Source organism: Dermacentor andersoni, chromosome 10, assembly GCF_023375885.2.
Source record: "Dermacentor andersoni chromosome 10, qqDerAnde1_hic_scaffold, whole genome shotgun sequence".
NCBI classification, from domain to species: Eukaryota; Metazoa; Arthropoda; class Arachnida; order Ixodida; family Ixodidae; genus Dermacentor; species Dermacentor andersoni.
The window spans coordinates 128162039-128233713 of NC_092823.1; the positions used below are offsets into that span (position 1 = coordinate 128162039).

Here is a 71675-nt window from a genome sequence, read left to right on the forward strand (position 1 = left end):
AAAAGTAATGACCTTCCCTTTGAGTTATAAATTGCTTCTTTGCTGATTTCGTTTTTTCCTCTTAAGCAGTTACTAATGGCAGGTTTCTTTTCCATTGCCGCCACCCACGAGGTTATATCAACCTCTCTGACTTTCCGGTTGACATTCTTTGTTGCTGTGTTGCCCACCCTACAGGTCGCATACTTGCTGGTAAGCGTCCTAGTTCTTTTCCTCCCCTGTGAATCAAGGTTATTCCTGTACAAATACCTGAACACTCTCCCTGCCCATTTACTTTCTTCCATATTCCTCAGTCGTTCACCATAACTAATTTTACTGTGAGCTTTCCTCACTTCAAAACTTGTCCATCCCATATCACCCTGCACAGCTTCATTTGTACTCTTCCCGTGAGCGCCCCATGCGAGGCATACCACCAATCTTTGGTTGCCATTGAGTCCTGATTGTACGCCTGATTTCAAGCAAACAACCGCATTTCCAAATGTAAGTCCTGGAACCATTACACCTTTTCACATACCCCGGAGCACCTCGTACTTATTGTATCCCCACAGCGGTCTGTGTTTCATTATGACGACATTTCTCTTCCCCTTTACTGTTATTGTTAACCGATGTAAAGGTCAACGGTCTATACGAGTTAATTCTATCTTTCTCCCCCTTACCTCTATAAATTCGATTCATTCTACTTTGTCGCCAACTGTCTGGTATTCCGCTATCTTTTAATGTTTTTTTCCTCTGCTTTCACCCCAGCTTCCTTACTTTTTGGTCCTAGTTCATTAATCAGCCTAACGGGAACCTCGCGTAGCCCTGTGGCTGTGCGCATAGAAATTTCTCTTCGGCTTTCTTCCAGTTGATATTTGTCAGCACCAGCTCCTTTTCCATCTGATTCTCTTTCATGCTCTTCTTTTCTTCAAATGCAACCTCGTGATTGCCTTGGAAAGATTCGGCTGTTATTTTTCGGATGTTATTTAATACCACTTCCCCTTCCAGTTTGTTTCCATCTTCGTCTAGGATATGTTGTATTATTGTTGACTTCCTGCCTAATTATTTTATGTGGTTCCAGAATATTCTAGCTGCGGCCTTCTTTTTCTCACGTATTTCAGACAATTAGCGTTCACTTTCATCATTTATTTTTGCTTGCACCAGTCTTTCAATCCTGTTTTTCTCCAGGTATATTTCCCATTTACTGGTTACTTCATCCTGTAGTAACTGCGCCTTATTTGCCTGCCTGTGCTCTCGGGATGGTTTCTGTCATTCGGCGATCACTTCTCGCATCTCCCTGTTCCACCAGCTTTTCTGTTTCTTTTTTCTTTTCCGATGAACACGTTTCTCTTTCCGTATTTCTGTTGTTATTACACTTAGAAGCTTCCTATATTCCCACTCTTGGCCAATTGCCAAGTTCTTCCTCGACTCTTGTGATTATATTTGTTATTTGTTCAGCGTTCAAATTTGGACTGGCCATTTTGAACTGCTTGCTCTCTTTTCCCAACTACATATCCCGTTTTCAAAATGATGCGTTTATGGTCACTCAATATGCTGCTATACATATCCTCGTCAATGAACATTTCTCTCAACTTATCATGAATTCCTTCTGTACTCAGACAGTAATCAATGATTGACTGCCGGTTTCCCACTTCCCACGTGATCTTCCCTTCACACTGAGGCCCTGTATTCGCGATAAGTAGGTTATGTTGCTCACAAAGATATAGCATTGACTTCCCGTTGTAGTCGGTATAGCCATCTAGATCCTGTAGGTGGGCATTCATGTCACATATTAGGACAGTTTCGGCATCATTCCCGAAACCCTTAATGTCAGCACTTTTGCATTCCACTAACTCTTGATTCTTCTATGTGCAATAATTTCCGATCCACGAAAACGTTACGCCCAGCCAAGTTTTTTTCCCACTCATTGTACCTGATAACCAAAGATGCTCTTGACATTTTGAATTTACTCTTTTCCATTTGGCTCCATGATGGATGAGTATGCCGACTTCCCATCCCTTTCTTGCCGAATTAGTTCTGTTGCACCCTTCCCAAACGTAATTCTCAATAACTGGCGGCTCTTCTGAGTCTCTAAGGTGCGTTTCTGTAACCGCATACACCCCTATTTTTTCGCTATTTAACTGCTCCTCAATCTCTGCCCACTTTTCCTTTCTTCTGCCGCCCTGCATGTTTATGTAGCCTATTGCATGGCGAGCTCTCTTTCTTGCTTTCCTCCTTTTTCTGTTATCGACGGTGATGCTCTTCTTATTTACTTATTCCTATTGTTACTATTCTTATTATTGATGGCGATATAAGGTTCCCCTAGGGGACTTTTATTACTACCTACTCTTGCCTCCTGAGTGCCCATGGGCCCCCTTAGAAAGCAACAGCGCGACCAGCAATTTGCCAGCCCACTTCTCGTCCAAGCCTGTAATTGAAGTGGATCCTGTCTTGTTCAAAACCACCACACCTTCTCATTTCCCTGTTTGCTTCGACAACCTCGAAACCTTTCTCTCGCCTAATTTTCCATATCGCTTCATTAGCAGCCACTACGGCTCTTTGTACGTGACTGTCACGTAGAGGCACATTCGGCACCATTCACTCCACGATCCGCACCTGAGGGGACAGCTCGTGCAAGTCGTCTACCCCCTTCGCCAAGCGCAAGGCTGGTCCTGTCCCTTCTTCGTTTAGGACGTCATTTAGCTCACCTGCTACTAAGACAACTCCGTCCGTGGGCATTTTCCGCGAGCTTTGCTTTTGCTCGCTCAACGACAGCGAACAATATCCGCCCTGGAAATGTCGCTACTGGCACTTGTCACCTTTCACCCTCTCCACAATTTCCTTTGAGCACCTAGCCACGTTTGAGTCGCTGGCGATAATCATCCTTTCACTCTCTCCTATTGCCGAGGCCTCCCCTGCTTCCCTTTGTCAACCGTTTCTGTGTGATTCGGGCTTGAGAAGGGGCATCGACCCCTGCGTTCCGGCTTTCCCTTTGTGGCTACCTCAAGGTAGGTGCAGCTCCTTCCCGCTACCCACTTCCCACGTTGCTCACGTTCCACGTGCTATGATTACACGCTCTCTCCTGTCACGCCAGTAGACGGCGTTCCGTCGTCACTGCCATTCTCGTCCCGATGGAGGCCCTGCTCAGCACCTTAACTTCTGCCTTGGCTCGGTGGCGCTGCTTGTAGGGCGCGGTTTTACTCTGACGAAACTGTGTTTTACGTTCTTTTTCTCCTTACTTTCTACGCCTTATTTTCTTTCCTTTCGTGCTTTCAACATCTCCTCTGGCGTTGACAACCGCCTGCCCTGCGTCAAAAGTGATCAGGACTACTCGCTTACTCACTTACTCACAGAGGGAAGCAAAGGGTGGTGATGGCGTATGGAAGGTCACCACTCCAGAATTGAATTTCGAAAAAGGTATTCGGACGCTTCAGATGCAATTTTTTTGTAAACCAAGTCATTTCATGGTTTGAAACATGCGTTGCGAGGTTACTGGAATTGTATTCAAATAGTCTACGTTGACTTATTATTTCTGGCTAGAACACGCCTATGACTAAATTGTGTCTCACTCCCACGTCAAAAATCAAACATGGAACAAGATGCGCATATTTCCCTGCTTTTCTCTTTACTCTTTTAGCATGCTCCCTTAACTTTTCCTTCCAGGCTTATAGAAGTAGATCAATTTGATCGAAAGATTTTCTACGCTCAGCTCAATATTGCCGCTTCCATTCTTCTACTAGTAAAGTAATGTACTGTCTGGAATGACGACAGAACTATTTTTCGGATTTGAATATTTTTGCCAGATTGGGTAGTCTGGAAAAAGCGATGAATGGTATCGATTGTATGAGAAGCATGGCAGCCGTAAAGAAGATAGAAGGGGGAGAAACGAGTAGTGGCTGGCATTGCGGTTTTGTAGGCGTAGGTGCCGAATGGGAGAACTAGGTCCCAAATGGAGTGGTCGGATGTGATGTTCCTAGCGAGGATGTCACCGAGGGTGTGGTTAAAGTGTTCCGTGGTCCATTTCTTCTTCCTCTTCGTTCCTTCTTTCTATTCGCCTCCTCCCTTCCCCCAACGCAGCGTAGCCAACCTGACTCTTGATTGGTCAACATTTTTTTTTGTCGCTCTCTCACACACTTTTTCCCACTTTGACATTCCTGATGCTAACGTACTGAAAATCAAGAAATGGGGACAAAGAATAGCAAAAGCACGAGTACGGAAGGATAATATTCATATTTTTAGGATGGTTAGTGGCCTGTGCTGTTGCTATTGTGCTAGCTGGCCCACAACATGAGCGAACTCACGAGTTTGTAAGAGATACGAGTTATAGAAACGTCAAATTGATAAATGAGAGTCTGCAAGGTCGCCGGGGGCGCATGGGCACGCAGCTGCCGAGACGTCACGATTTAACTATATATATTTATAGAAGTTGTGCGGCTAAGTTTGCGGCTGTTTTTTTTTTTTTTTTTCAGACAGACAATAGTATTCACCTTTGTGCTCGACTTCGTGCTTGTTTCCTACTGAGTGCACAGCTCATCCTCGCAGTTCGGACTCCGCTGCTGTGGCGTTCGAATTCAATGGAATTTTTTGTTATTCGCGACGACATGTTTCGAGCCGCCAACTAAGGACTTCAAGAAGGCGTGGTCACCCCAAACACATAGAATCATTACAGAGGTTTCAGAGGAACTGAAGTAGTTTAACAATTGACATTAACAACATTTCCTTAGTAAAAGCAACCATTGTGCCTTCCCTCTCTCTCTCGTTCTCTCTCACACACACTCGCACACGCACGCACACAAAATTACAGGAGGCCAAGGTCCAATGCCTTCTGGAATAAACAGGCCACCCACCACGAGCATAAGTTTTGCTTGCTCAGAACAATAAAAATTTCCGCCACCACCACCACCACCATCCTCATCATCTACATCATAATCGCTATGCTCGTGACTGGGCTGTCAGGCGCATGCACCTCGTAAAACTACGCTAGCACTCGCTAATTCCGTGCAGTGCAGCGAGTGCTTGGGCTCGTGTTTGCCAATCAGTAACCAGAGCTGGCTGCGTGTTCTAGAGAAGGGAATAAGGCTCGCCCTTTGCACACTACCAACCATTCCGTAAAGCTTGCATTCCGTAGACCTGAACGGCACGGAATAAGAGCCGTTTCAGATAAAGTTTTATTCATACATTCATTTTCCGTGGGGCTCACGCGGAAAGCGATCAGAGGCAGACAAGGACTTCTGCTTCTCTTTTCCGATTGGCTGATGAGACTCGTGGCTTCCGCTGGAGTGCGCGGTGTTGGCGAGATGACGTGTAGACAAGATTAAGACATGAGTCATCCACAAGAGCAGCTCGGTCAGGGCCGAAAGGAAGCTTACGCGGATCCGACTTCAGTATTGTCAAGCGCAGTGCAATTACCCTACCTGGACTTTTGGCATTTTTGTTGCTTGGCCAACAATGTCTTGACAAAATGAAGTAGCTTGCCATTACAAGTCGGGTATTTTTTGATGATCTCGCAGTAAGCTCTTGAAAACATAAGACTATGAACATGTCCTGGCTAAAACCAATACGCTCACGTTATGGTGGGCGTACTCATGAATCCGCCGTATAATTGTGTATAACCTTGTCCAACCAGCCACTTCCATGAAAATCAGTGACGGCGTGTTATAAATAGGCAAGCTTACAGCTAGTGAAGGACGTTTAGATCTGGAAGACGGCTGCAAGTGCTGATGCAGTGCAGTGTTACGCTGCCTCTGGTATTGGCCAAGTTTATTCTGAGATACAACACCGAGGAGTCATGCGAATGCCTCCGGAGGCAAGCAAATAAAGCTTCGCTGTGAGGCTGCGCTTTGTTGTAAAGTCGTAAATAAATAATGGTTGAAGTGGCCTACAGCTCAGATTCGAAAATATGGCATATACTAAGCAATAACTGTGTTTTCCCCAATACAAAGCACACATATTACAAGTGAACAACAAATTACACTCACCATTTGGTGAGCAAGTCTTTTTAGTACGGAGTACGTTCTCGATCTCCACTACCAATATGAATTGAAATATATATATATTCTAGTTCACTGTAGCGCTACCATACTTTCGCTCTCATCTCATGCTCTTTCTCGTACAGCAAGGGCCCTATAAAGTAAAACTTTTCCAAGCTGTTTTTACTCCAATCTCCTAACGTCAAATTTACGTAACCACCAACGCAAGCATCGGGTGATGACCCGCACCATCGTTTGAGCCACCCAATAGAACGCACTCATCAGTTATGGTAGGTCACTTTTGTTTGCTTTCAAATCCAATACGACTGACTACCTTAATCGATATGGTTTTCTTATCCAATTGGCTTACAAGAGGCGACAAACGCACAGAAGTGGAGATGGTTTCTATGGGACCGAATTAACGCAACTAAAAAATAAAGCAGGTTGAGGAGGGTGGTGCCGGCGGGGGGGGGGGGGGTAGTGACCAGTTTCCCTTGCTTAGATTGCTGCAGCTTATGGATAACCGCAGTGGCATGTAGGGGAACGTTAAAAGCGCCGTTCACACGGACCCTCAGAGAAGAAAAGTTGGCTGAGGGATGTCTATGTGTCAAAAAAGCTCGAAAACGTTATAGTGCCACGTGAACACATTTATGCAAATGAATTCTTTCTACCCGGCAGCTCCGAGTAGGCAGGGCCAGAGTGATAAGTGGGTAGACGTCTTGTATTTCTTTCGGAATAGAGAAGTCTCCATCTATCCCGAAAAAAACAAGCTTTGTGGGGCATAATAATGCATAGTTAGTTCGTACACATCAGTTTGACGTGATGAGTTTTCGAGTCCTTGTGATTTCGCGTGGCCGAAAAGCGAAGTGAGCGCAGTCTGAAAAGTTTTGACCAATACCACAGGGCTAATGGCGAAAGAAGTGCGGCGCCAGAAATCCTTTTTGTTTTGTTTCATCTAATCATACATAGTCAATGGGAATATGTAAAATGAGATGAAAAGTTTTCTCGGTTATCGTGACATAGCGTTAAATACAGGCGAAGTGGGAATGACGCGAAAAACGTTTGACCAATCGTTTAGGGCTGATTACAGAAAGGGAATAGAAATGTATGGAACAGCTTTACGTTATAGCGCCCGAGTAACCGCATCCAATATCAGGCCCGAAACATGGTCGGCACATGCGGGGTTCACAAACAAAAAGACAGGTCATTGCCATAATTTCGGGACATGTAAACATCACGCCCTCTTTTGGGGGCAGCCGGGCGCCCCATTTTAACAGAATAGGGAAAATGCGAGAAGAAAATCACATCTCACGAGCTAAATTAGATATCGAAAAAGACTCGCAGTAGGACATACTGGAGGCCCACTGAGACATCCTGGTGAACAGTAGCACGCCGTCAAAAAAAAAAAAAAAAACTGAGCAAAATACCACGTTGCGGAGTGCTCGCTAACTGCAACAAAGCCTTGCACGTCTTGCTGGCGAATAGATGGCGCGGTGGTCAAACGACGTCTGCTTTTGCAAGCGAATTCCATGTGTCTCCATATTATGATAAATCAGTTCAACGGAAGCCAACGAGATGAGGGAAGACTCATGAAACAGAGAAATCGTCATCCACTTGCCTGGCAGCACGAATTAGCGAAAGAAACCTGTAGGGCTTTTTCAGTAAGAAAACGTTGTGCATTTTTTAAAAAAAATTTGTCATGGGCGCATAATCAATCCCGGGATAAAGGTACTTTCTAGACGGTCGCTCTCTAATCTAGGCTAACTAAGAGACTATCAGATTTCAGAGGCCGTAGTAGTTAACAACCGGAAGCGAACAAATATAGAACATGGCTATTGAGTTCTGTAAGTTTTCTTCCATACCTTGGTGGAAATTTCTTTTTTCTTCCTCGCCTTCAGATTCCGGAAAGCCTCTGCTCAGGACTTTCAAAGTTCTGCAGGCGTACAAGAAGGGTTCGTCAAATTTTGGGGAAGACCACAATACTATACACATATGCGCTAGACTTTATTGTGAAACAATTAACTTTTCGAATTTCTATACAGGTGTATAAGGAAATGGTGAAAGATGTGAAGTCTGTAGGAAATCAGCGAGACCGGATGAACCCGCGACCACCGTCCGGTTTGCTATCACTGCGGAGAAGCCGGACACATCTACCGCCGATGCCCTTACCGCGAGATGGGACTGTGATGGCTCGCCATCAATGCACCGCGCCCCGAGCAAGGCGAACGCCCACGTGACATCGCCGACTATCTCACTGCCACACAGGGGAGCCCTAGACGACCATCCCGTTCGCCGTCACCAGGCCGCTACCTGTAGCCGCAGCGTCGTCCATACACTGGCCCAGCCCGGGGCCGGTCCGTCAGCCCATATCCGGAAAACTAAAAGCAGCAACCGATGGAGGTGCGGTCCACCGCCGACGAAGACGCCAAAAAGACGGCCTCGACGGTATATCAACGAGACGCCGCCATCCTGAGGAAGCCATAAAGTCAAGAATACACCGACGAAAGACGACTTTACGACGCGACGTTCCAGCTTCAGTTCAACACGACGCAGCCATGATCCGACGCGAAGAGCTAACTGCTACTCAATACAAAGAACCACCGACCTCGACGTGCTTCTCGACGGCCACACAGTCACCGCCTTAGTGGATACAGGAGCCGACTACTCCGTCATAAGTGGACCCATCGCAGCCCACCTGAAGAAGGTTAAGACTGAATAGGAAGGCCCTTAAATTCGAACCGCTAGAGGACACCTAATAACGCCGACTGGAATCTGCACTGCAAGAATTGCAGTTCAAGACCGGACCTACCCTGCCACCTTCGTTATCCTCCAACAGTGTTCGCGAGGCGTCATTCTTGGCCTGGACTTTCGAACCAACACGGCGCAATCATCGACCTGAAGTCGAAGTCGATAACGCTGCCGGAAGATCAAGTGATGCCACCGGAGAGCTGTCGTATTCACCACACCTTGCGTGCGCTCGAAGATCAAGTAAGCATCCCACCCCGCTTCAGCATTGTCATTTCCGTCGGCACAAAAACACCTGCAGACGTAGAAGGCGTCATCGTGCGTGACCGCCGTCTACTACTCGACCGTAAAATTTTTGTCGCAAGAGGGATCGCTCGACTGCATGGAGGAAAGCTAAAGTGTTGCTGACAAACGTCAGCCAGGAGTTCAAGCATATCAACAAGGGCACGACGATCACATATGGCGAGGAAATTTTGGAAACCAGCAATGCGTTTTTCCTCTCGGATTCTGCCGCATTTACACCGACGACCGTAGTTCCCGAACCAGACTTCCACATCAATCCAAGTCTCCCCATGATTAAACAGCAACAGCTCAGAAGTCTGTTTCGACCATACAAACACTGCTTTTTGACGTCATCGAGGATTCGACAAACGCCAGTCGCAAAGCATCGCAAAATAACCGAAGAGTGCCTTCGACCACCCCACCAGAGTCCTTACTGAGTTTCGACGCGAGAACGGGAACCTATAAGGCACCAAGTCGATGAAATGCTGCGCGACGACACCATCGAGCCCTCAGAAAGCCCGTGGGCATCTCCGGGTATCTTGGTGAAGAAAAAGGATGGAACCCTACGTTTCTGCATCGACTATCGTCGACTTAACAAGGTCAAGAATAAGGACGTATACCCCCTCCCACGGATAGACGACGCATTGGATCAGCGCTGCAACGCAAAACATTTCTCGTCGACGGATCGCAAGTCTGGCTACTGGCAAATAGAAGTCGACGAGAGAGATCGCGAAAAGACCGCCTTCATCACGCCAGACGGCCTCTACGAGTTCAAGGTTATGCCATTCGGACTGTGCTCGGCGCCTGCAACGTTCCAGCGCGTCATGGACACTTTGTTAGCAGAGCTGAAGTAGCAGACCTGTCTTGTTTACTTGGATGACGTCGTCGTCTTCACCGGAAATTTCGACGATCACCTTAGGCGGCTTGCGACAGTACTAGAGGCCATCTAGTCATCAGGGCTCACTCTGAAGCCGGGAAAGTGCCGCTTCGCTTGCGATGAGCTTCTGTTCCTGGGCCACGTGATCAGGAAATTTGTAGTCCGCCCCGACCCACAGAAGACAGCTGCCATAGCAAAGTTTCAGCAGCCCCTCGACAAGAAGGCATTGCGTAGATTCCTTGGTATGTGTGCCTACTACACGCGCTTTGTCAAGGACTTTTCACGCATCGCTGAGCCGTTGACACGTCTAACTAAATGGGATGTCGAGTTCAAGTGGGAAACGCCGCAGGCCGACGCATTTGAACGGCTCAAACGACGCATGCAGTCGCCGGCGGTACTTGCATACTTCGACGAGAACGCCGATACCGAAATCCACACTGACGCCAGTAGCCTAGGCCTCGGTGCCGTCCTAGTACCGAGGAAAGACGGTCTTGAACGGGCGGTATGCTAACCGGTCGCTGTCAAAAGCGGACGGCAACTATTCTACGACCGAAAAGGAATGCCTCGCCATCGTTTGGGCTACAGCAAGAATTTCGCCCTCATCTATGTGGCAGGCCATTCAAAGTCGTCAGCGACCATGACGCGTTGTGTTGGCTTGCGAATTTAAGGGATCATTCAGCATGACTTGCACGGTGGAACCTCAAACTACAAGAATACGACATCACTGTAACCTACAAGTCCGGGCGAAAACGCTGATGCCGATTGCCTATCACGCGCACCCATTGACTCGGTGCTGCAAGATGACGAGGATGCCGACGCCTTCCTCGGAATATTAAGAGCGGAAGACTTCCCTGAACAGCAACGAGAAGACCCGGAGCTAAAAGGCCTCGTCGAGTATTTCGAAGGGCACACCGACGTTGTCCCTAGAGCATTTAAGCGAGGATTGTCTTCATCATCGCTTCAAAACAACCTACTAGTAAAGAAGAACTTCTCCGCAGTCCACGCCAACTACCTTCTTGTTGTTCCCTCAGCGCTGCGTCCGGAACTACTGCACGCCCTGCATGACGATCCGACCGCTCGGCACCTCGAATTCTCCTGGATGCTGTCGAGGATACAGGAAAGGTATTACTTGCCGCTCCTGATTGCCGACGTTGCCCGTTACGTCAATACATGCCGATACTGTCAGTGACGCAAGACACCACCGACAAGGCAAGCGCGATTACTAAAGCCGAATCGAGCCTCCTTGCCGACCATTTCAGCAGATCGGGAGGGACTTGTTGGGACCCTTTCCGACGTCAGCAACCGGAAATAAGTGGATCGTCGTGGCGACGCACTACCTCAACCACAGCTCTGAAACGAAAGCTGTGCCGAAAAGCAGCACAGCCGAAGTAGCGAAATTCTTCGTCGAGTACACCCTGCTGCGACATGGCGCCCCAGAAGTCCTCATCACCGACAGAGGAACGGCCTTTACAGCGGAGCTCGCCCAAGCCATTCTGCAGTACAGTCAGACAAGGCAAATGAGGACAACTGCCTACTACCCACAGACGAATGGTCTTACGGAGCGCCTGAATAAGACCTGGCCAACATGCTAGCCATGTACGTCGACGTCGAACAAAAAACCTGGGATGCCGTCCTGCCGTATGTCAACTTCGCTTAAAACACGGCGGTGCAAGAAACAACACAGATCACGCCCTTCAAGCTGGTTTACGGCAGGAACCCGACGACGACTCTCGACGCCATGCTGCCCCACGTCACCGATGGAGGGAATCTTGACGTCGCCACCTATCTCCAGCGCGCCGAAGAAGCCCTACAGCTCGCCCGCCTACGGATCAAGAACTAGCAACCTACCGACAGCCGACACTACAACCTCGGGCGTCGCTACGTCGAGTACCACCCTTGCGACCGTGTTTGGGTTTCGACCCCGATACGCTGACGAGGACTCAGTGAGAAAGTATTGTGACGCTATTTCGGACCCTATATACAAGGTCACCCGACGCATTGGCGAACTGGACTATGAGGTCGTGCCAGAGGGCATTTCGCATTCACAGCGGCGCCGCGCACGATTTGAAGCGGTCCACGTGGTGCGTCTTAAGCGTTTTTACGCACGCTGACGAACTTCCTTAGTTTGTTGTTTCTTTGCTACGGGTGTTGTTTATTACTTTCGTTTGATTGCAGCATCGGGTCGATGTTTTTAAGAGGGGGGTATTGACACGTGTACTTGTTTATCGGGCGACCACGTTTCACCGCCTAACAAATGTTATCGCACAGCGCGGGACGCGCCTGCATGTATGGGAAGTTTCTGAAATGTTATCGATGGTTCCATCCGCTGTCTGTGACCGAACCTTGTGTAATCTGATTACATGTATGCGCGAGGCGAATACTGTAGAACTTTGTGGGAGACACGCGGGTCCCAGCGATTACTCTGGAACATTCGACGACTGATGTATAAAAGCCGACACGCTTGAGCCGCTGATTAGATTTTGACGACCGCCGAGCGCGTTCGCCGCGATCCTCTCCTTTGAGTGTAACTTGCTTTTGTGGGCACAAGTTCGCCCAATAAAATGCTAGTTTTGCCCTTAAACGTTTTACTTTCTTCACAGTCACTACCACCTGACAATATTAGACATCGCCAACGCAGACGTGAAGAGACAGGACAAGAACAGACGTCCCTCGTGCTGTTTGTCTTTGTCCCGCATTTTCGTTATGTCACCAGGCAGCCTCGACCAGTCGGTTTCTAAACCTCGTTTGCACGAAGTAAACGAGGCACTCATGAGTGGGAGGTCACATTGACGTGTAAAAAAAAGTAAAAAATTATCAAAAACCTTAGATGTACGGCAGCAAGCGTTCTTGGAACAAATGGAAAGCTCTTGAGATACTCGAACATTCTACATTTCTGCACGACGCTTGAGCCATAACTGGCCTTTAACCTGGGCATTCTTTTTTAACCTTATGGTTTCTAGGAAGCGGCGCAACATGTGAAAAAGCAGATTTTCTGAGGTCCTTTTTGGCGTATAAAAGAAAGCTTCTTCGAGGAGAGTTGTCGCTGTCCTACTCTGACCATAGACTGCCATGTCTGCGCTTAAGAGTACTTTGCTTGCAACTGCTGCCGTCTACGCTTTTTGCTTGTGTCTCAGCTTCACACAGGCACAGTATTACCCAGAATTGCGATTCGATCTACAAAAGTATCAAGACCCATTGGCGGTAAGCGCTTTCGTTTCATATCGACTGATACACTGAGTTTATTCATGTTCTGATACCAAGGAAGGCAACGCGTGTACTTCACGGCCATAATAATGTGTTATACCGCTTTGGTATATACTGAGTTCCCTTGTATTTGCTGCTTTGAGTAATGCGGACACCATGCGTAGCCACGGTCCAGTGGCTACGCATGGTCCAGGACACCTACGGAAGAGTTACCAGCATCGTTGCAAAGGATGTGGCAATTTTTTCTGCAAGCAAGTTGCCCTGAATGCCTCCGTGCCCAGGCACCCAACATACTATGACGTACTGATTAGATGTATATGCTGTGCACAGGAGTCAATATCGCTTACTGAGTGCAGGATTGTTGTGTTTCTAGAGTGACATTAGAAATTTTACGACACTAAGACCGTCTGTGAATATAATCGCCTTTTGCAGTTTTCTTGATATGTTCAACAGCTGACAGTACAGCATATGCTTCAGCAGTGAATAAGCTTTTCTCGGGGTGTAGGACTTTAGATCGTGAAAATGATGGGCTGACAGCTGCATATAAAACGCTGGCATGCGACTTTGAAGCATCTGTGTAAGATTTTTTGCAAGAGCTTCGACTGTAGTTCAAGAAAGTGGATTGGAATGTGTACCTAGGGAGCGTTCTTTGTTATTTCAACAAATGGAGTATCCCATTCAAAAAGCTGCCAGTGTCACGGCGGACATGGCCTGACAGGAGTGATTAGGGGATATTAAAGAAGTGGAATATCCATTTCTTGACTAATCTTCCATACATGCAGTTAGGAGGGTTTTCTAACTGCCGGGAGATTATTAAATAAAGTTGCAGATGTCATATTGTTTGCACTTACCTAAGAGAGGTGTTTGCGGTTTGCATTTACCTTCAGAAGTACATGAAAATTGAGTGCGACCTGTGAAGATGAAGCGCCCACTCATTAGCTTCAATGCAGAGACTCTCTACAAGAGTTGTCTTGAAGGCAGCGGTCACCAGGCGGATACTTTTGTGACGGATGGTATCCAGCACCTTCAAGGCCCTAGGTGTAGCCAATTGATAAACTATGGCCCCGTAATCTAAGCGTGTTCGAATGAGGCTCTTGTAAAGGTTTATGATGTACTTCCTATCACTATCCCACGTTGAGTGTGACAAAATTTTAAGAATGCTAATGGTTTTTAGGCATTTGTTTCTAAGGTACTTCAGGCATGAAATAAAGGTTAATTTCGTGTCTAATATTAGGCCTGAAAGTTTGTACTCTGTGCTCACAGGCATGTGCGGCCCCTGAAGGTCTTCATCAAGATTTGCTATGAGGTCTCTCTCTTGTGTCAAGAGAACAAAGGTGCTTTTGTTTGCGTTGACCTTAAAGCCATTTTCATCGGGCCACTTAGACACCTTCTTTAGATAAACATATACTTGTCGCTCACAGATAGCGAGGTTGCTTGGCTTAAATGCAATTGGAGATCATAGGGAGACGCCTTCGTCCTGCAGTGGACATAAGATAGGCTGATGAGGATGAATCTAGTCTTAACGTCATCAAAGTATACCAAATAAAATATTCAAGCGCGAGGAATTTATTTTTAAGATAAAATGTGGGCATATGAGCATGCCACCCTGCGGTACCACCGTTTCCTGTATAAATGGTCTCGAGAGAACATTACCGATTCTAACATGGAATGTGCGATTTGATGAATAGGTTTCGATTACATTAAGCATTTTTTCGCAGATGACCATTTCTGATAGGTCACGTAGTAATACATACCGACACAAGGTATCGTAAGCCTTTTCCATGTCTAAGAAGATGGAAAGAAAGAACTGTGCGTATGAAAGCGTCGCGAATACATGCTTCAATGCAAACGAGCTGGTCTGTCGTCGATTGGCCTTCCCTGAAACCATACTTCAATTGGTCAAGGAGCTTGCTTCATTGAAGGAAGTGTAAAAAGCTGCGAGTTATCATTTTTTCAAAGTGTTTACATAAAGAACTTGTGAGCGCTCTGGGCTGGTAGGTTGCCACAGAGAAGGTATTTTTACTTTGTATTGAGACAGGGACTACAATGGCCTCTTTCCATGCCAATGAAATGTTTCCTGGTTCCTAAATAATGCTGAAAATTACCAGAGCCATCTGCGTGCTCGGGTTAAGATGTTTTACCATTATGAACATCGCTATCAGTTCCTGGTGCAGATTTCGCACAGACCGTTCAAAGAAGCTCTGAACTCGGCAATGCTAAAAGGATGGTTGAACGGTTCAGTTCCACTACATTCACGGTTAAGTGCCTTACAATCTGCTATCTGTTCATGTTTCTGGAATGACTGTGAGTAGTACACAGAGTCCGCACACAGGCTCGAAATGTTGTTCGAGAGTATTCGCCTGGTTTTCAAGGCTGCAGCCTTGATCATCGACCAAAGGCACAAGGTTGGTTCGTCGACTAATTAATGTTCTTAGCCTGTTCCAGACTTTTGCTTCTTGCGTACAGAATTTTTTGCTCGTGACGTATTTTTCCCAGCTTTCTCTTTTAGCGATATGAGTCTGCCTTTGGATTTCACGCGCTTAAAGTTGATGAGGTTTTCTGCCGTTGGAGGCTGACGTAGTAAACGGCCGGCTTTGTTTTGCTCCTTACGCGCATTCTTGCACTGATCATTCCACCACGGCCTATGCCTCTTTTTGTAGTCCCCTTCGTTTGTTGAATGCACTCTATTGCAGAATCAATTATAAAATCGGTAAAATAGGCAATAGCATCATCCACACTAAAATCATTAAAAGCGTTTCGTTCCATCTGGGTTATCTCCTCAACATTTTTCAAATCTGCGGATGCAACTTTCCATTGAGGGGGATGTGGGAGGGATTTATTTTGTTCTAAAGTCTTGAGGCAGATGGGAAAATGATCACTCCCGTATGAGTTTTTAACTACGTCCATTTCTAGGCATATTAGAAGTGTGGCAGAGCTTATAGCTAAATCTATCGCAGAGTACGTGTCATGTGCTATGCTATACTATAGAATGTCGGCTCCTTTTTATTTATTAAGCATGCTCCCCAAGAAGGAACAAAATGTTCTATTAACCGGCCTTTGGCATCGCATCCAGAGTCTCCTCAGAGAGTATGGTGCGCGTTGAAATCCCCAACGAGTACGCACGGCTCAGGCAGCGCATCAAGTAGACCAAGAAATTAGTATGAATGTGGCACGCATGAATGAAAAACATTTGCCCACTTCTTGAAATGATATGTTCTCTTTAACTTTCAATGTGATAATGTCCTTTTCTTTTTTCCACGTCGGACATGATCGGGAATATGTGGCGTGATCACCGTCGCAGTTCACACAGTGGAGCGTGTCAGTGCAGTCGTCGGAAGCGTACTCTTGTTCCCCACAATTGCCGCAAGTGAAACGGCCTCAGCAGCTTTGTGAGCCATGGCCAAAACTTTGGCATTTGAAACATCTACGTGGATTTGGAAAGTATGGTCTTGCTCATGTTTCTGTATAACCTGTATCGAGATGTTCTGGCAGTACACTTGTAGAAAAGGTGAGAATGAGGTGTCCTGCAGGAATTTCTTCGTTATCGCTTTTGGTCGTTATCCTTTGTACTTTGACAACATCCTGCTCATTCTATCCTTCGAGCAGTTCTCCTTCGCTGAGATTAAAAAGATCAGCATTTGATATCACACATCTGGAGGTGTTCATGGAGCGATGTGGGGCAACTGTGATCTCGACATATTTGGAATCTTTTCATGTTCGAGCTGGTCACGTACTTTAAGCAGTAGGTCGCCGCTAGGCATTTTAGTGATTTTTGTATCCGGGACCCAGCACGTCGGTGAGAACTTTCGTAACGGTGAATATTGAAAGGGTTCTTGGCCTCTTTTCAGGGCATTGACCATGTATCGCGCGGTAGCGATGGAAGGATTCCTTGCGTTGGGCAAAAAATTGAAAAGTTTCTTCGATGCGCCCTCTTTTCGAAAGAGGACGATCAGGCAGTCGGGGAAAGACGCTTAAATCCATCAATAACTTATTCTATTTCGGTAGTTACGCTAGCCGTGCACCACCGAGCCCAACAAGGGAACGCTGCGAGACCCGAAGGAAACGTAGACACCTGCTATACGTAACTACTAAACGTAATATAAGATACCCTAGGTCGGATAGACTACACCAGGTTAACCCTTGCTGCCTGGAAAAATTGGAAGTAAGAGAAAACCAGGAGAAGCCAGGAAAGATCGAAAGTGAGAGAAACACGAAGGTAGGAGGGAGAGAGAGACTGAAAAAGGCAACCACCGATTTCCCCCGGGTGGGTAAATCCGGGGGTGCCGTCTACATGAAGCTGAGACCAAATGGGTGTGTTGACACCGCCGGGGGGCCTTAAAGGTCCAAACATCCAGCATCGGCTCAACCGCCGGGATCCCCCACGTACGGGTAAACGCGGGGGGTTCCGACACTCATGTGCTGGGGTACGTGGTGTCGCAACACACCAAACGCCTGCTGATGGGGAGCTCTGTATGAAGTGGCAGCTTGCCATAAAGCTGCAATTACAGAATTTTTGCGTTGTCCTCATGGTAAATTTGTTGCGGAATAAATTCAATTCAATTCAACCTATTTAATTTAACCTTTCGTTGCAGAAGATTTTTCTCCACTGCTTCAATAACAAACACTATTATTTTGTTGCACATGAGCTTCAATAAGCCACTGAGTGGAACATCCTGATCTCGTTCCACACAGATTTTTAAGCGGAACATCTTTGCCAAAATATTTTACTTGCTCAGCGCAACATATGTGGAATGAAATTGAGAATGTGCATTTATGTTTAGGTGGACGTGAAGAATTCTAGGAGGTCTCATTTATTCCGAACCCTTCCCTTCTCACATAAACAGCGGGACCTATTATAATGTGTGAGTTCATTTGTAAGGTTAAACATCATAATTTTATTACTTTCCTCTTATTCGAGGGTGCGGGTATGGTATCCTTTTCAAGAGACTTTTACGAGCGCGCTTCTTATGTTATTGCTGATATGCGTTTGGTGCTAATATTACGTAAAGTGAAATAACCATCGCCCTGAATGTTCAGAACATTTTATAGTGTATTTCATGGCAAGGCTCTTTATTCATTTTATTCAAATTTTATTCTTGCCTTTCGCAGTGCCCAGAGACACCCCACAAATGGTACTTGGTGTACAGAAATTACCCGTACGATCCATTCTACGGCGGAGTGGCGAAATGTGTCAGTTTCCAGAGGCTTGGACCAAGCAAAGATTTCACAGTTCCGTCTAAGTTCTCATGGCGCACTAACGGAGCTGGAACTCAGTCAGTGTAAGAGCCTTCGGCTATTTTCTGAACGAAGCTGTTCCAATGCGAAGCATTCTTCGCCTCTTACCAGGTATTATGAGGTAGGTATAGTTAGGTGACTATCCCGAAGCGTTTCGCACTTCTTCAACGAAGAACATTACGTGTCCGGTGATGATATTTGAACCAGGGTTCCCCAGCGCAACAGCTGGATGCTCTAGAGCTATTTAGACCACACACTGACGCATGACACGACAGAATAACAACCTCACCACCTTTTTTCCCTCGCGCAAACAAGCGCTTTGAGACGGTTGACATGTGCGTCGCGTCGCATAGCAATAACTTGCCTGTACAGGCAACAAGTTTCGGCATAGCCATTCAAAGCGCTATGTGGCATTGCACGGCCTTCGGGATTGATCCAGTTTGTCTTCGTGAAGGGCCCAGGCAGTAACGAAAGGGCTCGTGACGTTCCTTCTACGAAGTACAATGCTACACAAACACTCGCGTCACATGCAATATCGCTCACCTTAAATAGACACGCCACCCCATCTTGCGGCATCTTTTGGAACCCCGAATGACGCTGGAGAGCCAGCTACCTGTAAAATGTTTCGAATACAATACATTGATTCCCCACGGTACGAGGCACCTGAATGGGCCGAGTCGCATGTGGGTGGAAACCCCTTTTTTGTCCGAACATCTGCCAGTTCCGAGAGTCAAAACACACAAGACGACCAGAAGCTGCAGCACCTCTCTTTCTCTTCCGTTACCCGCTGGTCGTGAGAAGAATCGTTCGCTAGCCTATTCCATTCAGCCCGACCTACTGCTGATTAGTTCAGCTATCGCTTGCAATGGCTTATTGTGCGTACAACAGGTCCCACTATCGAAACGTTGTGCAGCCTTTCTGAGGCATCTTATCTCTTTTGATAACCGTTATACTGCATATTTTCTCAGGTATGATTAGTGACATGGCGTTGATCATCAATTCGATCCGCGCTCTTGTGAGATTATTATAATTTGTAGATCTGTGGGTTATTTCGGGATCTTATCGAACGTATTATTTACCTAATCTAAGAAGCAGTGTTCTCCAACGTCACGGCACAAGCAGCTTTCGATACTTTTGATCGCCAATAAATGGCAAATTCGTTAGGATTTGCTTCCATTTAACTTTCCTGAATCACATGAACATGAACGGCTAGCGTGCCAAGTTTTCGAGACGGTTTGGTGATTCTGACTACACCGCACCTGTCGAGACAAGTTGGCATAAACACGACAGAAAGGAAGCTTATGCATTCTATTGGATGCGACAGATTCGCAATGGAATGTGCTCTGCCTGCCTAAGCTTGTTTTACGTTAAAGCTCCCGTACTTCGACGTATGACTTCAAGTGACGCGCACTTGTTGTCCTGGAAAGTGCTTGTGTTTAAAAATAACTTTTCGCTATACGTTAAAGCTCTGTATTAAGCATGCCGGCATAGCCTCCTGTATCCTCAAGTATTTATGTTTGTGCACTTGCGTGAAGTTGTCAAAGCCAAATAATTGCGGCGATGAAGCAATATCTGTAACCTAATCGGAAATCAACCATTTTTTTTCAGAGTCGGCACTTATGCTTTCAGTTCGACACCCGGGTACAGAGCGAAAAATGTGCACACCTTCTTTCCTAAGAATGGTAAGTTAACACTTACCATATTTTATTTTCGGAACATATTTTCTTTTCGGCTGCCAGCTATTTCTGGTTGTTGGAAATTTTAGTTTTAGCACACTGCTTGCATCTGCGGAATGACTAAAGGAACACACAGCAGAAGAAGCGACACAAGATGTGAATTTCGGCCTGCGTTTGTGTCTTCCGCGTCTACAGACTTGACACCCTTAACTCTCAGAAACACTTCAACTATTGAAGCGCAGTCGACCGCCTCACATTTAGTGTATTTGGGAAACGCCCAGCCCGCTTTAGAAGATTACCGGGCGTAAGCGATTATTGTGAATGACAAAACAATTGAACGTGCTATATGCCACGCAAACTGGCTGCGTGAAAAAAAAAATAACACAGCCAGACGCGTAAGCATTCCTCAAATCCTGTGAACGTGTAAGGGGTTCCAGCAGGTACGGACCCCAGCACAAGTAAAAGAAACGGACAGGACAACGCTGGACTTAGAACTGAAGTTTATTGGGAATACATTCCAGAAATCTCCGCCACGCATGACTATAAACCTTGTTAATGTTCTTGGGTGTATACGCATGCGTGGCGGAAATTTGTGGAATGTATTCCCAGTAAACTTCAGTTTTAAGTCCAGCGTTGTCTTGTCCGTTTCTTTTACTTGTTCCCGTGTCAGTACTTGCGGAAACCCCTTATACGTACACCATGCACCAACTGGCCCAGCAAACCACACTACTCAAATCCTGTACTGTAGCACAATTTGCGCATGTTATCAATATTGAGTTCCGAACCGTCTCGTCCGCTTTACACTGCGTGCCCTCAAGGGCATTATAAAGGGCATCATAAAACGAATAGTTTTTCAGAACCGTTGGGCGATTCACTTACGTTGACTACCATCATATTTGGTGCCTGCGCAATATTTTCTCTTTCAAATATTTCACATCGTTGACAAAATCGTCTGCTAGTTATGTGCGAAGTCATAATGCGCAAATAAATGTGTTAGCCATTTGCCAATTGCCGCAACCCAAACAGGCAAATAGGAAGTTTTTCTCTGCATGACTTGCGATAGAGGTTGGGTGTATGATCAATCAATCAAAAGTTTATTTCACCAGAAAATTCTGGGTAGTCTTCAGGGCTAAAAGCTGCTCTGGGCAGCTTGACTGAGTCCCTGAAGACCCTTACATTGGCAGCATCCGACGTTCACAGCACATATATGCATATGAAATCATAATTATAACATGTGAGCAATACTGTAACAAGTTTACGTAAGGCTCACTTGAAGTTAACATACAGAGTTGCAGCAGGGTTCACATCAATTGTTTTATACAGCATAAAATAAACATCATCGTTTAAAGACTTTTGACTGTACAAGGAAAAAAAAGAGAAAAAAGAAAGATGTAAATAAAAATAAAATTCTGTTTATTTAACAGGTTTCACAAACAATAAAGAGTAAAAATAGCACTGATAACAGACATCGCGCAACGATGACAGGACAAAAAAAAAAAAAAAAATGCAATAAGTACAGGATGGGCAAAAGCCACGCAAACAAGACACATGCACGCCATCCCAAAGATAACTATGCGACCTCTATTTACGACATTGATGTGAAGAACTGACATAGCTGCCGTTGTCTAGCAGTAGTTAGTTCAGGAAATTCGTTTAGAATAGATGGTAAATTGAAGTGGAGTGCCTGTGAGTTGTAGGTGGTTCGGTAACGAGGAACAGACCATGTTAAGGTATGTCGCGTAAGCCTATTAGGGTAGTTAGGTGTTAGGTTTGATATAGTTACAAGGAATTCTTTATAAGTGTTTGAAAAGAAGAAGGATCGCAAAATCCGAAATTTGTATAAGTGCTGTACCCGTATGATGCCATATTCCTGAAACACCGTTTCAGTTGAAGCCAGGTAGGAAATGTTTGCAACATGGCGAAGAATCTTTTTTTGTAAAAGCAAGATTTTATTTAAGTTCCGTTTAGTTGTGGTAGCCCAGACTAGACTACAGTAGTTAATATAGGATGCGAACAGTGCGTAATACACTTGAAGTTTTACCTTTGAGGGGAGTAAGCGTTGACATCGTGATAATGCTCCAGTAGTTGATGACAGTTTCCTACATAGTTCTTCCACATGCGAGTTCCAACTAAGGTGAGCGGAAAACGTAACGCCGAGTATCTTGTGTTCGTTTACTACAGCTATGTTCAGACCTTCATATACAATAGGGCTTAACCGTGTAACTACTTTACTCCTTGCACGAAATATAATAATTTTGGTTTTTAGAGGATTAATCTTTATTTCGTTAAGACGCGACCATGTGGATAGCTTTGAAAGTGTGTTATTACATTGAAGGACTAGATCATTTATGTTTGGCCCAGAAAATAGTATGCTACTGTCATCGGCATATATGATAAATTTTGCTGATTTTTCAATATTTACGAGGTCATTGATATAAAGATTGAACAAGAGGGGACCCAGAATGCTCCCTTGTGGCACACCTCTTGAAATAGGACGGAGAGACGATTGGAAACTCTGCAAACATACGTTCTGCTGGCGGTTTTTTAAGTAAGATTTCAACAAGTCCAAAGGTTTCCCACGAATTCCACATGCGAACAACTTGTCCGCAAGAATCTCATGACTGAGAGAATCGAACGCCTTGGAGAAGTCAATAAAAAGGCCTAACGTGTAAAGTCTGTTATCTATGTTGGAAACTATAATTTCTTTCATTGTTAGTAGAGCTGTTTCTGTCGACCTTCCTTTACGAAAGCCAAATTGCGCATCTGATAAGATATGTTTATTAGAGAAAAAAACAGTTATACGCGTACAGATTATTTTTTCTAAGCCTTTGGAAAAAACTGGCAGAACGGATATTGGCCTGTAGTTTTTCATGGACTGATGATCACCTCCTTTGTGTATTACAGACACCCTTGCTATCTTCATGAGACCAGCATATGGAAAGACTGCTTGACCTATGAAGTGCCGGTAAGCAGCATTGACCATAACGCCTGTTTTTTGCTCAAATACCATCAAATAGAAGAAAGTCGTCGCTTGCATTAATGCTTTTTCTCACGTACGAACGTCTTGCCACTGCTAGGGCAGCGTGAGTGCATCAGAATTGCGCCGCCTCACAAATAATTGAGGCCGGTAATGTGCATCAAATTCTTAATGAAAATATTGATGACACTTGGTCATTTCTTTTGCTTCTTTTCTTTCAGCTCCATTTACTTGGCAGACGCACACACTGTATGTTGACTGCGGCAACTGCTACATTGGTCGTCATCAATACGCTGGTAACAAATGCAGGAACCGATTTTGTTAATTGCATGCAATATTCTTCGGATAACATCAGGTGGCAGCTCGCATGTCGTAAATTGTCTCGAGTTAAATATAGACCGTTGCACATAATGGCTACTACCTTTACCTGTTCAGAGATACCGAATAATTTTAAATACCTTTTGGCTAGGTTTGTTCACGCGTATGAAAGACACAGTAACGACCGACACAGTAAGACCGATGCACAAAAAAGTACTGCGATGGTTTTACACACCGATGTTGCAGATTTCTTAATGACTGACCGTCTTCAGTAAATGAAAAGAATAAAGCAGGATTTCTTTATTCAAACGACAATAAATGAAATATATTGGTGACCCTATAATGATGGCGGTTACTTCTGTTTACGGGATATTAGTACCTAAATGCGGTAAGGTAGAAGGAAACAGCAGAAATTAGCGAAACTCAAGAGCGAAGAGAGATCAAGACAGCAAAGGAGTTTTCTATATAGTACGAGACACACTTGAGCATAGAGACACGAAAGAACACGACATGTTTCCGCAGGTTGTTATACTGAGTACAAGAGAATAGAAGAGGGACACAATGTCACGATGCGGGATTAGATAAATAGTGCCACAAATGAGCGAAATATACAGAGGAAATAATACGTGCACATAGGAACAACCGGCCCAAAGCGGGCTACGTCACATAAGACGTACACAGATGAATATGACTCACATGGACAACACATGCATGTACACACAAGTGGCGAATGTGGTATCTAACACGCATGAGGCACAGGCTGGGCTGCGCGTACAGCTGCTTACTCACTTCCCGCTCAGTGTCAAAGAACAGTTTCTCAAACTGAAGTGTACGGTGCCTTCCTTTACTGAACAGCTTTCGTTTCTTGAACAAAATGTGGAACTCTATAGCCGTAACTATAGGCCCCTCTCTTCTTTTCCTGCATGGCCGTGCGATTGATACCTTATGTCAGTAAGCTTGCAAACTGCGCCCGACAACTTCCTATTGTCTATGGTTTTGCAATTAAGACTTGCATGTTTACTGATGAAGTAGTTGTAATTAATGAGGAATTGTAGTGGGTCCTCACTCCACCAAATCGGACTACACGCTGTGAACAGTCAAGTGAAACTATATATAAGGTATTGGTAACTATTAGCAAATCCAGCAGAAACATCACCACTCCTTTATATCTCTTGGTAACGTTAGTAATAAGTGACATGCTTATGCACCACATTTAACTCTGCAGAGTGTTACCGGTACACACGTTGATAGGGCAAGCACTGGTGGAGAAATTTCCCGCTTGCCTTTGCATCGCTACATCCGCCTGTAGCCAACACCATCTTCACCATTTTTCTAATGGAGACGACTTAGTGTACTAAATTCAAGCTTTCGGTATTCTAAGAATGGTTGGTGATCTAATACCCTTGATGTTCATTTTCTCGGCAGGACACGGCTGCACATTGTGGCGTCGTGCCCAAAATGGCGTCGTGAAAGGTGCCGACCACTGTGACTTTATCTTCGACTTACTCTGCGGCTCATTTCCGAAGTACAGAGTGTACGAGCCAACCTGTCCACGTGATCTTGGCACAGGCCCAATGAAGGCACTCGATGTGACCAGTGGCTGACGAGTTCTTCTCGACATCGCAGATGCAAGCTATGTGCATGACTACGGCAATAAAGCATGAACTTGTCGGCAATATTCCTCCCAAGCTACTCATACGGCGTTCATCGCAACGTTTTTTGCAGCACCTCTGCGGCTCTTTACACAATATTTGTATAAAAAACACCTGTGGAACGCCCTACAAGCATCAATTCAGGAGTGGTATCACCATGAGTCAACCTTAATCTCAACGTTTATCTGATTGTCTCATGCTCCTGACGGTATTTGTGTTCCGATGGTATCGATATTGTACACTGAGAGAATGGTTTAACGCTTCAAGCCATTATGTCGCCTGCGTCGCTTAATCGTCAGCTTCGAAGGGCAAGTAAACGCACTGAGATACACTAACACCCTCACACACACCCAAGAAAAGACCCCTCTTTTCCCAATAGTACGCTCTGCCAACTGTTTATTCGCCAAAATTCTACCATCGTGATATATGCGCCATGTCCACGCATGCTCTATATAGAGCATGATGCACTTTTTCTTTTTCCTATATATAAAAACCGCGTCTAAAACCAAACGCGCCGTTCTTTTTAAGCTTGTATCGAGAACACGCGCATTGCCAAATTGTGGCTCACTCCCACATCAAAAAAACACATATGCAACAAGACGCGCAAATTGGCCTTCTTTTTTCCTTAGTTTTCGAGCATGCTCCCTTAACTGTTTTGTTACCGCAATTATAGAAATCAATCAATTTGATCGAAAGTTTTTCTGCACTCTGTTAATTATTACCGCTTAAATTCTCCTACTAGTTACGTCATGTACCATCTGAAATGACGACAGAACTATTGATTGGATTTGACCGTTTTTCACAGATTGGGGAGTCTGGAAAAACAATTTTGAATGGAGGTATTGCCGAAGCTAGCTTCCAGTGCTCCAGGCATTTCATGACGAAAAAAAAGGAAAAGGAAAAGAAAGGAAGAAGGAAAGGAAGAAAGGAACAAAGAAAGAATGAAAGAAAAAGAGAAATACAAAGCAACGTTCTCGGTTTGGCCGACTCGGCAATATTACTTTTGAATGACGCTACGAGTGACGACACAAAGTTCTCGGGGTTGCAGAATTTTCTGATTCGACTTCTAGGCTGTTTTAACGATGTCTCAAGCAAAGGCAGTTGCTCATGAGTGCGTGATATTGTGATAACTGTGTTCGGTTGACATAAAGTGAAACTTTAATTTCCCCAGAGTGGGTAGCTTTTATCGACCAGCGCTTGGATAGCGCATGTACAAATTATTGCGCGTAATCCTTCCCGTTTTTTTTGGGGTTTTTCACTTACAAAAGAGCACATAGTCAATTCACGACCGACTTTCGACCGAAACTGAGCTAGCAGTCTAATATCTTACATTGTGAACGCGGCCAGTGTAAGTGGCCTTATCTATTACTGTACAATATTGTACAGCATATCACATTACAGAACAGCGCTCTACATGAACTAAACAAAGCAGGCGGAGGTTCGAGCGAGAATTTACCACACACTGGCTTCCGCAGAAAACTTCATCGAATATAATGACTGTGTATGAGGAGGCTTCTGCATACCTCCTGACCTGCCAACCATTGCTTCGCGAGCCGAAAGAACGCAGAAAAAAAAAAAACGAAACAAGTGCCTCTGCGGTAAGTAAAAACAAATGCTCCTGTACAGCAGCAGCTTACCCGTTTTCGCACTTGCGAAGCTACTGCTTTCTCACATAGCATCGACATAACTAAAGCTAGTATTGATGCCAACAAAGCTCGAAAATTTTTTTGCCTGATCTGACTTCTAAAAGTTGCGAACTTGGCAACAGGTGCACCTCTTCTATATTTCGGATCTCTTCTTTTTTTTACTCTGAGTGCTTATGCTTAAAATCACAAATTTTGCTTTCCTTCGTGTTTCTTGATGTGATCTGTTGATGTATCACATTTCTTAGAATTCTCAAAAACAGTTACAGAGTTATCACTGCTTGACATTCATTCAAAACAGAAGTAATCGAGTTATACTGTTATGTATCGCAGTATACCTTGCGACCACTACGTGGGGAAATGAAGCGTTGAAAAAAATATATTGCACCAAAAATGAGCACATTTTCAGTGATAACGAAAGCCTTAATAGGACAGAACAATCAGCGGGGCCGATTTAAAACTGGCCGCGTGATAATAGAATCGCTATATAGTACAGAGCTCGCCTAGTCGGCACAGGTTCAATGCTAAGGAGCACGAACAAACACACAGAGAGAATGCCCTGCGGCATTTAGGTGTCCGCCTGATCGAGTGGCTTAAAATGAATAACGGAATCGAATTCACGACCCTCATTTTCGGCACCTATGCTTTCTGCCAGTGTCCATGTGTGCTGGCGGAAGTTTCCAAATATCTCGGGCGACAGAAACAGGCATCAGCCAATGGCGACTACTCACCACCTGTTTTCAGTGTGCGAGATCTTGCAAATGTATGAGGCGGCACTATTGGTCTCGGCGTTGTACGCTGCGTCGTAGCTGTCTCCTACCGTGTCTTGCCCTTGAACTTTTGAATCCGTTTCTAGGTAACCGCCGTAAAGACCAGCAAAGAGAAGCCAGCAACCGATAGTCGGCGTACTTGATTGTTAAAGGAGTGCATCTTCCATTTTTTTTCTTATTTAAGGCCAAGTTACAGGCATCTAGTGGGTACATGAGTTGCTCAGTGTCCAATCCTGGTGTAAGGACGAGGCACTTTTCTTTACAATCTACAGTCCTCGAATGAACAAAATTCCGCGGTAGCAGGTGCTTCCTTACTTGGAGATACCAGGGTGGATAAGCAACTAACACAGCTACAAGTTCTCTCATGCCGCCTAGTTAACTGAATGATGGGCGTTTCAATCATTAGAACGACACTGAAAATGCAAGTTTCTTTTCGGCTCCAGCCAGACTTCTCGCGTGATAAATAATAAACATGAAACACTTGACTAAGGCAATGTATTCGAACTACATATTATTTTCGTGTCAACACATCGTGGATAACATGCACGCGATGTAAATATGCTTGGGTCAATGCAGTTTTCAGAGGAACCTTGCATACGTCATGGCTATCGCCATTTATGTCTTCTACGCTCTAAATAGCGAAGAGTCGCGAGCTCTCACCGCATACATTTTATTTTTCTTATTAAACTTTCTTCCCTATGAAAGATTACGAACATTTTTTTAAGACGCCCAGGATATCGCGGTGCATGCAGTGCTTTTAGCCGCCGAGGGTTGCAAACAAGTGAAGCTTCTTCAGGAGAACGTCACTTTTAAAGAATGAGAACTCACGAGAGCAACTCAGTGCAAGTGCACTGCATTGAAGCGCAAACGCGCTTACATTTACATTTATTGCACTGCAAGTGCACTTAGAATGCAAATTCATTCAACACGCCAAGCGGTATATTGAGAACGAGTGGTAGTTAACAGGTGTTTTTGTAGCGCGAAACATATTCCAAGGGTTTTTCTAAAAGTGCCCTTTATTGGGAAAGCAGGGTATGCACATAAACAATCGAGAACCGACCTACAGTCGGGCCGTAGCCTCGCGTGTGATTTATTATCGGTGCGGTGAAACTCGCCGGCGGTGAAAAAAAAATATTCAAAGAACATCGTCACTCGGGACGCAATGGCGAACGTTTGGGGATGCACAAACTACTCCGTGGAGACGACGGGACTTCCACAGAGATGCTACGTATACAAGCACACGCAGCAGCCTTGCTGGAAGATAGATGCTCCGCAGGCGATGTGGCCAGTGAAGTAACCATCACCTAACTACCATTTAAGACAGTGGGACAGTCCTCCTGCTTCCTTCCGACACTTCATCAAACGCAAGCCCGCTCCCCTACATTATATTACATGCTTCGGCAGCACCTATATACATGTATTCAGGATCGGGCGTCACTAAGACCCATTTGCCCCAAGCATGCCACTTAGTCCATGTGGACACGTAGGATATATATACAGCAGTAGCATATATACAGTAGTATATACGCAGCACATCATCTCATCTTAAGATGACATGTCGCCTATAGTGAGCAATGACGACAGCCTTTATTTTGAGAGAGAGAGAGCAATATGTCTACACGTACAATAGAACAACACTTAGTGAACGGAATTGGGATTGAGAAAGAGAGAAAGAAAGATTTATAGTTAGATAGACGAGCTGCTCAGCGGAATGCCTGCATTCTGGACGACTTTATGTATTTTTCCTTAGCTTAGTTTGTGTGTCACGCAACCAGCGTAGGAAACAACCCAAATCAAGAGAAATAAAATGAAACCTTGGTTACGACAACGGCCTCAGCATCGAGAGCTTCGTCTTCCAAACGGCTATCGGTGTACGCTAATAAATCAGACAGTGCATTCACTTTCACCTCAGCTTACAATTATATTACCATAGCCAACGACCATCAAAACTATTAGTCCCACTTTTTTCATTAAAAAAAATCTTGAACTTAGAGCCGCCTTCAGCCCCCGCAATACGCTCGAAAACAGAAATCCTTTCGTATCTTGCGAGAATGAAAGTAAACTTCTATCGTATATACGGGGTGTCCCAGCTAACTTGGACCAAGTTTAAGAAGTACCACGTGATAGCGCGCTCTGTGCGCCCAAATGCGCCGCGATTACAGCGCTCTCAACCGTACCTTGTACAAAACATCGCTCGCTTCGCGCCTTTCGTGCTGCCCACGACAGAGTTTCGTGTTGAGCTTGGTTCCGAGATAAACGCCAGTGGGTTCGGGCGGCAGTTAAAATACAGCGCGGCTCCCGTTTCTGCGGCGATAATTGCACTCTCACGCTAGTAGAATCCATCCCGAGGAAAAATGACAAACTCATGAGTTCTAATTTGGGAGAAAGACCCCAACAAGCAAACACGCATTATTACAAGCTTGATAACGTCGTGTGAATTACGCTGGTTGTCACAAAAGGAAGAATTGTAAACTGACATGGAAGGTTGCTTTTTAGCTGCCTGTCCATTCCTCGTCGGCAGAGAATTTGTAATTTCATATTACTTACGTGCCTTTTCCACGTCGTAGAAAAGTTTCACAGATGGCTCCTTTCATGGAAACCAGTTGTAGAGATTTATTTGCTGTGATGTCTGTTTAAAGAATGTGTTCAAACAAGTCGCCCACTGCCATAATGCAGTATTGGCACCTTTTTAGCACGTCCGATGCAGCTTTATTGACGACGCAAAACGGTATCTCGCTGCAGGCCTCAGCAATCTGTGCCCTTAGCGCTTCTGGTGTAGTTGTAGGTTTGCGGCACACTCGGTCTTTCACATGTCCCCACAAAAAGAAGTCAAGAGGTGTCAAGTCCAGTGACCTTGCAGGCAATGCCACTGGCCCATGCCACCCGACCCACTGGCGTTTGAAGGCTTCGTCAAGCCAGGCTCTGGCAAGGCTGCTGCAGTGAGCTGGTGCACCGTCGTGCTGATACGAAGTTCGCTTTAAAACGCAAGAGGAAGATCACAGCGAAAAGCTTCGACTGGGTCTTCCAAGATGTCGTTCACGTACCGATGAGCAGTGAGCATGTGGTCAGAAAATATGGGGCCAATCATTCTTCCGTCAATGATACCGCGCCACACACTGAATGACTATTGCTACTCGTGTCTGGTCTGCGCCACCCAATGCGGATTCGTATCACTCCAGTAATGCGCATTATGGATGTTGACTTGAGAATTTCTGGAGAAGGTCGCTTCATCTGTCCAGAGCACTTTGTCAACAAAATGCGGTATTTCGTCACTGTTCACAAGGATCCAATTTGAGAAATCAAGTCGCCATTGAAAGTATCTTTCTTGTAGCTTTTGATGCAGTTGGAGGTGACACGGTTGCATTTCATCCTTCCTAAGAACTCTTGACACTGAAGACTTTGAAATGCCGACCTCACCCCTCACATCACGCACGCTGGAATGAGGATTTGCATCATGAAAGCCAAAATGTCTCCTTCAGCTTCTTCACTGATGGTCCCCTTTCTGTGCCGCGTCTTTTTGTAGCTACCTGTTTCTTGTAGCGTCAAGTAACTCGTCATAATTGTGTTCACGCTAGGTCTTCCCCCCCATTGTCAATTTCGGTATACCTTAGCAGCTTTGCTCTTGTCGTCTCGTGCCGCTCCCAAGGCTAAGACCATGTTCGCTTTCTGCTCGCTTGCGTACGGCATGTTTTAGGCACTGCAAACAAACTCTTAGAAACGGTTGCGTGGCACGACAGTAATAGACAGTCGAGCTCACATGCATCCAGCCGATGACACAGCTTGGAAGAAAAGCGGCGCTGTAACAAACCATGCTCTCTCGCACAGGTTCCAGATGTATGATGCATGTGTTGTGTGTATTTCTTCTATTCTTCATCGACTTGAACGCTGCAAAAAATTGTTCTTCTCGTCATATCGGAATAAATGGCTGATGACGGCGCGTTTTTCGGCGACAGGCGCGAGCAGCTGCTAACGAAGTGCGTTTTCGGAGCGCCGTCGCCAGCCGCTCCCTGTAGTGTCAGAGCCGAGGAAAGGTTGAAGCCCGTTCTCGTAAGTGAAGGGAAGGCGCGGCGCTGGCGATGTTTTTACAAATTACTCATGAGACCGCTGTAATCGCGGCGCATTCGGGCGCACAGAGCGCGCTGTGACGTGGTATTTTTTGAACTCGGTGGGCTCTCGTTTTTCGCGAATAAGAACGGCCACGCTAAGTCTATCTACTTGGAAGTACCTGGTTTGGGTAATATTTGTGAAGCTCTGCAACTTTCCTATTGACGCCTGAACGTTTCAAGCTACATTTAAAAAGTTAATTTATCTCGGCTAATTACTCAAACCAAGACGAGCAAGAAAATGGTACTGTAAGTTTACAGAAAGTTTAACATCTACGCGATTTCTGTTTTGAAGAACGCATAGGCATTTTTAAAAATCTTGGTCCATATTAGCTGGGACACCCTGTATATGCGCGCGCACACACACTATATATATCTATATATATATATATATAGTTTGTGGTAACTGTATGCTTAATTGAAGATATCTACGCTAAAATTGTAAACTGATTGTCGTTTCGGATGGACCGGCAATTTTCCAGAATGTTATCAATAATCTGTAGTGAGAAATACGGGCGCCAGCAGAAGACGAAGAGGCAGCAGGCGGTTGTTCTTGTTGCTCGTGCTTGCCCCCCTCGGCCGTTGTCTCTTTCTGTGCATTCATATAAAACGCCGAGCGCATCTGGCCTTAAACACATTCTATAAATTGGTGGAGCGTGCTGGTTCCCCTTTTCAACCTGGAAATCCGTACCCGGACTCTAACCCCCGTCTTGGCCATGCCTGCCGACGTGCCTCAGCAAGGTAGTATCGCACCATCTGGTGGTCGCCTGCTCCGGTGTACCAAGACAATGCGACACTGACATTTTCAATGGCACCAACGAGCACGACGTCGAGGACAAATTGTGGGCGCTCACCCGCTCATACGTAGTATGAGCGGGTGAGCGCCCACAATAAATGGGTTGACGGCGACAAACTGAGCAGCGTCAACTTTTACCAGGAGGGCCTCGCACAGCTGTGGTTCCACAACCACGAAGCTGATATTGTCAACTGATCGTCCTTTAAAACGAGCTTCGCGGAAGTCTTCGGCCGACCTGCTGTTCACAAGCAGCGCGCAGAACAGCGCCTATGCGGTCGCGCCCAGCAATCCGGCGATAACCTTAAGTCCTACCTTGAGGATATTGTCGACCTCTGCCATCGTATCAACCATGGTATGTCTGGGTGTGAGAAAATTCGGCACGTAATGAAGAGGATCGAGGATGACGCCTTCCAAATGCTCGTTGCCAACAGGACCATGGCATCCATGAAGTCTACCGGTCAGGACGTAAGCATTCGGATACCGAAGCTCTTTCGCGCTCCCCACTGCCCGATGAGCATGGTAGTCCGTCTGTCTCCATCTACGATTCTTCGTCTCAGATTCGCCGACATGCCAGAAGAGCAATGTAGGGATCCTTGGATAGCCTCTCTTCTAGATCGTCTCAACCGTCACCACGCACCACCGACCACTCGCTTCGTCGCACTTCTTGCCACTTTGCCATCTGCGAAGGGCTCCTGTACCACCGCAACTGCCTAACTGATGGCCGAAAATGGTTGCTAGTGATTCCTCGCCATTTACGTTCCAACGTCTCTGCCTCTTTTCATGCGGATCCGCAATGCGCCCATGCCGGTGCACTAAAGACGAATGCACGCCTATGGCTTTGATACTACTGGCGAGGAATGTACCGCTTCGTCCGGTTGGTACCGCTTGTCCGGTACCATCCGGTGCCGCTTGTAGCGGTACCGCGGTGCCACTTGTTCGTCCGGTACCGCTTGTACCGTACGTCCACTCGTTCTCCAAGTGCGAACGCCGCAAGAGCCCACCTCACAAGATAACAGGGCCGCTGCAACCATGGCTTTGTCCCTCCTGGCTTTTCGACCGTATCGGTATTGATTTGTACGACCCTCTACCGTACACCCCAGATGACAACCGCTGGGTCATCGTCGCCGTGGACCACCAAAAGCGCTACGCTGAATCTTCAGCGCTCCTGGGAGCCACAGCACCTGAAGTCGGCTTGTTCATCCTTCGCAACCTTGTTCTTCGACACGGTGCACGTCGCGAGCTACTGACTGACCGTGGTCATTCATTTCTATCCGAAGCTGTGAAAGCCCTCCTTCGCGAATGCAACATTGTCCATAGAAGTACAACTGCCTATCATGCGCAAGCCAATGGTATGATTGAACGCTTTAATCGTACTCTCCGCGACATGCTCACCATGTACGCCTCCGCTTACCACACTAACTGGGACCGCATCCTCCCCTTTGTTACGTATGCTCACAATAGCGCCACTCTGTCTACCACGGGATTCCCTCCCTTCTTTATGGTCGCGTACCTTCCTCGTTTATGGACACAATTCTTCTGTATCGCCCCTACGCTTCCGAGTCTACGACTCAGTATGAAGCCACCACTTATGCCGAAGAATGTCGTCAGATCACTCGCCAACTTACCACGCAAGACCAGGCCAACCAGAAACATAACCGTGACGCAAGCTTGACTTTTGCATGATATTGACCTGCAAAGCTGGTATGACTCCATATTTCGTCCTTTACTCCTGGCATTTCTAAAAAGTTAAGCTCAAAGTATGACGGCCCTTACCGGGTTCTACAACAGACGTCCGCGGTCAACTACGTCATTGAGCCTATTCAGCCATCTACGGACCAACGGCGTCGCGGACGCGAAACTGTTCATTGTCGATCGAATGAAGCCGCGCTACGACTCACCAGTACTGCCTGTTCCATAGGCCGTCAGTATAGCTCCTATTTCGCCGGGGAGTGATTGTATTGAGAAATACGGGCGCCAGCAGAAGACGAAGAGGCAGAAGACGGTTGTTCTTGTTGCTTGCGCCACTCGGCCGTTGTCTCTTTCAGTGCATTCATGTAAAACACCGAGCTCACCTGGCCTTAAACACGTACTATGAATACTTTACTGAGAAAGACCGGCCCCGACAGAAACTTCTTCCCCCATTTTTTTCTCTTCTTCATTATGGACTTCTACAAATATATAAAGACGACAGGAAAAGCATAGGGTGAATTAATGGTTTATTTGCATTATGAATAAATGAAAATGAATATGTACGAAAGGATAACACAGCGCCGGCATCGCACCAGCGGAATGTTTTTTCGTCCATTTGTATCGCGGATTTAACAAATACGGAAAAACGCGATAGAAGTTTCCTCTCGTAGCTTTTGACCTGAAAAACAATGTAAGCGATTTCCCTAGTGATTATTAGGCTAGAGAAAAAAAAAAGGCCAACCTACCCATTTTAATCTTCGGTTTCCATAGTGCCAAGCCTACAGACGTCAGTCTGACATCACTGATCTCAACTGATTTCTGATCAGTTGGGCGACTGTAGTGCAAAGTTGTGAGGTCGAGTCTACTTACTGCGCAGTCAGCATAACGTAGCTAGCGCAATTTTTGTAGCTGCGAGCAAGTCACTAGAGACATGCAGATGCTGCTAAAGGCTGTCACGTAACGAATACATGGTGCCAAAGTGCGAAGCATGTTTCCCCAACACGTGCCTGAGTATCATCATCGAGTCATTTATGATAGCTCGCAGTCAGACGGATCGAATCAAGTGGACGAGGGTAACTAGCAATGTGGCTGAGCTAACTGACCATTTAAGGCTATTTTCAAAATTTATATATGTAGGCAGACAGGACACATGCGCCGCGCTGTGCGTGTGCCCCCACCTCTCCCCTCCCGACGAAGGAGTCAGGGTGACTTCAAAATGTATGTAGGCCCAATTGTAATAAACCATCCTGTTTGGATACTATTTGATGCGACTAAGCTCGTGTGTAGGTGTGTTAATCCGTCATCGTGAGCCGGTTACACAATACTCAATACAACCGCCGACAGCGTAGTCAACCAACGGAGGAGCTCTAATCAATTCACAATGCTGCGTTGAATTCGAAATTTTCTGAGGGGAAAAATTGCATGACCGAAAAAGTGAAAGCAAGTTCGTACAATGCTGCAATAAATGTATGCTTTATTAAAACTGTGTTATTAAAGGCATAAGTGTAAAATGATTGTTAAATGTGTGCACATCGTAACAGTAGCGGTGCAACTCTCCTCTATTTAGGTTCGCAACATTCAACGTTCTAGCTCTTCGACTTCGAGGCTTTGATGGTGTACATGCGGAAACGTGATGAGTCCGTCTGGGGGCCATGAAGTTCTCGCACGATTGCTGTGACGTCAGCGCGCAACTGATCCCGCTCGTCGTCAGAAACCAGCTGCCTGATCGGAAGGATACTCATATGAAGTCCTGCGAGAACAGTCCGCATAACTCATAATTTCGTAGTAAGAAGATAAAAAGCTTGCAAAACTTGTTCTCGGGCTTGCCGGTTCATACTTCAAGCAATACCTTAGTGTTAGCATGACAGACGCAAAAAGGTGGCTGTTAGAACGCTACAATCGCGACTTGGTTATCGCATAAGCTTTATGCTTAACATGGAGTGTCAAAGAAAAAAAAAAGAAAGAGAGCGCAGCAAAAGGCCACTTTTCAGAGGGCTCTCATATTGCACCCAAGTATTGCACGTCCCTCTGGCCAAAGGATGGCAGGGAGATCAATGTGCGTCTGCTGCTGCTGCATGTAACTTTCTTGTGTCTTCACATCACGGAAAATTTATTCTGCGGGTGCCCGCGAGGTGGGCCAAGGTTCACGAAACAGAAATTGTGATCCATCCGCCTTGTAGCAAGAAGCCGCGATGGAAACTCATAAGGATTTCTCAGAAAAAAGAAGATTCGTCTAACTAGCCAGCTAACCAAGCAGCTGGTGGATAGCATAGCGAGGCCGAATTCGTCGGCTACTCGAATCACTGAAAATGGTAAGTCAGTTCCGCAAGTTCTTTGTAGGTTGATGCTAAAAGTGGCTGGATAGCAATTTGTTTCTAGGCTTCTGATTGCAGGGTACCATCTTAACGTTATGCATGTACTTCCAGTGATTCCGCAGGTGGCATTGTATTTCTTCAAAGCTTTCCAGGCGTGCAGGGGGTTAAACAATTTTGTCTAGGCACCTTTCTTCGTAGTTACACTAATTACTAACTAATCCGTACTATTGCTTTCAGTGCTCCGCCTGCCAGCTAAATTGCAATTTGTTTTTGCGTTAAGTAGGATGACCTGTGGTGCGTTAAACGCATTGAATTAACAATCAGGTATTTCGTGCAGCTTTAGCTCGAGGGAACTACAATTTGCCCATTACAATAAATGTAAAACGCAAATATGGCGTTCTGCGAAAAAAGCTGCATCAAATTGAGTGGCATTTCTTGCATTTAAGAGAGAAACCTAAGTTCTGATGACCCTCGCAAGCGGAACTTTAATTTAGGGCCTGAAATTATTTACCAATATTATGGAAATCTTGTATGCTTCAAAAACATAACGAAGTTCTGTAAATTGAATCTCTCGGAACATAGAAAACGATAAATCTATCATGAATTTACATATTACATGGGATCATTGTAATGTTTACGAGGGTTAGATAAAAGTGCTTCTCGAAAATTAGAGGTACACTTCAAAGTAGTGTATTATACAACAATTTTGTCTGATTTAGGTGCATTATTATGTGCAATTTAGAGAATCGGGATGTTTTTTATTGCTGACTGTCTTGACGACTTGATACTCCAAAATTTTGCAAATATTTGGATCTCTAACATTTTTTGTAAACAAATTGTTGACGTAAGTTAGAAAGTCAGCGTCTTAAGTGTCACTGCAATTTAACTTTTTCTGTTTATTGCTAGTAACTTCTCAGTCGGTGTAGTGTTTGCCAACGTAAACTGTTTCTCCGTTTCCTACTAAATACACAATAGGTCCCGAGCTAAAGCTTCCTTTAGGAGTATACCTTACTAGACCAACATTTAACACTAATGTCAGAGCTAAGAGTGTGACTCACCGATTATGTCCTCCTCGGTCCATCCATCGAAGGTCGCCATCCTAGGGATTACGAAGATACTGGGCGTAAGTCCCGCGTCGTTTAGCAGAGAGTGCATGTAATCAATCTGCTCTTGTTTTTCCACCATGTCTTCGCAGGGAGCGATGTACGCAAGGAGTTTCTGCGCATGCGTCAAGAGGCATCCAATCTTGATCGAACCCGAAAACGCCCTTAAACGTTTCGATCATTCAAATAGACAACTGAAAGTCCCATGCATCGTGAGATAGAAGGCCAACGAACGCCCAACCATCACAGCCGGTGCACTCGATCGTTTCGGGTTATGTTGCAAAATATGGTTGGCTTAGAATTCCTATTTTCAGCAATATTCTTTTATATCTTCAGAAAATGCATTCGAAATTCTCTGAAGGTGAGGAGCCTGCAATAACAGCGTATTACCCCCCTTGAAAGATGTCATTGCTTGCAGTACCTACTCATTCTCTACACACCTTTGCGACGTAATGGAGTGTTCATTTGATGCATGCTTGATATGTAGTTTCATTTTTAAAGTTTACTTGAGAGGCACTATACTCATACATACGAGTCTAAGGAGATGTGGCATAGGGCATCACTTTGCCTGACTGGGCTGCATCAGCCACATTTCACACTGTTCCCGGTGAAGGTGGAAAAATTTGTACTAAATACATAATTCGAAATGTATATGAAATACATTTACAAACACAGGGAATAGCAAGGCTGAAGTTTCTACGAAGTGCAATATATAATCTTACTATAGACAGCCGTGTCTTCTCTCACACGACCAAACAAAAAAACAAAACCGACCGTATGTGAAATTTATGGGAATTACCCTTGAGTGCGTCACAATATTCATTTTTCTGTAAACTATCATGACTTAGTTCTATGTGTCGTGACGTACAGTGTGCTTGTTCGAGCTTTCTGCAAACTGTGCCAGGACGTTTCCACATTACGTACGCTCACTATTGCGTTGGTGTGTCCGAAACCATATACATTTAGTCAGAAGGGTCAATTCACGAGTTTTACATTTGTATAACTTTTCCAAGTCAAAACTAAAAACTGCTTTTAGTTAAACTGCTATGCGGGGACACTCGGGTCTAACAACACGCATTCCTTAACTACCTGTTTTACTGCTTGCCTTCCACTTCAAATGTTGCTTGGCTGTTGCTTTCACACATTTCAAGTCCTTTAATTGTTAGTTTACGCATTTTGTGTTACGAGTCCTTTGCATTTCCGTGCTCTACATTTATTAACGCGAATATACGAATGAGTGTGCCATATGTTTCCAGTCTGAATTCACCGTGGGCATTAACTAGGTCTCGCTAATGGCCCAGCAGGTTTGTTGTATAGATTTATTGTAGAGGAAGGGGTCAAGACACCACCACCATCGTAAAGGCGCTCTCTTACAAAGAATGTGCACCAACTATTCCCGCTCTCCACTCACTTGCAGTTTCATGCCTTGAAATTGTCAATGAACTATCTAAAAAGAAGGGAAAAGACTAACCTCCGAATACTTTGCCCAGCGGTCCATCTTGGCGAGCAATTTCCAGCCCGCGGTGGCCGGGTTGGACGCCGGAAAAAGCAGCAGGCACTCTCCTTCGGGCTTCAAGAGCCTGGCAATGTTCTTCAGCGCGGCGTCCTGGTTCTTGACCCAGTGCAGGCAATAGAAGGAGTAGATCCTGTGGAACGGGCCGTTGATAGCCAGGAAGTTGGTCACGTCTGCGGAGATATCGAGTTGCTGGTAGTGGATCTTCGCGTGATCCGAGTGTCGCTTGGCGTACTTTATCATGTCCAGAGACCAATCCGTGCCCACGATCCTTCGACAGGGCAGGCAGCGGGGTAGCAAGCATTCGCGAGTGAAGTCCCCGGTGCCACAGCCGACGTCGAGAAACTGCATTTTCTCGTGGCACTGTTGCAGGAATGTTGGCTGGCAGAAGTCCAGCACGAAATTGCTGTCCTTCCTTTGAAGCCTATTGTTGAGGGCGTACTGGTCAGCCTGGAAACGAGGAGCCATCCCGGCGTCGGTCTCCTTGACTCCGTCCTGGAGTGCCGTTAGAGCTTCCAAAACGGGCACCTTCGAGCAATAGGCGCGTTTCGCTGCAAACGAGAAATTTGGCGGAATATCTATATGTAGAAGCCCTGCTTGTCTTTAGTCTCATCGTTATGGTTTGCTTTGAGATATGATTGACATTTCACGGCGCAAAACAAAGTGTTTTGTAGTACGATAGGTTATCCTGTTGGAAAATTTGAGCTGCTTACTTTCGGCGATGGACGACAACCCTGAGCTGACGCAGGAGACGCGTTCATGTGCGCGTGCTTGTTTCAGCCATCTCTTATTCCCTGTTCATGGTTGATTGTAAACCTCTGTTGCATGCTGTCGACCAGAGTGGACAAATGTCGGCGATTTTTAGAGCAAGTTTAGTGTTCCGGTTTCAAGTTGAGTGAACAACAGAAGTTTTCTATATCTGCCCTGGAAGGTGCTCCAAACCACCACCTTACCCCAACTCTGCTTCAAAGTTAGCGTCCTGTTGTTGTCGCGGGTAGGCCAGGCGCTTCCCCACTTTTTTACTTGATAACGCATGACATTGCGGCTTGATACGTAGAATTGTCTACGCGGGACAAAAAAAAAAAGCCCTCGGAGGCAGGACCTGTAGATATTGTGGCACAGTCACGCAAAGTTATTTTTGCAGAACATATTTTCTAAAATCTGCACTGTAGTCGACACCATCCACGACAGGAACGACAAAACTTGTGGGTAAGCATTTTCAGCGCAGTGTAGTCGACACTATTTTCCCTTTCAATTGGTTTGTTTTTGTTATTTGTTTTATATTTTCATACAACGCAAGTGTGGGGATATTATTCAGCGAGCTCAATAATATAATGGGCAGGAACAAATACAGGGCATATGAAAACCTTTCCTCCTCTTACCTGATTTTCTGCATATAAGTGTAGTGGCATAAAGCGATGCACGGCAACAATCACCTGACCCCCCCTCCCCGTCCCCCAAATACTTTCCTGGCTACGGCACTGTAAGGTAGTGTACTTGCGCATTACCGGAGAAAGTGACTTTTTTCATATTCTATAATGCACAGTAAAAAGCTCCGCACCTAAACTTTTGTATTCAGGCTCACGTTTGTTAAAGTTGTGGCGGGAACTTTCCCTGTTGGAGCAAAAAAAGAAAACTGTCAGCACATACACTCACTGAAACTGGTGTGCATGTTTTCTACTGTACTGGACATTCTGTACCTTGTGAAATAAAGATTTAAAAGCAAAAACGATTTCCTTGACTTTTCTCTGGACGCGCATTTATAGAAAAGTAAAGGTAAGCAGACTTTGCGAGCATAACCTTTCTTCATGTAACAAAGGGTCAACGTCTCGGGGCAACACGAGGTTCCTGACAGATACCGGTTTTAATTCGACCAGCTCGACATCTAGCGGATACGTTTGTTGTGCTCGAGAACGCTGCGTTATTGGCAACGGCTGAGAGAAGGCACCAATTTGACGGTTATCGATCACAGGAAAACGTGCAGGTCGATGGCGCGGAAAGGCCATGTGCGTTTACACAACCACGCATGCGGCATGTCCGTGTAGTAAGCGCGCTCGATGCGCTCGCCGGCACACCTCCAACTCGGAAGCTATAGATATTTCCCACGTGACGCCTCTACGCAGCGTGTCAACATGCGAGCACCCAAACATGACGGCCAAGATGACGTCAGCGCACCCTATCCCATGCGCGCCGTTTTGCTCGTTGACGGTCATTGCTTTTCTCCGCACGATACTATTGTCGATTTGTCACTGGTGACAAGATGCATCTGCCGTGTTTATGCATACATCACTCTTAAAAAATTGACACCCTTTGCTTTAAGAGCGATTCTTGCTTGCACAGCTTTTCAACGTCTAATAAGCGCCTTAAGATGGAGGCTGTGGTGACATCAGTGCAAGTCATCTATACCATTAGTAGACGCTGGTGCACATACGGGAGACCACAAACAATGCAAGCGTACAGAGTTCCCAGTAGTAACTCATAAAGTCTGTTGCTGGGAATTCGTTTAAAGAAATATAGGTATGGCATTAGGGAAAATAAGAACAAGTGCTTGGTGTCGCGGCCCACCGGTTCGTTTCAAAGGGGATGCTCATAGCGGCCATCAATTCACCCATCCATCCAGCCAAGCTCGCCGCTCCACTGTTATAGACAAGCATGATTCACACTGTACAGCCCCTGCAATTTCGGTCTAGAGCGACGAAGCGCTGTGATGGTGAAGGAAGAAATGCATATTTCAGGGCCGGATTATTCTTGGAGTGACAGTGCCTGAGCTCAAGAGCCGGAAATGCAGCATGAGCCTAATATCAGGCCTTGAACACTTCCCTTTCTTTAACATTTTTTTTCTCTCTTCGACGCCTTCTTTTCATTACAGCACAAGGTTACAACGTTCTTGAGGGCCGTGACGGAGCCCCTTCACGCGACGCCCAGACTAAGTGCAATACGTAGATTCAACCCGGTGGCGAGCCCGAGCTTGAACTCCCACTCTGCGTCGCACAACCTGCGCACTCAACCCAGAGGGGTTAGGTTAGGATGCTTACGAGCTACGTTTATGCAACACAGCCTAGTACACCTGTGCGCGCACTGTTCTAAACACCAATTTCGCGATCAATCAGATAAACGATTCGCAGCGACGCAGTTTTAGGGCATTATTTTATTATTGCTTACAGATACTGCCACCATGCGTGAGCAAGACATAGTGGGGAAGGGTACAGCAAAAACACGAAAACAGGGAATGTGCAATGATACGATTGGGCAACTCAATAACAAACTGATCGAAAGGCAATTTATGCCAAGACACTCAAGGCTATCCAAGGTGCGTAGTATGACAGAAGAAAAATCTCAATTCAGAGATGACCATAAGGAGCAAGATTGAAGACATGGGTATGGGCCTTGTGTGGAATGCTGAACAACTATGTAAGACGGGGGATAAATTACAGTTTAGATTAATTATGTTGGGCAAGAGAGTAATAATCTCACTTTTAAGTCTATTTGTTAGAGGCGGCAGTGATAGCTCAACTGCGTGAAAGGAAGGCGACAAAACACGCTCATAGTTACGAAAAAGGAATGGAACGGCTTTCTATTGCACAAAGTCAAGTTTATGGATATCACAGGCCAGATCAGGGGCCAGACTGTTGACACGTATTCGGGTAATGGTACTATCAAGCTTTTATGGGTGGTTAGTTTGGCCTTCTTAGGGGAACTCTTAAGACTCCACTTTGAGTAACCCAATTTTTGCTGTGGTTTCGAGCATGTTAGGTCTCTGTATGCACCACTCCAAGTTACCCGGGAAAGTTACACCTAAGTATTTGAATTCCTTAACAATTTCCAGGGTACTGCAATTTTAACCATAGGTGAAGTTTATTGGTTGATTTTTATTTGCAAGATTCATCGCTAAAATTTCCTTTATATTAATAGTCATTTGCATTTGTTACTGCACTCGCAGAAGAGCGAAAATGTCTTGCTAAAGTTCTTTTGGTCACGTGGATTAAGTACAGTGGAGTAAAGCACGCAATCGTCGGCATACAATATTATTTTAATTGATGGATCACTAATAGCCTTAACAACATCGCCGATATAAATACAACAAACCGGAGTGGCCCAAAGACTGAGTGTTGTGGGTCCCCCGAGATTACATTGATCGTGGCTGACTGTACATGATTAAAAATCAACGTACTTTAGCCTTGATCGTAAGTAATTAGTAAACCTGGCAAACCGCTTAACTTGCTGAATGAATGAACTTAGTTTATGCAGAAGCGTACTATGGCATATTGTATGAAATGCTTTTGAGAAATCTATGAAAATTGCATCTATATGTCCTCTAATGCTTATTGACGAAGTGACGCTTAGGTGAATTCGATTAGTTGGGATTTAGCACTAAAGCCTGGTCGGAAGCCATGCTGTGCCCGAGATAAAACTTTATTTTCGGTTAGGTATTCGGCAATACAATTATGGAGTATATGCCCTAATAATTTGCAACACAATATATATTTACCTATAGCAGATAAATTGACTGTTAACGTCTTTTACAGAGCAAAGATACCATGGATGTTTCCAACGACTGATTAAAAATCGCTGTCAGGTATCGTGTGCATCAGTCAATATCATTTTAGGAAGATGTTGAGAATGTGATATGGTCCTTTGCTTTTCGTCATATCTAACTTAAGTTGCCATTGTCCCTGACACAGCAAGCAGTTCACCATCCGACTCACGAAGAACCACGGCGTCTAATGCGACATAACTCTCACTACCAATATTAAAGTATTTATTAGTGATCTGCCTAGCGCCACAATTAAAGCAGTCTCCCGAATAAGCATGACGAGAGAACATCTTTGAGCGACAAACAGTACGCCAAGGGTCACTCGCGCCCGATAGTGAACGAAAGCCGAAGGCGACTTGAGCAGTCCACGGAGCTAACTGTACGGAGAAGAGTTGTTCAAATGATATTGCGCAACAAAAAACGATACGGACGTAAGAGAAGACGCCACACCAAGCGCAAACTTTCAACTAAGTTTTTTTGTACCACTGGATCGATTTTATACATGTGATGCAGTGTAGACTGCGCATACGCTTGCATCAAAATGAACTGCGCATTCATGTAACATAGTTACGAGTCATGTGATGCCGCGTCCAAGAAACTATGTTCTTTTTCAGTGAGAGCCAGTGAAGGGAAGCTAACACACGTATCACCCAATTTTGCAATCCTCTGCGCATCAGATATTTCACGGAGTCGTATGAGCCGCGAGCCAACATATGGGTGATACGTTACGCTGAATGTTACATGAATGTGCAATTCATTTTCATACAAGCGCAGTCTACACTGCTTCACATGTAGAAATTCGATCCAGTGGTACAAAAAACTTAGTTGAAAGTAGGCGCTTGGTGTGTCGGTCTTCTCTTACGTCCATGTCGTTTTTTGTTGCGCAATATCATTTGAGTAATGGATTACCAACTTGCCCGGCATGCTGCTCTCAGATGAGTTGTGCTTGCGTGCTTCGGTTCGTTAACGTTCCTGTTTATTTGTGGATCGCACTTTCAAGTTCGCCATTTTCGTAACTGGGAAATGCTGCAAGGAGGACGCATTTGCCCAAGTCGAATAAGTGGATGGCCAGAGTAGCGTAATTGAATCATTGGTGAATCCTCTAGAAACACTTGTCACAGCATAACGTTAATTAGCACCAAATTGAATGCTTTTTTTTTTGCTGTGGAAGCATGCATCAACGCCATAGAAGTCGATGCGGGGTTGTAGTCACGAACCCGCCGATCTGCGCTGGCTGCACCGACTCGGGTATGCTGCACCACAACACGCTTAGAATGAATACTAACGCAAGGAAAACATGTACCTAACTATTCAGCAAGCTTACATCGGGCGTATTCTAACACGGAACAGAAAAACCAAGGAGAAACCAAGAAAGGATGCGCGTGGGCAACTCCATGCTAATAAATAAATACCGCCAAGTGCAGTTTCAAGACGAAACAAGAGAAGACACCGACGCATGACGATGTCCTCTCTAGTACCGTCTTTAAACTGCGCTTACCAGTATTCATTTGTAAGAATGAACCAACTAGCCCAGCAACAAATTTGGTTAAGCGCCCAATACGGTTCGTCAGACCGGTTCGTGACGGCCCTGGTGGATCACAGGGGCAACCTCCTGAACGACGCGTCCGTGCGGGCCTCATTCTCGGCACTGGCGGAACAGGTCGCGGTGGCCCTCGTCCTACGGGACGGCAGCAGACCGCCAGTCTACACGGATTCCCGGGCGGCGGTTAGGGCCTTCGCCACGGGTTCGGTATCGAGGGAGGCGGCCGTCCTGCTTTGCGGCAGGCACGTCGCCCCCCACGTCATCACTTGTTTCCAGGCCCATATGGGGCCTCTGGTCTCCCCTGTCGTTCCCAAGGCCAACGAGCTGGCCTACGCCCGCGATCTCACCCGCCGCGGCGGTGAAACGCCGCTCGCAGGCGCGGATGCGGGGCTCCACAAGGACTCCCTCCCCACGTTCAACGAGATTACAAAGCACTATCAGCTCGGAAGGTGGGTCTATCCCCCACCCCACGCCAAGCTCTCCGCACCTCAGTCTTCCACCCTTCGCATGTTGCAGGCCAGGTCCTAGCCATGGTTAGCATGTACGCGGACTCGTTCGAGCCCGATTGTCCGGATTGCGGATATCTCTTCGGCACTTTAGAACACACGCTCTGGCGGCGTCCCTCGTTGCGGGACCACGATCTCACCACGGAACAAGAGAGGGAGGAGGCGCTCAAGAGCTCCAACCTCGCCGCTCAGCAACGGGTCGTCCAGAGGGCCCGCGGCGCAGCCGTTAGGCACGGCCTCCCCTGCCGACGTGGGAGTGGCCCGCGGCGGCTCCTTCCTAGTAAGGGGTTTCAGAGTCGCTCCTCAGGACCTTAATAAAGTTCACTGCCTGCCTGCCTGCCTGCTACTCTATGTCTCGGCAGAAGGCGCTTGCTTTGGGGAAGGGCGCAAGAATGCAGTTTGGCATGCGCTCGGGCACCCGGAGGCTCAAGATTAGATTCTTTTTCTCACTGCCTTCGAAGCTAAGTATTTGAAGATAAAAGTGATAGATTTCCCCCATTTATTGTCGTCTGACTTACCTGGCGTCCTTACGTAATGCGCCAACTTGCTGAGTAGCGCCGAGTTTGCACTCTTCATGTGAGCTGCCATAGAATTTATTCTTGCCTCGCCAGCTGAAACGAAAAACAGCAAGACGTCAAAAGTTTTTGGATGGCACAGTTCAAGCAAGGCTACAAGCATTTGATCGAAGCAGCCAAAGTTCGAGAAAATGACTGTCACTACATTAGGCCCATTCCCTGAGGAACGAAGAACTGCGCGAGACAGTACTGGCGCAAAAAAAAAGTGCGATAGTGACGACCAATTGGGTTTATTCCACGCAGTCACGGTGAATACAGTTGCACGCATGGTCTGTTTTTGACTAATTTTTTCCCAATAGAGGCAAAAAAAGTCGGAATCTCGGCCACAAGGCGAAGCATGTATAGCTGTGGGAAATTAGTAGACAGCTATACGGAGTAAATATAGTAGTTTTATCGGCCGTATAACCTTGCAAACACTCGCTTCCTCACTAAATTAACAAGCCCGGCGTCACGCGCGCACAAGAAAACATCAACGCATTTCCCTCGATGACCGCGGAAACTCGCTGTCTAAACACTGGAGTGACAAAGCGCGGCAGCAGCGAGCGAACTGACCTTCGCGCTGCCTCTAGTTTCAACATGAAATAAGCGGCGAAAACCAAGCGCACACGAAGCTATCAGTAGTCGGCGGACTCTCGCCATCGTCGCAGATCACTTTCAAGCTAGGGCACGCGCGGACGCGCCATATGCCGCCGCCGTCAGAATAACGCTCCCCCTTTCCTCCCCATCCTGTGCCTTGTACGCGGCAGAAGACGGCGCGCTTCCTCCTCCGTTTCCATCCTTTGCGCGCGCGAGATTGAGCCGCCCACATTCTTACGATTTCCCTCGCGCATACAGCATGCGGCGTGCGGCGAAAAGGTTCGGACTTCATACGGAAGATCACGGCGCCGATGACGGAAGGAACGCGCCTGGGGTGTCCATAGAGTTGCTATCGCAATAAAACGCTACCAGCATCGCGCTACGACTAAACCAAACCCTCTGCATACTGAATGTGCCTCCATTTCACTTCACTATGCTGACTATTCCAACACCCTTTGGTAAAGGCACGATACCATGCTTTAGAGGACGTTGGATGTGTCAAGTTCCGTCAGCAATGGTGAAATAATCGCTCTTTCGCCCGAGTGCCAGAAGCCAATATTTAACTTGCACACGAGTCGGTATTTTATTCATCTTTACAAAAAAGAAATGCGACCATCTGACTGTACAACAAACTGCAATTAATTTCTCTAATTATGAATACTGGCTAAAAGTACGCAGAGAGCGCCTCCCTACGAGCTTAATTTTCTTTTGAACGCATCCTCCAGCGTTTTTAAGAAGAATGTGACATAAGCCCCGTTTGCATGAATGCGACAGTGGCGTATCGCATTTCCAAGCGCATTTGGGAAAGGCGATGCGGCGCCGTGTACATGTAGCGCATTAACTCTCGCGAGAACGTACCGCCACATAGTGTCGTATAAGGGAATTGCAGCCGACTTCCGGTGTAACTGGTTTCCGGTAGTGGGCCGAGTGCACGTTGGCGGCTGAGTGTCGAGAAATAGTTTAGCGTAGAGCACGCTGCGGCGAGCGAAGTTGCCGTGGGGGACGCCATTTTGCTTCTGCTTCGGGCGTTGCTGTCTCGCGGCTTCACCAGCACGGCAGTCTTGCAGCTAATTCCTTCCCATAATTCCTAATGCGACGATCCTGCGTTTATATGCTCTGCGAGAGTCGACTCGCGCCCGTAAATCTACCCTCGCCTGGCGCATTAATGCGATGCGCCTTCCTAGCGCATTACCGCTGTTCACATGAATGCGACGCGCTAGAAATGCGATGCGATGTGACACTGTCGCATTCATGTAAACGCGGCTATTGTCCCATTTATCGACAGGACACCGCAATTTGTGACTGAAGGGGTTACAGATAGGAAGAAGGTGAATCTGGCCTGTGAGTCAATGAGCGCTTTGAAAATTTAGCATGTACTTCGCCATTTATCTGATGTTTTCGTGGATGGACGCTGCCGACAACAATTGAACCGGTGACTTCGCTATCAGTGCCAGAACGACGACAGCTGCGACTGATATATATGGTAGAGAAAAAGAAATGGGTGGCCTATTTCCATAGCTTACTCTTTCCAGGATTCACGTTTAGAGCAGGGGTGCGATCGGAGATGGTTGTTCGGCGCGTTCGTTCGGTTACGGGCGCGCGTGATTGGCCTACTCCGCGCCGACAGCCGCCGGGCGCGGCCACCTTTTTGGTGACGTCAAAATGACGACACGCTCCTGTCACTCATCCTCCCACCGAGCATTTCGTCTGCTAGGCGCCGAACCCGGCCGGAGTTGCGAAGTTTGGAGCGATCATCGCTCGTTACGAGACCGGCTTCGCATGGCGCGTCTGGTGGATTGGATTGGATCCAAACGGTGGCTTCGGCAGTTGATGAGGACGTTCGAATCCAATCCATAGTTTAATTCGAGAAAAATGGCGCTTGCGTTGGCAACTTCGGTGTTTGCGCTGGCATTGCTCGAGGAGGAAGGAGAGTGGGTGGCGTTGCGAAACGCGTCTCAACAAATGGCAGAAAGTGAATTCCGGCGTCGCTTGCGTTTCTCCAAACAAAGAGTGCGTTGGGGGTACGGCGAAGTCGACCCCCATCATCGGTGCCAGCGAGCCACTGGAATGTCGTTGCTGCCTCTTGAAAAGTGCGCCACTGTTCCCGCCGTTTCTTTTTTCTTTCTTTGTTCTCGCTGTGCGCGACACCGCCAAGGGACGACGCAGAGAAACTGACGGTTATAAATCGTAGTATTCACACTTATTACTATTTGAAAACGTGTTTAAGCTTGAGAAGACAAAATTTTGATAAAGATTTCATTCATTGGAAGACGAGAAACATTTCGTTTTGTAGTATACTGTCTGTAAGCAGACGACAAACGAGGGAAGTAAACTTCCCGGGAGTTCAACGCTTGCCGATTGGCTGCTCTCTCCGCCCCGTACTCAGAAATTTTGCATACTGCCACTTGGTGACGTTGCAGCAACCGAGCTGAACGCGTATCGAACAAACATCTCCGATCGCGCCCCAGTTTGTCGGTTTACGACCACGAAAAATTCGTCCCATTAAAGTGTTAGCGATGGTTAATTTCTTATAGTCCAGTCAGCCTTGTCCCCAGATAACGCACTCTTACGGCCAGTGGCGTAGCAATAGGGGGGGCCGGGGGGCCGTGGGCCCCGGGTTTACGGGGCCAGTAGGGGGGGGGGGGGGTTGTGTATACGTCTGAAGACACCCGAAAATTGTCGATATCCTCGCCTTCCTTGACTACACCCGGGGGGGGGGGGGGTGACAGAAGAGCTAAGGGCCCCGGGTGCCAGACGACCTAGCTACGCCACTGCTTACGGCTCTAATGAAATAACAGTTACAACAATAAGAATACAGGGCCAAAATATGCCTACTTGAAGTTTTATGTTCATTGATTCCCACGACAATATAGGAAACAGCACCTCAGAAAGAAAACGCACAAAAGGCAGCTTGACTGTGCCGAAGGCCTGCCAACAAGCGCGATTAATGGCAGCAAATAACTGGCAGTTGCTAGTTCTGAGGCCTGACAGGGCCATTGAAAAGAACATAATTACCGAGGGCAAAGTTGAGAGCTTGTCACTTGTGGCAACGTATCTTTTTTAACAAGAGTGAAAGGAAAACTTACCAACTTTAGATTCTTAAAAAAAAGGTATTGCTGGAAGAAACTCCCAAAGTCTTGACACCACGGGAAAGCCAGAACTTCGAACACAGGCAGTCGGAACCGTCGCTTCAGAAAGACAGCTTCACTACTTCTTTCCGATGTAGCTTGCGACACAGTGGTTGCACTTTGCCACGCCCAAGCGCCAGCGCGGAAATTTAAAGGATTAGGATCGCTAGCTAGTGCGAACCGGTAGATGACACCAGGAAGATAGGCCACTCACAAGAAAGTTCGCGCAACAGAACGTCAGGAATCGCGGTGCGCCTGCGTCTGTGCCGAAATACGTGACGAGGATGACGTCGCGTTCCCGTGCTGCACTATTTGTTGCCGCCGGCAGACACATATCGTAGTAACAACAGCAACATGCGCGAGCGTCGAGCGTCTAAAGTGCGAATCATATCAACTGCCGCGGCTGTATGTGGAAGGCGAGAGCGTTTTTTCTCGTCACGTCAGTTTATCTACGCACCTGAAAGCAATGTCAGTTCCTTACTGTGTCAGGGACATTGAAAGAAATAAAATTATACATTTCCGGACGACGGTACCAAAGAACCGCTGATGCCGATAACGAGAGCTGGTTCAATTCTTGCTATTGTGCTTCAACGTTTCCCTGACTGTGAAGTGTAACATGTGCAGCTGTAACACCTAACACGTGCGGCTAAACCTTCACGCAAGCCTTTTAAATCAACATGGCAGACATTCGCTTGATTTCTTTTTCGTAAAGCGTTTCTTACGCCATAGATGTTTATACTGAAAAGCGTGGAGGCAATTAAAAGCATATTTAGCGCCAGCAAACAAGGACGTAAGGGAGACGACAACACAATGCGCTATTAGCACGCAAGGAGGCAATTAGCACGCAAGAATCACAGTAGTGAGTCAGTGAGCTTATCAGTCGTGAGCCAACACTTGAATCTGTCTCATTGGTTCTGGCTCCCTCAAGCGAGTGCTACTCGAGAAAGCATACCCCGTATTCGCAAACAATCGTCGACCCGAAGCTCTTCCTCCACTCCGCAGAGTTGATCACAGCGCCGCCCCTTGGCTCAAGAACACGCCACACTTGTCAAGAATTGGCGTGAAGCCATAATGGAGAGCAGGGAAACCTTTTGTCGAGTGGGCGGCGCTGCCATCCACTGCCGGGGTGCTCGGGTCTTCTGTAATGTGCTAGAGTTCTGATGGAGCAAATTCAGACTATAGAGTGATTGAATAGCAGTCTTGTCAAAGCGTAGGTAAGCGTACAATATAACAGTACCGGTTTTAGATACAAACTTTAAGATCGAGATCGATTAGGCAGAAGGGGAGACGCGATAGATTTGGTAAAAACTGATCAAAACAAGCGGGTTAGGGACTATTTGTCGCCACCTAGTTTCAAAGGGGATGCCAATAGGCATCATCACCGAGTCGAGGTGGAGGGCTGAGTGGAGTAATGTTATAGAATATGGGGGTAAGATCCGCCAAGCTATGAACGAATTCACTTGATTTGTGACGACTTGCAATGCAATGTTCAACGTACATGACAGCCATACGGCAACTAATTTCTTCAGCTATCACCTTCAGCTAACACCTTCAGCTATCAAAAATCTCACGGCACCACACTGCTCAACTTCTGAAGAGTCCATCACGTCACGCAACCATGTTCAACCTAGTGTATCAGAGCATTAAAGAAGATTTACCCTCACACTTGCGTGTCACTTTTGTAAAGGAGAGATGCCTGTGTGCTACGCGCATGCCTCGCATATAATGAACCGAACCATTATTGCGCGAGATGGGTAAGGTGACTTTCACTTGACTCACCCCGGTTCATTAGAAATGCGAAGTTACAATGGAATATACAAATGCTTCATAAAGGGCAAAAAGTGTCACTGGAAAGAAAGTTCACTGCACGTATACAGAAATCCTCGCAACAAGATATTTAAGTATACATGCAAGTCTCCGATAAATCTACGTATCTAAGAATAAGTCACTGTATATAATGCATCAAAGAAGGCAAATAAACATGCTGCGCAATCACGGATTCACAGAATCCTAGATCCCGCCCCCATTCCATCGACTACCCCCGATGTATCGTGCGCGACGGAAGGTAGCGCGCTTGCTCCCCGCTTTTCTCATTTGCGCACACAAGACTGAGCCACCATCGTGGTCTCCCCCATTCCCCCCTCTCGTATGCTTTCACTCGCACATACAGCATGCGGCGCGCGGTCACGAAGTTATCGCCCTTGGTCTTCATACGAAAAATGAGAGTGACGGCGACAGAAGGAATGCGCCTGAAGTGTCCATATAATTATTATCACACTAATATAATAAGAGTATCCGGCAAATGAAATGTCCCGTGGCCGATTACTTTCCACAAAAGAAGCAACGAAATTGAACTTTCACCGTGCGACAATTTGCTGCTCCGCAACAATGTATTTTTTTTCCTTTTGTGGGGCGGGGGCACCGAAATGAAAAAAAAATGCAAAGGAGAGTAAGCTGGCCAAATATTCAATGCCTACTTTGGGCATCTAATGTTGCTACCGAATGAATATAGAGGAAAATGTGAGACGCTTGGTCCACCGAGAACCATACGCATAGTGCTCGGTATCCTACACCGGCGAGACAAGACTTTCCGGAGAGGTTGCACTCAAGCGAACGCGGTGCAATCCGTCGAATCCTCACAGTGATGGCGCTCAGCGACATTGTTTCTTTTTCTCGTCTGCTAGCCAGAAGGTATCCAAAGCTCTGCCAGGCGAAAATACACTCAGCCAGAAAAAACCAAACGCGCACCACCGTGCCCCGCGTTGTGGTCGGGACAACACGAGAAAAAGGCATGCGCTCTGGCTGACTCTGGCAGCCCGTGGGTGTAGGGTAGCGAGAATGAAAAAAATTGAAGACGCTTAATGTGTCCTCGCGAATAAAAGTCAAAGTAGAAAAGAAATCGATACGACCGTAGTAATCCTGGCTGGCTTCAGTGTCTTGACATGGATGCTTTGGCATAGGTGAAAAACAAAATGTTGATATTTTTTATGGGACACGACGGCACAAACGAACCACCACAACGCTTCGTCTCATCGGATCTCGCTGCGTGCTTTGTCAATTTGCTTGATAGTGTGTTGATTTGGCTTATCTCGTTGTATGTTCCGATCTAAGACTTTAGAAAAGTCAATGCGCAGTTGGTGTCAAATGTTTATAACAACATCAAACCCACAAACCTCCGAAATTGAATATCTAAAGCACAACTTTGGAAATGTCAATGCACCTTTTACTTCAAAAGTTTAAGAGAACTTTTTACCCATTAAGTTTCGGAATTGACATCCACGCGCTCCGTAGATTCCGCGGCGATCCCCGTTCGCCATCAAAACGCCCTTGAAACTTTGAGCTCGGATGGGGCTGCTTGCGTTATATGACTCCCGGTGCATGGGCGTTGCCGCGAAATCGAGCCCGAGTTCACAATGTTCGCGGGGAAATGTCTTTTCGAGCATGAAAAAGACATTCTAGACAAAATTCAGAATGATTTCTGGCGCCGGGGCTTGCTTTGGTCGGCGGTCCATGTACAGAACGAAAAAATTTCGGGGGAGGGGAACTGAAGCCCCATAAGCCCCCCCCTGGCTATGCCCCGGTATATCACAGTCCCGTCTTTTGTTTGTACGGTAACGCCATCCATCCCCGCAGTCGCTGGCATTGTCCTCTTGCGAGTCAAGAGGACAAATGCACATACATTTTGTAGCTATGAACCTCACGGGGTTATGAGCTAGTGAATTTTTCGCTTGCTTCCGGGGGTGGGAGCCATTGATGACAGTTTTTGACATGCTATCCTCTACGTTGTATGCGTGATTGGAGAGAATGTAAGCACTGTTCGCTTCACTTTGCTGAGTGCTTGTAGTCTCTGCCTTAGGGGGCTATGAGCCATTGCTTTTCCGCTTGCTTACAGGAGTATGATTGCTAACGTGGGTATGAGCCATTGATGATGATAGTTGCTGTTGCACCCGAAAAATACAGGTAAACCTAGCCATACACAGCTTCACTGTACGAAACATACACCATTTTTTGTTGTTCTAGTGTTGTGATTTGTCAGCGTGATCCCGACTATATGTTTAAATAGGTGCAACGTGGAGTTTAACGCCAGCGGCAGTTTCTTTAAATTTATATAAATGGTTTTGTAGGCTGCCTCTATTAAAGTAAAGTGAGGCAATTATGTACGCTGATGACACAGTCATAGTATCTGTACCCAGTTCACCGATTGAATGAGTTGGCGCTTTAAACAATAAAAAAAAAAACGTCAGTCACTATAACTTCACAGATTAGTGGCTCTCCCAAAACTAGAAAACGAAATATCTTGTTCGTTGCTTTCAGATCTTCTGACATATACTTACTATTGGACCACTTAGTAGGTCAAGAATAAAAAGATGGTGACCGGAACGAACCTTACGTTGAATGGCGGCAAACTGAATGACATTTGATGAACTTGCGTGAAAATTATTATGTAACTTGTTCTCCCACGTTAATTTATGAAAATGCACCAGTTACAAAAACTTCGGAACGTAAGTTTTCCATGTGATGGCAGCAATTTCTAGAGGATATCACGATCGCCCGAAATACCTGATAGCGTGTCTCATGCTACTAGCGAATTGTTAAGAGACGCCAAGAACGGCCCCGGAAAAAAGGTTCCCTAAAGGTGACAAGGGGCTTTGAAAGATCAGCTTTCAAAGAAATTCAATAGAGCAGATGGAAACGCTGGCACAGTGTAAAACGAGTATATCCTCAAAGTGTTGTTCCACAAAGCAAACCATCATGGATCTTACGAGCGACCGTGTAGGGATGTTCGCTGTTCGCAATAATAACTCGACACTGTCTTTAGTGCAAGAGAAACACTTTTCTCCGTATTCGTTCCCGTCATGCAAAACTGATTTCAAGCCCCACAGCATTGTGAAAACAGCAGATAAAATTTCACACGCACAAAACGAGGAAACGGAACCACGTAGGTGGGCTCCTCTCTCATGAGGGATGTAAGCCTCCTGTATTAGAGCTATTTGATACTGCGCACTACTATAGCTACAAACAAAGAAACGCGTGCCTGATATAGCCGAAACCATGTTTTGTAAAGGTGAGCCTTAAGAGAAGTCTACTGCGTCATGGGAGCTCTAAGAAGCAAGCATGTCAACAGCTCTCTCGCATGGTACAAATAACATATGGTTTTCAAGAGAAGTGCAGGAAATTATCGCGCCGCTGCGTAGTAAAATCTGGTGCTCCATCATGTACCTGACACCACTCGAGCGGCAAAGCAAAATGTCGGAGGCGAAGGCAAGCTGCGCATCAGAAAAAACGCTCGAATCCTTGGCTTTCGAGGCGTAAGGTGCGCAGAATATAGAAACGTCTGCGGCAGGCCCGTACGCAGCATGTCTCGCATGGGAACTTCTGCCCATGGAAATTTTCTAATGAGAGGAACAATGGCCACGTTCCTTCTACTGGCACACATAGTGCTGCACACTGCTAATGCTGGATACTGGATTGACCCAAGCAGTGAAGACGTGACGTTTATGGACGACCAAAAGCCATGGCGAACCAGACCGCAGGATTTGTGAGCGACGATCATACCTTTTATTTGTTCTTAGATACTGCGGTAAACATGAACGATTCGTGTGTATGAAGAACGCAATTTTATTTGATACTTGGGTATTGTCAACTTATAAGTTGTGCACTATATATCCACAATTAATTATTTTTCTTGCAGGTATTACGATGCTCTTGGTTTCATGGGTTTGAAAACGCTGCGACTGACAGAAACTGAGAAAGGAGTTCGATCCCCGTGAGTTACTTCCTGTACAGGTGTTTAGAACAACTTGTGAAAAGAATACCGCGTCGTATTCATACTTCAGACTGCAGGAATAGGGCAGAAACTCCATTCAAAGCGGATAAAAGGGCTATAGTGTGTTTCCTGGTTGCATACTATGATTTTTTTCCTGTGTAAAAGGAGGAATTCCATCGATTTACGCATTCAATAGAGAGCCAAATAATGCTATCTTTAGATGCTTTAAGGGGACACTACCCACTAGTACAAGGACGCTCACGGCCGGATAAGTACTTTTTAAATATAAGCTGTTTGAATAATGCAGGAAGAGTTTCCGACACATTCTAGGTTAACTCTTTCATTACCTTTATATTAAAATGTACTAATTAATTAGCCGTAAGCCGCTAAATAAGTTCCAGTAGACGCTTCAGAATTCAAGACGTCACGGTGATATGACGCAGCAGCTCTACGGCGTTGTTTCTATGTCTCGTCTGTTCGTTTTTTCTGTAGCTAACTATTGTTTTAATTGTGATAACAGTCACAAAGTTGTTAATGCATAAGCCGAATTCACTAATAAACACTAGATTGTTATTCTCCCTGTAACGCAGATATGACTTTTACAGGACGATACTTTGGTAGCATTTGTAAAAAATTCCGCTACGCGAACTCTTGATATTTTGCAGCGCTAAAGGCCGGCTGATTTATGTCTCATTTTCAGAACGAAGTCTAGAATGAAGTCATTACTGCAAGAATACGAGTATATTGACTCCGGTACAATGTGTAAGATTCTTGCCCTCAACAATTCAATTGAAGGTGAGAGAAGGGAGCAATATGATATTAAAACTTGATAAAAGAAGTTGTTCCATGCATCCTAACGCCGGCCGAGCTTCTTCCTCTCCCGTCATCTAGTTTTTCGTACTAGACCACGAATAGCCGTATTGGTAGTATTTGCTGGCTACCTGCTGCTCTAAATGTGTCACTGCAGCATGTTGTTACAGATCAGAAGAACGAACAAGGAAAGGCAGATGAATTACCAAACATAATTAAGGTTTAGAAAATATCACTTGATTAATACAACGGAAGTAGTGAAAAATGGATTAACGATTAAGAAGAATGTGCATAATCTTGGGGGAAATGTTCAATGCTGGGAGCACCTAGCCGTAGGCGGTTAGTTCCGCTGGAGCCTGCTAATCTGATGCCATTACTTTAGCCAATCCTTCCTTTTCCGCCGCTTGTAGTCTCGACGTCCTATTTCAAGGCTCTGTGGAGGGAGGTACGTGTGCCCTAAGCTTCCGAAGACTGATTTTAAGCTTTAAGAAACTGAAGGCACCATTTATATTTTTCAGTTTCTTCATTTCGCGAATGCACGATGCACATTTAAGACTACAATGTCGTAATTTTTGGCATGACGGAAATATTGACGTAGACTACTCCATTGGCGCAATCGTTGAATTTATTTACAAGTTGAAAACACCACACGAGAGAAACTGAGCTTCCCCTACCTACTTGCGAATATGTTAAACGGTAGCACTTGCAACGAGCATTTGCAATGGGTATGCACTTTCTGCTTCTGTTTCTAACTGCGTCTTAAAGAATTTCGCCTCAATGATATTTCTTTCCATCTTTTCTCTTCAATTTATCTTGCGTGTTGAAATTGCACATTGAGACTATCGTGCGGTGAATCAATAGCTGCTATGAATCCAGTACCCGTTAAAAACGTACCGTCAGTGATGAGGGCTGTACTTGCGCATTGCTTTTATTGTTTTATTCAATGATTGCTATCGTAAAATTTTTTATTTACGTATGTGCACGCACAAATCACATGCTAGAGTTTATGTGACGTGAAGCTTGAGTAAAGCTTCGTAGGTTAAGTTGGATACAACCAACCGCAATGCATGCAACTACGTTTTCTTTAAAATTCTGCCGCGTGAAATCTCGTGCAATCTTCGTGTTTGCGCACTACCCCACTCACGGAGCTGTGCCGAAATGCAAACACCAAATCAGACGGATGCACAGCGTGAGATTTTTACGCAGTAGTGTGACGAAGGTGAAGGCTATGTATGGTGCTTCCCGTGGGTGCGATAGTAAAGACACGTGTATGCGCGGACAAGTAGGACTTACATCTATAGCTCAATTTAGGGATTCTGCATCTCTTGTTCCACAGTGGCACAATCTCCCTCTGGAGGATTGGCCAATAATGGATACACATACAGTGGCACATACAACTAGGCTAAGTGAAAAATAAAAGAAATAAAAGAGAATTCTTAAATTCAATGCGCTTTTTTATTACTTAGTGTGCCGGGAAGGTACCTATAAGCCGGCAATATATGTTCAGTATTTACGTGGAAAACGATTTTTCATTATTGCGCAGAACAGAGGTGCGTTTACTGGCATTACTTTACCGTTCAGCATAAAGCCATTTGATTAACCCGTTTTCCGGCCCTAGAATTTGACGTAGGTATAGCACAAGTATACCTGCCGAGATACCAACCAATTCAGCAGCACGCAGTAGCAGCAGTAGCTCAGGGAATACAGGCAAAGAAAGCTTATTCTCAAAAGACGTAAGTTCTTATAGGACAGGAGATTTCTACCAGGTTCGATGGTCTTTTCGCACAAACCACAGATCTGCAGTACCGACAATGAGAATGGAAGAACGGTAGAAAGACAAAATCGGTGGCTACAGCCACAGGTTTGTTGCAAAGCGGATGTCCATAATGTTCATCCATCTGTGGAATGCAGTATTTGTGCGCTTGCCACATATTTTCATCTCACAAAAGTCATGACCACAACGTTTTACTTGACTGCTCACATTTTCCTTGTTTTTTTCACATTGCCTTTCAGAATGCCATCCTCTTTGAATTGCGGTTAGTCACAGTCACATGCAATGTATATATGACCTTCGAAAGCTGAAGAAAAGGAACAGACGGCACTATGAAAGTGCACAAAGTAGCACAGCGTATTTGGTGTGCTAATGCAAAGTATGTTTGATCTGTGTCTTTTGGAGCAGTAAGCAATTGTATTTAAATCGTGTTGTATTCCATACTTTACTCAGGAAAAAAGGGGCGCACTCTTTTTTATGTACTATTACATAATATACGCTTTTCACTTTACGTAAATATCGCCTAAGTCAAATGTTTTACAAAGCAGCATCAGTTCATGGATAGATGTATCCGATAGGTTTGTTTTGATTTGCTTTGTTTATCTTGTATTATCACCTACCTGCTTGTAATAATACTTGCAAAATAAACGAAATTATTCCCAAAACGTTCGTGACAACGCGTGCTCTTTTGTTTGGTTAAAAGCGTGTATATCTTCGCATGTTCTCATCGTTATTATTGGTCAGAAATGTTCCACAACTGACTTCCTAATTTATTTTTCCGTGCCATATAAAATTGTGGCCAGAGTAGACATAATCTCGGTAAGGTTTCCATGTAAACTGAATGTATAGGCTGGCATAGCTACGTTTAAAAGACCACTGTACGACTTATTGGCTTATTTTATCTTGACTTTACATGGTTTACATGCAGACGGCAATTTTGAGCAGAGAGTCTAAATTAGTCTACATTGGCGATAACTGCTAGTGAGACATGCAACGCGATTCATCAATTATATGAAGACTAAGCGTTATGGAGAAGTCGCAACTTTTTTGGCACCAATGGCTGCGGCGGGGTAGAGATACGATTACAGGCGATCACAGAGTCGGCCGTCCGTCACCATCATGAACCGCTGAAAATACGGAACTTGTGAAGCAGTTAGTACATCAAAATTGCCCTGTAGCTGTGCAGTTTATACCAGAACATTCGGAATTGAAGAGGGATCCGTGTCACTATATCTTACGGAGCTACTGAAGGAAACGACAATTCAATGCAATTGAATTACTCCTCACAAGTTGACAAGCCAAGCGTGAGCTACAAACATGCGAAATATACAAGCTGCAATATTTAAAGAAATCGCAGTTCCGCTGGAAAGGCGAAGCACCGCTTGTGATAGCAAATTAGTAGATAGCTGTGCGAAGTAAAGATAGTAGTTTGATCGGCTGTATAAACTTGCAAACATTAGCTTACTAACTAAACTTAGCAAAGACAGAATGCGTAAGCGTGACTCAACGAGGATGTAGAAAGAAACAGACACCCGGAGACCACGTTGTCTTTGTGTGTCTGCTTTTTTCTAGGTCCTTGTTCAGTCGTGCTTACACATTCTATCATAGATTCAAACTAGCTAGCCTGTCAACGTGTATTAGCTAAATTAACCAGTACAGCGCTACGCGGGCTCAGGTAAACATGAACACACATCATTTGATGACAGCGGCAACTGCCTGTGAAAACGCTGGAGTTAGGAATCGCCGCGAGCCAATTGACCTTCGTGCATATGTCGCTTCAACGCGTACGAAACGTCGAAAGCACAGCGCATACGAAGCTACGGGCACAACACGCAGTCTGCGAACATCGCAGATCGCTTTCAAGATGTGGCCCACGCGATTGCGCACTTTAGCCACGTCACAGACTGCTTTCAAGACACGAGCGCCGGTAACGCGTCCCTACGGCGTCCGCCAAAGGCATCTACTACGAGGTCCGCAATTCGTGTGGCCAACGCCGTAGTAGAAGTCGCGTTTGTCTCCCCACTGTACGGAGCGGCGGGTGAGGAGGACGTCGAGGCACCCTAGCGGCCATCGGAGAAGAATGCCCTGCTCCCTCGCTTGACCCCCTGCCTCGCACGTCACAGGAGAGGGCACACATCCGGACCACGCTCCTCGCTCCTGCACGCGAGATTGAAACGCGTTCACCAGCTCACCCTCACACGCTTTCACACATATAGAACATCACGGCGACAGCAGAAATCTGCCTGGAGTGCCCATATAATTGCTATCGCAATAACAATTGACAGTAGATGTAAGCATGAAAAGACAACCACCAAAGGAGATTCGGTGTAGATGATACGAGCCACAATCTTAATATAGGTGTAGTGCATGTTCGTAATGGCACACCTCACAACACATCACCGCACCCTGCCATACTGTGCACTGGTCCCTATGGATGTTGCCTAGCTAGAAGAAGAAAACCAGCTGAAGGCGGCACGACACGCAGCGAAAGACGCCACGGAGACAGAGCGCACTGCCCAGTTAGAAGAAGAAAAGCACGTGAAGGAGGCGCGACCAAACGTCTCAACAATTCTCGAGTTTTGCTCCGTGATCTCGACGCAAGAAGTCACATGTTGGGCCGCCACTGTGCAAAGGGCTGGCTTCACGGAGCGTTCGCTCTCTATAGGGTTCGCTCGCCAAGGCTGGCTGCGTGACGCAATGCTTCATCCTTTGTCTTTCCTCTCTGTAGGCAACGCAGCGCATCAGACTCTTCCGGCGCCACGCCACGACGCAGCGCGGCGAGTGTCGCACACCGAAGGCAAAGCAGCGCTTCCAGATGCGTCCAGCGCCACGCCACACGGCAGTTTGGCGAGCGCAGCAGATACGCAGCAAATTACATTTCCCAGACTTCAAGTGTGTGGTGCCCTGTATCTGCCTTTTGAACGTCGCTATTGGAAATGGCAAATGAAACTTCAGCGTACAAGAAGTTACAGCTTGAGTGACATTGTGAACATTAGGAAGAATGCGGAAGCAATATCTTTTGTAACTTGTTTGGGAGTAAGTAGCGTATGTAATGCAGTCCTGTACAAAGGGTGGGGGGATCTCATTTTGTTCTCGTAACTTACGGGATGTTCTCTTTTAGTGCCCGGATAACGGTTCTGGATTTTGGCTCAAGGTCACTTGAAGGTCGCCAAGAACGTGAGCTAAGAGCATTTCATGCTTAAGAATGTAACAGTGGGGTCAACCGCCAATGTTTAGTGCGAGCCGAATATTCTTGCTTATTCTAAAAAAAGCAACAAACGCTCTTTTTTGTAGCCCTATTGGCAATAGGCGAATAATTTTTTTTCAGAGTGAGAGGTCTACGGCCTAACAGCATAAAATCAATGTTTAGTCACCACCTCGCACTATCATATCATGAGCCCTCGAGAAGAAGGTGTCGTACGTATACGTGGGCGTGGCCACAATGCCACTGTGGGCTAGCCATGCATTGAATACGGTGAAAAAGTTTGAGCGTAAATGCTGTGCCAGGCAGCAGACGGTGCAATGAAGTTAGATAATTTATATTGTCACTCAACTTCGGCGGAATGGACAATTGAAGCTAAGGTCTACAAAAAGTAATTCTGAGCACTTTGATTTCGGATCAAATCAGCGGTTTGTGGTAAGTCGAGCGGACATCTGTCTCAACCATAGGTGAAGTTCACTCTAGATAAGATGGAGGTTTATTGTTTTTTTTTCATTTTTGTGGTGCCTGTTTTGCAGCAACGTCTACTGCAGTGTTTCTAGAAATGTTTCAGTGTTCATGTATTCACTGATAATCTAGAATTTCATTCCTTGCATTAGCTTTTGTGTGCTCCTTGATGACTTTAGATGCAGATGCTCTTTGCTCTTTATTGTCCTCAGGTTGGCTTGGGAATACTAAAAATAATGAATTTCTTCCTGATCTCCACTAACACTACGAAGCGCAAGGTAGGGAGAATAGCAAATAATGCGGTGACGGTGGAAGATATCATTCGAGCCAATCTAAATTTTTGTTCGATCTTCGAGTCCGGCATGAAGAATGCGGAGACCGACGCATTATGTAGGCGTGATCTACCCTACCCAAAGGGATGTTTCTGAAAAAAGACCAAGAGTGAAGGGCGCGGGGGGGGGGGGGGAGTTCGCGTAGAAACGATCGCAGGTTGCAGCGTAAAAAAATAAAACTGCCGCACGGCCAGAATACCCAAGCACAAAATTATAGACTGTCAGTAAAAATCACAAGTTGTAATGTAGACTTCTGCTGCCAAAACCAATAACGATGGTTACGTTACCCATTTTGTTTCAGCATCACTTCGAAAATTTTGGTCATTTATGCGTTGAGCTAAGTCAGTGGCTGCCAAAATGGCTGCATAAGCCTGTTTTATGAATGAAATGCTTTTAGCTCCCGTTGTCAGCTACCTTCAAGTAACCTTGAGCCAAAAGCCAAAGCCATTATCCGGGCACTCAAACGAGATCATCCAGGCAAGTTGCGAGAACAGAGTGAGATCATCCGAGCAACCAGACAAGACCGCATTACATATGCTAGTTACTTCCCAAACAACTTACAAAAAATATTGCGTCCGAGTTCTTGCTACTGTTTGTTCATGATATCACTCAAGCCGTAACTTGTAGTATGCTGAAGTTTTATTTGTCCTTTCCAATAGGCGACGTTAAAAAGGCAGATACAGGGCACCATACACTTGATTTTCATCTTGCGTTGCTGAGCGCTCTTTTCTACGCCAGCGGTCCGCGAGTTCCGTGCGGCGAACGCTCGCTTGCCTGAGACGGTACTTGCAATGAGGTTCTGCCTGTGACAGGAAACTAGCGCGTCCATATAGATCAGCTCACAGTGCGATGTGATGCGGTGGGGTGTGCCGTTGCCAAGATGCACTACATTCATTTTAAGATTGTGGCTAGTATCATCTCCAACCAATCTCCTTTGCCCGTAGCCATTTCATGCTTAAAGTTAGTTTCAATAACGGGGGAGCCAGCAATTTTAAAATAATGGATCCCTTCCAACCCGTACCAAGCCCGCTGCAGTGCAGTTCGTCAAATCGAATAATATATGCCGCTAGAGCGAGATGCATCATCTCCTTTAGATTGGGTGGTTCATTGTTTTCCCGGATGCAATGGGACTGTCTGCTGAAGTGACATTACACCGGCATACCCAAAGGCATGTTCCAACTGAGAAGCTTAATTTCGCGTGATGAGGCTGAATGGCGAAATTCGCACCAGCATGTATGAATGCTGACAGAGCGTCCGTGACAAAGTCTACAACGTGCCGACAAAGCGAGAACCGTAAAATAGGCCATTCGCTTGCCGACGTAGTGTTGCAAGCTGTAGCTGCTACAGGGAGTGAAAAATTGGGACAGTTTGCGAACATACCTAAAAAAAACCCAAATGGGGTATTTGAGGTATGAATGAATAAATAAATAAATAAATAAATAAATAAATAAATCGGCCGGCAAGCTATAACGAAAGTAGCACGGGAGTATGAGCACAGAGAACGTCGTCAGAGAGAGAAGCAATAAACAAAGGAAGCTGTTTAATGCGCCTCTACATTAATTGTTCCTCAGACTACAAGAAGTCACCTGAAACACAAATCCACAGCTGCGGCTGCTGTCGTGCAAGTGATCGATGAACGAAGGGGCTGCGCTGATGCAAGACATTTAGACATTATCTTGCTTCTCGAGTTTGAGAACGCATAGAGCTGCCATCTGTGTTCAGCGCAAAGAATGAGAGACTCATCGCAGTTCTTCAAACATCTGCCAGATGTCGCCAGCATGATACATGACTTAGGATGCGTCGATGTCAGAGCAGCCAGGCCTGGCATCGAGGCTCCCTAACGTGAGATTCAGTTTGCTGGATTTGTCAGCTTTGTTACTACGCGCATTTGAGGCAGAAGAGCAGATGATCCAGCCTGGTTCTGTTGGGGAACAAACAACGTTCCTGAGCGTTCATGACTGCAATTTTCGCAAAGCCGAGGCCTGTGTGCCAACTGCCAAGATTACCCACTATTTTGTTGTATTCTAATAGGTGCATGCCCATGGGAAGAAGGCGGTATCTTGGAAACTTGAACAAAAACATAAATGAATCGTAAAAAGAAAACGAAAACTACGAAACTAACGACAAACACGTCCGAAGGATTCGCAATATGAGCGCAGTGGTCAAAGCATGCTTAATTCCCTTAGATTAAATTAATTAATATTAAATTATGGAATTTTACGTGACATAACCACGATTTGATTATGAAGCACGCCGTACTGGTGGACTCCGGAAACTTGTACCACCTGAGGTTCTTTAACGGGCACCTAAATCTAAGTACACGACTGTTTTCGCATTTGCCCCATCGAAATGCGACCGCAGCAGCCGGGATTCAATCCCGCGACCTAATTCTTAGCAGCCCTGCACCATAGGCACTAAGCAACCACGGTGAGTTGCTCCCGTAGGTATGCTTGTGTACAAATGCACTATCTCAAGAAAGAAAACACAGATCAAGCAGATTACGCGTTTTGTGATGTTTGAGCGTTTGATGCGTGAAATGCTCAAGTGGCGTTCTATTGGTAAGATTTCTGACTCTAGCACTTTTAATAAAAATACTCACCATCACAACGTTGATAACACTGATTTGCTCTTTGCATTCATTTTGTCTAGCAGTGTCTCGGGAAAACCTGCGAAATGTGAAGCGCGGCGCGCAAATTCAAAGCCTTGTTTTAAGCAATTTAATTTCAATTGTAGTTCAGTGAGCAATGAGCCTCACAACCCTCCAGCTCGCAAACACCGAGTCTTAAGAAGAGTAATGATGTTGTTGGCGTCTTCCTTTCCTGCCCTGGCCCTAACCATCCTTGTACATTCATGAATAGCGCTAGCAAGAAAGCTTGTGTTTTCCTGACGCCTTCCGCTTTCTTTCTATTCTCCGCGAAATCCAAATGGACGACTTCAAACGGAACACTTGATTGCTCTGTGGTTATCAATATGTCTGTAGGCTGCCTCAACTTGACTTTATTCGCCTGGCACAGATGGCACGTTCGGATGTATGTTCTGGTATCATCCTTCATACGTGGCCACGTAAATCCCTTGGGCAGTCGTACGTGCGCCAGAAACAATCATGCCCACACGATTATTGGGTGTCATGGCAGAGAAGCAGTATCTTGATCGATGTATGGCGTTTAATGGCGCAAAGGCCGGCCCAAGAGCGCCATGACATATGGTAATGAGTTGTGTAAGTAATGAAATGATCAAATTGAGTTGGAAATGTAATATGACGTGGCTGTAAGGAGTCCTGAAAATGGGTCGCTGTAAACTGCGTAAAATATATAAGAATCAAAATAAAGACAATGACTCATGATTTTTTATAAAGGGGCATAAAGGTTTCGGTACGAAGAGGTGTTATAATAGAATGCATACAAGCACTTGTGCCTTCACAGGACTCTTGGAGTAATGCACGAGCTGAAATGTACGTGCTGTAAAAAGTTATGTCAGTGCAGCTACAGCGTCAAAGTTGAGGCTTGGTTACACATAAACCGGCCAAATGATTTCTAAGATGTTAACTTGATCTAGAACGCTGTAAACTACTTGCCGTTTAAAAAGCAATTCGTTATTAAGAAAAAATGCTGGGTGAAGTGTAATATACACTGACGATACCTCATAATGAAAGCACTTTCTACGCTAAGTTTCTATTTCCCTGCACTTAACGAAGAAATGGAGAACTGTAGGGCTGTCGCCACACCTTGGACATGAGGGAAGGTCACTTCCAGTCAGTAGGTAAGAGTGGGTGCCGAAGGTATGACCTACTCTTAATGGACAAAGGAGCACTTCCTTGTATCGTGTTGTTGCCTCCGATATGCAGTGCGCTGACTTGGGTTTGATCAAGTGGAGTTTATTTGTTACATGGGAGTCCAACTTTTTCTCACAGTGCTTCTTCAGCTTGCGACGTAAGTTTAAGGTCCGTGGCTGGACTGGGTATGTTTGTGTCAGCCTCGCTAAAAGTTTCTGAGTTAGCGTTCTCTAGAGCAGCTTTGTTGCCTTTTATGTCACTGTGGCCAGTCACCCAGAAAATTATGGTGACTTGTTTCTCCATAAAAGCAGATCATAGCACTGCATATAGGTCCTTAAAACATTGTTCTTACATTTTCGTAAACTCATTAGGGCTCGGACTACACTCAGGGAGTCCGTAAACACAAGAGCCCTAGTGACGTTTGTTCGTTCAATGTGTTTAACTGCAGAGAAGATCGCGTATGCTTCCGCCATAAAACTGCTTGTATATGGATTCAATATGCCAGATAATAAAAACGATGTTCCTAGAGTTGTGTAAGCAGCACCAGGAGACTTCGAAGCATCTGTAAAAATTTAGCACAGAAATAACTCTTAAGTTCAAGAAAATGCGAGGGTATATGTGCCTCAGGTGCTCGTTTAGCTATTTCTAAGAAAAAGATGTCACACTGGATTGTCTGCCACTCGAAGGCGGTGGAAGCCGAGTAGGAGCCATTAGGACATTCTCTATTCGCCTGTTTTTACGGACGGTCCTTCCAACCGGAGGTGTTTCTTCTGACTGTGCTTCCAAGTTTTGAATAATTGAATGACATGGATGATCTACAGTTGATTTTACATTCGACATACGCAAATCTTAAGTATGTCCTTTGCAGGTGTAGACGCCATTCGTTAGATTCGACGTACAGACTTTGCGCAGGACTAGTCCTCAAGGCGCTTGTAACAAGGCGGTTGCCTTGGTGGTGGATAGAATGTAGCAATTTCAGAGCACTAGGCCTCGCAGAATTATAGACTATTGCTTCGTAGTCAAGGCATCATAATATTAGACTTTTGTGGAAGCTTATAAAGCATCTCCTGTCGCTTCCCCAAGTAGTGCGTGACAAGAACTTCAGTAGGTTCATAGTCTTAAAGCACTTTGCTTTCGGGTACTTTAGATGCGGGATGAAAGTTAACTTGCCGTCTAAAATGATACTTAAAATATTATGTTCACAGCTCACATATAGCCGTTCTCCATTGATATTTATCACGGGGTCTGGCACTATACCTCTCTTTTAGAGAACAGGTCACGCATACTCTTTTGAGGGCTTAGTTTAAAACTGTTCTCGTCTCCACTCTCAGACATTTTATTTAAGTCAAGCTGTACTTGTCGTTCACAGATAATTAGATTGCATGGTTTGTAACCTCTCAGGATGTCATCCACATATACAGAATAAAACGTAGTACGTGGTATAATAGCTATGATAGCTTGAAGCGAACTCATTTTGTCAACAACAACAACAAAAAAAAAATGTGCGCAGCTTGCCCTAGTCGTGCAAGGCTGAAATTAACAGCGGAGCTTGTGATCACCTAGCTTAGCCTTCAATGCCTCGGCGGGCTTGACGCTGGAAGTTCTCGAGCAGTCGCAGGCCGGGATCGCTTTCTCAGCGACGTCAAGAGTTCAGGCGTCGACTTTCACGTTCCCTGGGCTGAAACTCGGAATCTTCGAATCGGCGTCGCCTCTTCTCAGCCGCAGCTTCGGTGCAGTGTTCTGGATCAGCTCGGAGGCAACGCATCGCTTCTCGCTTGGCAGACGGCGCTCTTCCTGGTAAGCCGCTTCTTCTTCGAGCGTCCGGACTTTCTTTGGTCTTTCCATGGCATCAGTACGTACGCACGGAGTGGAGGAGGCGAGGGGTGTGTCGCTGCGCCGGCTGTTCCGAGCTTTTACTCGCCTGTGACGTCAGGACTCCGTCCTACGCATAGGAAGTGCGAAGAGGTCGCGTGGCCTGGTGCTCTCACAGGTGGTTGCTAGGCAACGCGAGGCGGCGCACAATTGGGCTGAGTATTCTGGTAACGCTCCACGGCGGAACTAAATACTTAAACAACTCCGCTGTTAAAAGAGGGCAGCTCACCACACCACCTTATGGAACACCAGCCACTTGGGTAAAAGGACGAGACAGATCGTTACAAGCCCTAACATAGAATGTGCGATCGGAAGGGCAACTGTGGATCATATTCAGTCAGTTGAATTGTACTCCCATTCCCGACAGATCACGGAGGATTCCAAAGCGTCACGTCTCGTCGTACGCGCTTTCCATATCTAAAAATACTGAAAACAAAAACTGTTTGTAGACAAAAGCTTCACAAATTTGTGCCTCAATACATTTCAAATAGTGATTGGTTGATAGACCCTCGCGAAACCCGCACTGGCATGGGTCAAGCGCAGTTTGTTCGATTCTCGGAAATGTAGTAGGCGGCTGTTTATAATTTTTGCGGAGACTTTGTACAGGTGGTTTGTTATTACTATATGTCGGTAACTCGAAACAGACGATGGATCCTTGCCCTGTTTCAGAATAGGAATTATAATGGCCTCTTTCCAGGCAGACAGGATCTCGCCGGAAGACCATACAGCACACATCCCAAGGAATCTACGCACTGCCTTATTGTCGATGGGCTACTGGAAATTTGTGATGGCAGCTGTCTTCTGCGGGTCGGGGCGGACTACAGATCTGCTGATGACGTGGCCCAGGAACAGAAGCTCATCTTAAGCAATGCGGCACTTTTCTGGCTTCAGAGTGAGTCCTGATGACGTGATGGCCTCTAGCAGCGCCGCAAGCCGCTAAGGTCGTCGTCGAAATTTCCGGTGAAGATGACGACGTCATCCAAGTAAACAAGACACGTCTGCCACTTTAGTCCTGCTAACACCGTGTCCATTACGCACTGGAACGTTGCAGGCGCCGAGCCGAGAACGAATGACACGACCTTGAACTCAGAGACCATCTGGCGGGATGAAGGTGGTCTTTTCGCGATCCCTCTCGCCCACTTCTATTTGCCAGTAGCTAGTCATGAGATCTATCGACGAGAAGTGTTTAGCGTTGCAGAGCCGATCCAATGCGTCGTCAATCCGCAGGAGGGGGTATACGTCCTTCTTCGTTATGTTGTTCAGTTGACGATAATCGCCGCAGAAATGCAAGAGGTGCGTCATTTTCTCCGTGAAGATTGCGATGGTCTCGTTCGGCAGCTACATGCGGGTTTCCAGTAGAGCTTGGGCTCGATCTTTGCGCGCGACGCTCGTGAAGGTCCGCATGAAGCTATTACGGAACAGGTCGCATGTTGTAAGGGTCGACTTCCGGTTCTCAAATCACGTTCTGGCGTTCTGGTTCTGAAGGTACGAGCGAAGATAAGAGAAAAGAACGGGTGTAGCAAGGAAAATTTTTAATAGGATTAGCATTATTTGGGAACTTCAGCCACTTTCCTTCACGTTTGTAACTAACCTTAACGCCCTAACTTGTGCCACTGGGTATGTGGTATAGGGCCTGTGCCCTGACAGACAATTTTGACCAATACGTATGAGCAACTAGGCTAGTGCTGAATTTTATGTGCCCATTTTCGGTCGATTCCCTGGAATAGATATATGCCACACTCTTAAAAGAATTTACATTTCTCTGGTGAGGGCGGAATTGAATCGTCGTCACACGGGTCTTCAAGCACAGTAGCTCGGCTGCGTGAGCTTGTAGGTTCGATTCCCACCACCGCCGGATACCCACTGGTTCAAATGACACAAGCGTAGCGCGGCCTGGCGTTCGCCTTTCTTCAGGGATGATACGCTTGGGAAAAGAGCATGCGCCATATATTCCCGTCGAAACCCTCACGAACACAAAACAAGGTGGTTTGGGCTGCTCCCATGTTTGTAATTTCCCACGTGGCGCCCCAAATGTACCTATTGAGGTGGGGACACGTTCGGGTTGGTGACAAAGACCCCTTTCCAAACTGCAATCACGTGCTAAATTGGGCTATTGGTGCGTCTCAAGAAAACCAGTAACAGCGCTGTACAACGGGACGTGACTGAGACAGACGAAGCGCTTCGTCTGTCTCAATCACGTCCCGTTGTCCAGCGGTGTTACTCGCTCTCTTCACCCCCCCCCCCCCCCCCCCCCCAAGCGTTGAGGTTCAGTTGGCGAAGCAGATGAAGCCTCGTTCATACTGCAGCATGTTTTGTTCTGGTGGAATTACGCTGTCACCGTGTTCCAGAAACGCCTTGGAACTATCCTGTTTTATGAAGATGGAAGTCGACATAAGGCCTAAGCTTGGTCTAAGGTCATAAGGTCTAAACCCTGAGCGTTTAAAAGACGGAGAAAAGTTGCTATCATGTCGACGGTAGATGAACCTGATAGCTGTTTAGCCGCTTTTTTTTTACCATTTCCAACTTCACGGTGTACAATTTCTTATGTGGATTCCATACCGCACAGGCATACTCCAAAAGTGGCCGGATAATTGTTTTGTAACTATTGTAGTATTTAAAGGAGCTGCGCGCAAAGTACGCCGTATGTAGCCCAGCTTTTTAAATGTTTATTACAAACACATTTGATATGATTAGACCAAAACATGCAATTAGTAAAATAAAGACCCAGGTATTTATATTCAGACACTTTTTTCCAGTGCGCAGCTATAAGATGCATAAGGAAACGTGGATGAAAACAAACGCTTACAAAATGACATGTACACGGATTTCTTAAAATTTATAGTCATTTGCCAGGTTTTACACCATTGGCAGAAATGATAAAAGGAATCGTTAACAAGAATATGATCTTTAGGTGAGGTGTTAGTGTGATAAAGCACGCAGTGGTCCATGTATAAACGCATATTAACAGGTATGTTAGAAGGTAGATCATTGATGGGGAGCAAGAAGAGTAATCGCCCAAGGACAGAACCCTGTGGCACACCAGATGTTACATCAACAAAAAAAAATGATTTATGAACGGCCGGTCAGGAAACTTGTAATCCAGTGAACAAGACAAGGATGGTTAAATATTGAGTCAAGCTTGCATAAAAGCTGGGGTGAGTAACTGTACCAAAAGCTTTGGAGAGCTCACCAAAGATAGAATCAATTCGGTAACCTAAATCAAGCGCACTAACAATGTCGTGACTAAAGTCTATCAATTGAGGGGTAGAGCTGTAAACACGACGAAAACCATGTTGAAAGTTAGATGTTGTTGAAGTATTGTTATTAACAAGGTAGTCTGAAATATGCTTTTGTACTGTGTGCTCCAACATTTTGCACGAGCAGGAGGTTAGAGAAATCGGCCTATAACTCAACAAGCCTTGTTCGTTGCCAGATTTATATAACTATAGCTATTTTCCATGACGAAGGGAGTATACTAGTTCATAGTGATTTCTTGAATAGGAGTGTTAGGTAGCGACAACATCAAAGAAAAAAAGGATGAAGTAATAGGAAGTTCATCTGGGCCGACATTCTTTTTCGTATCAAGCTTCAGCATCATATTAAGAACACCGTCATCCGAGACAAAGGCATCTTCAATAGGGGGATAGACCTCACTGCTGTAAGGAGGAATATCACGGTTGTCTATTGTGAAAACAAATTGAAAATGCTCCTTAAATGTTGTGGCGGTTGGCTTAGGATGACTAGATGGTGCATTGTTAACGATAACCAAATTTGTAAGCTACAGCGGACACTAGAAAAAATTATGCTCCAGAATTTTCTACGATTACTGCGCAATAAATTAGTTAAGGTAACATTATAATAAAGATCACTGGCTTCCTTCGACTTACCGCAATATTAATCCTTACTACTATGAAACTTTTCTGTAGCATGGATGTCACCCGCACGCTTTAGGCGTCTCAACCTGGAAAAACGACGGGACATG

General features: G+C 45.8%; 3 protein-coding genes across 3 annotated transcripts; 2 read left to right on the forward strand and 1 right to left on the reverse strand.

Annotated features, from left to right (window-relative positions):
- The first annotated feature begins 12869 nt into the window (after positions 1-12869).
- On the forward strand, positions 12870-24932 carry LOC126545024 (uncharacterized). The gene is made up of 5 exons (XM_050192643.3): positions 12870-13047; positions 18160-18329; positions 19894-19967; positions 23160-23234; positions 24682-24932. The coding sequence occupies exons 1-5, from the start codon at positions 12916-12918 to the stop codon at positions 24858-24860; spliced, it is 630 nt and encodes a 209-aa protein (XP_050048600.1). The 5' UTR covers positions 12870-12915; the 3' UTR covers positions 24861-24932.
- A 10426-nt stretch (positions 24933-35358) lies between these two features.
- Positions 35359-50001, reverse strand: LOC126545021 (juvenile hormone acid O-methyltransferase-like). The gene is made up of 5 exons (XM_050192641.3): positions 49661-50001; positions 45942-46034; positions 38799-39391; positions 37283-37442; positions 35359-35659 (listed from the first exon to the last, which is right to left on the reverse strand). Exons 2-5 carry the CDS (start codon positions 46009-46011, stop codon positions 35496-35498), a joined length of 987 nt encoding a protein of 328 aa, XP_050048598.2. The 5' UTR covers positions 46012-46034; positions 49661-50001; the 3' UTR covers positions 35359-35495.
- A 4955-nt stretch (positions 50002-54956) lies between these two features.
- On the forward strand, positions 54957-58719 carry LOC126545026 (uncharacterized). Its single transcript, XM_050192651.2, has 4 exons — positions 54957-55241; positions 55395-55469; positions 56170-56264; positions 58293-58719. Exons 1-4 carry the CDS (start codon positions 55060-55062, stop codon positions 58307-58309), a joined length of 369 nt encoding a protein of 122 aa, XP_050048608.1. The 5' UTR covers positions 54957-55059; the 3' UTR covers positions 58310-58719.
- The last annotated feature ends 12956 nt before the right edge of the window (positions 58720-71675 follow it).

What these genes read in the sequence shown, in the direction of transcription:
- LOC126545026 (XM_050192651.2), top strand. Translation starts at nt 55,060, where the DNA reads ATGTCTCGCATGGGAACTTCTGCCCATGGAAATTTTCTAATGAGAGGA. An exon ending in CGAACCAGACCGCAGGATTT is followed by an intron (nt 55,242 to 55,394) that starts GTGAGCGACGAT and finishes TTTTTCTTGCAG; the next exon opens with GTATTACGATGCTCTTGGTT. An exon ending in GAGAAAGGAGTTCGATCCCC is followed by an intron (nt 55,470 to 56,169) that starts GTGAGTTACTTC and finishes TCTCATTTTCAG; the next exon opens with AACGAAGTCTAGAATGAAGT.
- LOC126545024 (XM_050192643.3), top strand. Translation starts at nt 12,916, where the DNA reads ATGTCTGCGCTTAAGAGTACTTTGCTTGCAACTGCTGCCGTCTACGCT. An exon ending in AGTATCAAGACCCATTGGCG is followed by an intron (nt 13,048 to 18,159) that starts GTAAGCGCTTTC and finishes TGCCTTTCGCAG; the next exon opens with TGCCCAGAGACACCCCACAA. An exon ending in TGGTCGTCATCAATACGCTG is followed by an intron (nt 23,235 to 24,681) that starts GTAACAAATGCA and finishes TTTTCTCGGCAG; the next exon opens with GACACGGCTGCACATTGTGG.
- LOC126545021 (XM_050192641.3), bottom strand. Translation starts at nt 46,011, where the DNA reads ATGGCAGCTCACATGAAGAGTGCAAACTCGGCGCTACTCAGCAAGTTG. An exon ending in GCATTACGTAAGGACGCCAG is followed by an intron (nt 39,392 to 45,941) that starts GTAAGTCAGACG and finishes TCTCGTTTGCAG; the next exon opens with CGAAACGCGCCTATTGCTCG. An exon ending in GCTGGGCAAAGTATTCGGAG is followed by an intron (nt 37,443 to 38,798) that starts GTTAGTCTTTTC and finishes ACGCATGCGCAG; the next exon opens with AAACTCCTTGCGTACATCGC.